At 36.2% G+C, this 72,089-nt stretch overlaps 1 protein-coding gene across 5 annotated transcripts; it reads left to right on the forward strand.

Annotated features, from left to right (window-relative positions):
- The first annotated feature begins 14,548 nt into the window (after window positions 1-14,548).
- LOC114367964 (DExH-box ATP-dependent RNA helicase DExH5, mitochondrial-like) lies at window positions 14,549-59,576 on the forward strand. Of its 5 annotated transcripts, none has more exons than XM_028325254.1 (21): window positions 14,549-14,827; window positions 20,260-20,392; window positions 20,935-21,080; window positions 21,197-21,284; window positions 21,691-21,936; window positions 24,540-24,635; window positions 37,109-37,297; window positions 37,416-37,575; window positions 37,656-37,786; window positions 49,457-49,624; window positions 49,705-49,977; window positions 50,250-50,444; window positions 51,485-51,688; window positions 51,848-51,917; window positions 52,009-52,157; window positions 54,649-54,954; window positions 55,071-55,130; window positions 55,264-55,416; window positions 55,543-55,653; window positions 57,161-57,865; window positions 59,304-59,576. In XM_028325254.1, the coding sequence occupies exons 2-20, from the start codon at window positions 20,282-20,284 to the stop codon at window positions 57,611-57,613; spliced, it is 3,309 nt and encodes a 1,102-aa protein (XP_028181055.1). In that variant the 5' UTR covers window positions 14,549-14,827; window positions 20,260-20,281; the 3' UTR covers window positions 57,614-57,865; window positions 59,304-59,576. The 5 variants fall into 5 exon arrangements, with proteins under 5 accessions (XP_028181055.1, XP_028181057.1, XP_028181058.1 ...); XM_028325256.1 differs by having other exon boundaries at window positions 57,161-57,727; XM_028325257.1 differs by having other exon boundaries at window positions 20,333-20,392.
- The last annotated feature ends 12,513 nt before the right edge of the window (window positions 59,577-72,089 follow it).

Raw genomic sequence — 72,089 nt, forward strand, 5'->3', positions numbered from 1 at the left:
ACATATTAAAAATAGAGAACTCTTCCATTGACGAGTTCATGGTACCGCGAAAGAAGTTACCTAACAACGAGATTGAGGCAATGATGTTACTACGAATTTGATGAATAGGCCAGCTGCCTCGTTGAAAACAAAAATAGTTTTTGTTGCACCACATAGCAAAAGCAAGCAATGATCTGATAGAAGACATGATACATCTGGCAGAAACAAGTTACAAATAGCAAAGCCCAAAAGGCAAAGTAATACTCCCTTGCACTTGAAGGACTACGTACTTGATAGTTAAGCCATGCATGTACACAAAATAGGCAAGCAACTTCGAGAAGAATACAACTGTTAGAAGCTAATAATGTTAGAGTAACTAACTAGCAGTTAGGCTTTCTGTTGTAGCCGTTGAGTTTTGTTCCTTTTGTAACAAACTATGAATGTTTGAAAGTGCTTTGCAAAAATAAGAAGAAATAATACTCCTTTCCTCTATCTTTCTCTTATCTCTCTTCCCTCTGAGGAGGTTGCTGGACCTCGAAGACCAGCTACTAACATTGGTGTTTTCATCATCGTTGCCATGGCTGATGGTACTCGTTCAAAAACAAGTACTGACCGATGGGAGGACGCTTTTGCTAAGCTTTCATCATCAATGTCATCCAGGTTCGACGAGCTTCTCCAGAGGATGACTCAGTTGGAGACATCGCAAACCAATCCTCAGGATCTTTCACCTTCGTTCGTTCCTGCACCAACAACCAACATGAGTACGGTTCACCGCCTAAAGCTCGAGGTCCCTCAGTTTGATGGCTCTGACCCAACTGGGTGGATATTCAAGATCTCGCAATTCTTTGGATATCACGCAACGCCTGATCATGAACGCCTCACAATCGTGTCATTCTACATGGAAGGGACGACGTTAGCCTAGTTCCAGTGGATGTATCGCAATGGGCAGTTGTCGTCGTGGCCCGCGTTCCTACACGCGCTCCACACACGATTCTCATCTTCAACTTATGAAGATCCCACTGGTATGTTGTGTAAGTTGACTCAACAATCATTAGTGATAGTGTATCTTTCAGAGTTTGAAGCCTTGGCCAACCGCGTCGTAGGACTTCCGGTGCCGTTTGTGCTCAGTTGCTTCATTCCGGGGCTAAGTCCCGCTGTTCGACAAGAAGTGCAGGTGATGCAACCATAATCCTTGACTCACGCAATCTCCTTTGCAAGGCTTCATGAAGAGAAGCTATGGGATGGTCGTCGTCCGGCCACACATTCCACGAAGTTCCCTCCCACACAAACCGTTCCCTCGCCGTCCGCCAATTCCCTTGAACCTTCCTTGCACCAGGGCCCAACCAAACCTCAGACTACCACTGTTCCTTTTTAAACGCTTGTCACCGGCAGAGTTGGCCCTTTGTCAGGAGAAGGGATTATGCTTTAACTGCGATGAGAAGTTTTCTCGTGGGCACAAGTGCACTCCTTCATTATTTTTGTTTGTTACAGAAGAAGAGGAAGGAAGCCATGAACCTGACCTGTTAACTATAGTTTCTAGTCTCGATGAACTGCCGCCGGCCCAGATCAGCCTCCACGCTCTTTCACATGGGGCTCTCGAAACCTTGCGCGCTATTGGATTGATTGGAGATCATAGGGTTCACATCCTTATTGATGGAGGAAGTACCCATAACTTCCTACAACAGGCGTTAATTTCCACCTTGGGATTGTCTCCTCAAAATATGTCCCATCTTAAGGTCACAGTGGGTATTGGGGAGGAACTCCAATGCCATCAGATTTGTCCAGAAGTTCCGGTGAACATTCAAGACCATGCTTTCACGGTTGACTTCCACGTGTTACCAATTTGCGGTGCGGACGTTGTCGTTTGGGCCTGTACTCACTGACTATACCACACTCATAATGAAGTTCATTTACGCAGGGAAGCTGATTGAGCTTTGATCGAGGCCGTACCCGAATCAAATAAACATGAAAATTCAGTAACTAGGAAGTGATCCTAGGTCGTTTCCCAACGAGCAATGATAAACCAAATGTTCATAATACACTTGCAGTAACAGTAACGATTGGGGGGGTTGTTTGTTTTGTGATTTAAAGGACAGAACAAGTAAACTGGAATACGAAACTACTAATATTATAAATGGGTTGTTTCCTCTGATTCAGAAGCCATTCTCTTATCCTGGGTTATGGAGAATTCGTCCCTAACAGTTAACCACTTAATCCAACCCTATTTCAATTCACTAAGCGAAAATCAACTTAGGGTTGTCAATACGTGATTAGGCAACACATACACCAGTTAGCCCTTCATCCATTAAGCATGAACGCAAGTTAGACTTAGAGGCAATTAATTGAACACGAAGCGTGAATTGATTAATGTTCACGAATTTGGGTTAACTGGTGAAGGGGAAACTGCCAAGAAGCCACATTATAAACGAAACCTCAAAGAGAGTTGGGCTTCGTCCTCAAAAGGAAACAACACCAAAAAATCTAGCCTTCCATAGATTCAAACAGAAAACGCAAATGAAACTAAAAGCATAAACATAAATGAAGCAGAAACGTAAATGAAGCAGAAACGTAAATGAAAGTAGAAGAAGAAACAAGAACGAAATTGTTATTAGAAGCAGAAAATGGAAAATTGCATTAAGAACGAAACAGTAGCATTCAAGCAGAAAAACGTAAAAAACCTAAACAAAGCTTTGAATAATGAATAACATAACAGAATAGCCTTGCACAAATCCCAAGGCTGCTATTTAAAAAGTCACTCAAAGTCACTAGGCCCTATTACAATACTCTGGCCTAAAATGAAATAAACACTGAACCACATAAAATAAAATTGCAAAATTTCCTAATTAGAAATTAACTAAGGTAAGCGCTGCTTTATTTGCCCTCTTCAAGTCCACAACCAAAATCCAGATTAAGCCCAATGTTTCATTAATTCCTGAAATTAGATTAAAAACATCAAATTAGCTAAATGAGCCCAAATAATAAAACTGCCTAATTGATTGACAATTAAGACCAATCAATAATTAAAATGGTGCAAAAAGGGTTTAGAAAATAGAAGAAAATGATGGCACATCAAGCTTGCCAGAGAACGCGATAAGAATATTGAGAAAATCTCCCCTTCGCAGTTGCGATGCCTTGTGCATACAGGTAACACCAGTAGTTATTTTCACATTTAGTTAGAACCTCACACCACTACCTCTCTACCCTTAACTTAACAGATACCAGAAATCAACAATCTCCTCTCTAAATATGCCCTACTCTTCCAACCATTAAACACTTTTACAAAGGAACGTAATTTGGAAATTCCGACCACGCCAATGTGACCGGGGTTCAGTGTAGGTTACGAAAATAACATGCATTTCATGAAAGGATAATGTTTACAAAGTCTTTTTCTCTAAGGTTTTTCAAAGGAAGCATAAGACATGCAATGGCGGTTGCAAAGTTAGAAAAGATGCAAAGACAAGATGAAACTAACAAGAAACAAGCATAGAACCATGGTTACCTCGAAAGAAAACGAAAGATCAGATTAGGGTTTTCGTTCTCTACCGAAACCGCAAGCCAAGTTGGAAATTCTGCTTCGGTTGAAGGGTTCCTCTCGGTGTGGGTTTTCAATGGAGAACAATGATGGTTTGTGGTGGCTAATGGTGGATGTGGGTGATGGAGAAAGTACTTGGAACTTTAGAAATGGATTTGGAAGAAAGAAAGAAGAAGAAATGGCATTTTTCCTAAGCTACAAGAAAGCAAAGGCTGAAATGCTTAAATAAGAGATGCTCTCGGGAACGGAAGCTTCTAGCACACTCCAGACATCTTCGCACAGATCCCAACGGTCAGATCATGGAAAAGTGTCTTGTGAAGTTGCAAACCAAATGTCGAGAAGATCCAACGGTTAAAGAAGGCTGGGCAGCATTTTTACCGAGGCAGCTCCATGTAGTTTTCTCTAGAAGCTTCATTAAGAGGCTTCCTCTAGAAGCTTCATTAAGAGGCTTCTAGCACACTCCAGACATCATCTCAAAGATCCCAACGGTCAGATCATGGACAAGTGTCTTGTGAAGTTGAAGAACAAATTTCGAGAAGATCCAACGGTTAATGAAGGCTGGGCAGCGTTTTTACCGAGGCAGCTTCATGTAGCTTTCTCTAGAAGCTTCATTAAGAGGCTTCCTCTAGAAGCTTCCTCGTGGCTTCTTCGAGAAGCTTTCTCAAGAGGCTTCTTTGAGAAGCTACATCCTTATCTATCCACCCCTCTATTAACTAAATTAACTTCCTTAAAAATTATTACGGATGAAAATAATGCAACAAATAATCAAACATCAAACATAATTACTAATAATATATATATATATCAAGGTGTTACACATATGGTTACCCTCCAACTGCTCCTTCATCAATGCCTTGCTTATTGAGTTTCACCAGACTCCCACGGGTGGTCAAATGGGATTTAGGAAAACCTTGAATCGTTTATCAGAAAAATTCACGTAGAAAAACATGACTACGGACACTCGCAAATTTGTTGCTAGTTGTGTAGATTGCCAACTTATGAAGTATGAAACTGCAAAACCAAGGGGTTTACTTTGCCCACTGCCCGTGCCATCTCAGCCCTGGGAAGACCTGTCAATGGACTTCATAGTGGGGTTGTCGGCATACCACGGTCACACCTGCATTTTCGTGGTGGTAGACTGTTTTTCTAAAGGTCTTCATCTCGGCATGCTGCCCTTGCATCACACAACGCAAAGTGTTGCCCAGCTTTTCATGGAGATAGTAGGTAAACTCCATGGTATGCCTAGGAGTATCATTTATGATCGAGACCCACTTTTTGTTAGTAGGTTTTGGCAAACACTCTTTTCCTTGAGTGGCACTAAACTCAGGATGAGCTTTGCCTATCATCCACAAACGGATGGACAAACAGAGGTTGCAAACCGAGTGGTGGAGCAGTATTTGTGCACCTTTGTTCATCGCAAACCCACGACTTGGGGATGATTTCTGTTGTGGGCGGAGTGGTCGTACAACACTTCCATTCACTCAGCAACAGGATTGACTCCGTTCGAGGTAACCTTTGGTCGTAAACCGCCAAATTATCCTCACTATATGGAAGGCATTGCAAAAGTAGAAGCAGTAGATGAATTGCTGAGTCAAAGAGAAGTCGTATTCATGTTATTACGTCAAAAGTTGCTTAAAGCTCAAGAACATATGAAAGCTATTGTGGATGGTCATCACCGAGATCACGAGTTTCATATCGGAGATTAGGTCTTGGTTAAACCCTGGCCATATCAACAAACAACGGTTTCGGGTGCAGCACATTCCAAGCTTGCCAAGCGTTTTTATGGGCCATTCCAGATCATAGAAAGAATGGGACCAGTTGCCTATAAGCTGGCATTACCAGAGAATTCTCGCATCCATCTCGTATTCCATTGCTCTATCTTAAAACCTTTCATCGGATCTCCGACATCAGAACAGGCTATGCACCTTCCGCCCTTGGCCATGGACAACCAACCAATCCCAGCTCCCTTAGCTATCTTGGCTCACAAGACCGTACCCTCGAACACAAGCCCAAAACACCTAGTGTTAGTTCAATGGCAGGGTCTTCATCCTGATGAAGCATCGTGGGAAGAATGGTCAACCATTAAGTCCCTTCATCACCTTGAGGACAAGGTGTTATTCGAAGTCGGTGGGAATGATACATCTGGCAGAAACAAGTTACAAATAGCAAAGCCCATAAGGCAAAGTAATACTCCCTTGCACCTGAAGGACTACGTACTTGATAGTTAAGCCATGCACGTACACAAAATAGGCAAGCAGCTTCGAGAAGAATACAACCGTTAGAAGCTAATATTGTTAGAGTAACTAACTGGCAGTTAGGCTTTCTGTTGTAGCCATTGAGTTTTGTTCCTTTTGTAACAAACTATAAATGTTTGAAAGCGCTTTGCAAAAATAAGAAGAAATAATACTCCTTTCCTCTATCTCTCTCTTATCTCTCTTCCCTCTGAGGAGGTTGCTAGACCTTGAAGACCAGCTACTAACAAGACAAGTCCCAAGTCTTTTATAATGAGCCCCACACCCCCCAACCATTGCCACAATTGAGTTGCAAAATGACAGGTAAGAAATAGATGGTTCATTGTTTCTGCATCAATACAACAATGATCACATCTTGAAACTATGATTATCCCGCATTTGATAAGGTTCTCATCAGTTGCACATACACATATATAATTAAGGGAAGCCCCCAATGATAACAGCACAACAACAATAATAATATTTTGCTACATGTTTCAAGAGGAAATTCTATCCAGCATAACATGTTGCATATCAATTAATTAAAGAAATTTTACCCATTCGAAATATATTTGATACTATGTGAATGTTTAAAACATAGATAGAACACTGCATAAAAAAATTGTACATAAAAGAATTATACCATGTAGATTGAAAAAAAAAATTTACTCACCTCTTGAAAGCATGATCATTTGTATTCTTTGCTTATTATTTTTCTTCTCTGTTTAGTGGCTCAACAAGGTTATTCTCTTTTTTGCATTCTTCTTCTCAATTTTACACTACTAATTTTTTATTTTTTAAGAAAGACTGTTTATAAAATTCTAAAAAAGAGAATTGTTCATCCTTATATAAAAATAAAAATGTATGATTAAGATTGTGTCACATCAGGTATATTATTAATAGATTTGGCTGACCAAATCTTTTTTTTATATTTTTTAACCTATTGTTTAGATTTAACTAGCTATTAACAATAACTAATATTTTATTTTCTTTCAAGATAAAACAATATAAGATTTAAATCTTTTTGAAGGATCACAAATTTAAATATAACAAGTATTTGGTCCAAAAATAATAATAATTTTTTAATCTTTTAATTTAAATAAATTATTATTCTAATAAAAAAATTTATACTAAAATTAACATGAATAATAATTATATTATAATTTTAGGATGTTATAGATTCAAAGGAATGGTCACAGTATTGAGCTTTTGCATCAAATTCGGATACTGTTCTTGCTAGTTAGCGGGTATTCTCCAAGCTTGGCTATGCACAAAATTCGCTACTTTTGGATAGGTGCTGCCCACCTCCAACTAGCCAAGATGAGTTGTCCTTGACCGCTTCTATATAAGGCATAGACCTCCCCAAAAATAGAATGCGAGACATAGAATGAAACACTATGGTTGGCCCAAAAGAAACTATCTCTAACAAGTGGAGCTCAAGGGGTTTCCATAGCTTCCACTTCCGAGCTTAAGCATTGTTGCCGATTTAGGAGCCGGTGGGAGTGCACAGAAAACTAAACTGTAAGTTTAGTTACAATGTAGTTAATTGCATAGACATGGAAAGTTTTCTCCGCATCCCTAGAATATGTACTCTCTTTCCTTTGAAGCAAGACATTTGATATGTCTCCATCCAGGTCGACTTCAGCATTAGCTTCCCGGTCTTCACGATGGCATCAGCCACTGCGGGATGGTCGATTTGAACCTCGACGACTTTGGTTTCTTCCTTGATACCGATGTTGATGGCCTTGTGGAAAGCCTGGGTGAGGGCTTTGGTTTTCCACATCTCGAGGGAGAAGATTTCGCTAGCGGTGATCATGGTGAAAGGGGTTTCGAGCTCGAGGGACTTGGCCATGCCCATGGCAATGGCGGTCTTGCCGGTGTTGGGCTTGCCGACCAGGAAGACTGTGTGGCTGGCAATTTTTCTGTCTTTGATCATCTGGAGGATCACGCTGGCAGCCATGCAGGTGGCAATTTGCCCAACCATGTCGTCAGAGATGGCGTGCGACTCCAAGGAGGAGTCCAGGTCAAGAATGTGAGAGTCCATGCCCACGTGCTCTATGCTGGTCAGATCGCGGCTCTCAGAGAGTTTCAGCTCTACCATTGCAGAAACGACAAAGATAGTGGAAGGGAGAAAGAGGGTTTTAAAGTTTGTTTAGGGTTTTGAGGTTGAGTGAGAGAGAGTAAGAATATGTATTCTCACCAGAGAGCATGATAATTAAAATATTAAAAACAACATAAAATATGGTAAGACGGTTTTTACTTTTTACAAAATTGTTTTAAAATAATAACTTTTTAAGATGGTTTTCGTTGTATATTTCATATTATTTACAAAATTATAACCGTCTAACATTTAAAAAAACTTATTTTTTAGTAGCGCACCCCTATTTTTGACAAGTATCCCTGACCATATGAAGTTGCGGATACAAGTGTCAACTATTTTCATGAGTAGATTGACTGGCCAAGCATAGACTTTGAAACTATAAAGTAAAGCTCCCTAGAGGAAGGATTAAACTTGCTCAGTTCACCCCATGCAAGATAGCAAGGACCCTTTTCATAACAAAAAAAAAAACACTTACAAAATTTCAAGAATTTAAAAGTAATATTTTTTTTTTGTAAGGACTAAAATTACACAGTCATATTTACATAGAATTAAAACATATTTAGGAATACTTAAAATACAATACTATCAATTTCAAATATAATGTAGTTAAATTGTATTAAAATTTAAAATTAAGTTATATTTCAAATATTTACAACTAACTTTTATATAATACAATAGACATTTGGTTCTTGTAAAAAAGATAATATATTCTTTCATTCTATTTTTTTAAGATATGCAATTTCATTGTTATTTAATACCTTTTAAGACATTGTTGAAAGAATGTTTCGAGTGAGTGGGTATGTGTAGTTCTCTCTTAAATTATAAATTTTGCCAAAAAAAAAAATCATCTCCAGTGTAGCATGTGTGTCAAAATTTCATCTTTGTGTAATTGTTGATTGGAATCTATTGTGAATTTTGTCATGCTCAATGGACATACAAGAACAATAGAAATTTAAAATGGTTTTGTAGTAATTTCACTGCGAATAACACATGTTTACTAGTATAGTGAACAATTTTATCACAATAAAATCCGTTTACTGTGAACTGGATAGTACTTTTACCAATTTATTAAACATTTCTAAAACTCAACATAAAATGCTGTAAACATATATAAGATAAGTACTATATGATAACAGGTCTTCGGTAAGCTCAACAATGCCTCATCGGGCTTTACGGAAATTTCCAAAATTATCAGTGTCAATATCTTCTTCAAGCTTTCTGACGAAGTCTTCATATTCTTTTTTAGGTAGGTTTTGAAGTGTTGAAGAAGCATATGGAAAAGAGTTTCCCACCATAGCACCATCAATTTGGTTGGCCAATTCATTTGAATTGCTTAGGACACTGTACTTTGTGTATATCTGATTCTTAAGTTCCAGCATAGTTCAGGTCTTATTTTAGACTTAAATTTAAGGGAGAAAATGTAGTTATACCTACAACAAATTCAATTGATGATTGATTTATCGAATCATGCATATGCTCTTGTTCTATTGTCATGGTCAACAAAAGAGAAAGAGAAAATGTTAGGCATATATTCTTTTGACTCAAATCCCACTTCCTATTTAATTACATTCATCTCATAATTTATCACCTGTTAATAAATTATAGTCAAATAAAAATATGCGTTGCAATTACTATCTTAAAAAATACCAATTTGTAATATAAGATTATTAAAACCAAAGAGATTTTTTTATTGTATTTTGTTCAACACCTATGCACTTGACAACCTACCTTGGTATGAACTCCCTAACCAGGAAGGAAACATACTCTTGCCATTGATGTTTGATAATGTACTCGCTTGACGTGAATCATCGTTGGTGCATGACCTTATTTCGCTTTAACTGAAGTTTGTATTTCTGTGTATTAGCAATTGATTATTTACAAAATGGAAAACAAAGAACATGTGAATTTTTCATAGTAGACATTGTGATTCAACAAGAATTGTGAAAGCAAGTAAGAAAAGGAAAACAAGAAAAACAAAAATGTGTGTCCCAGTTTTATATATACCGTGACACTTTGTTTAAATTATTAACTATTTAGTAATATTACACATTTATCTTTAAAACGATGTAAGTTGCAATTAAATGTAGCAGCTGTATGATACCAGCAAAGTATATTATATATATATATATATGAAAATCATGCATATAGTAAAGATTAAAAGAACTATGGTATGTCTAATTAAATTGAAGTCACAAAAAAACCCGTATACTTGTTATCTTACTTAATGTCGGGTCAGTCACGTTCATTAATTTTTGTATTGCTTTTGAACGAGCAACTGAATACAAAAACAAAGAGTTCATATTAAATATGTGATTAGTGATTATTATCAATGATATTTGGAGCATAATCCATGATTGATAGACTATAATATTAATGAGAATTCAATATAGAATGGGAGAAAACATACCATTACTCTCAAGGCTGCCTAGATATTCTAGGGCTTCTGTAATCTTTAAATGTAGCTCAGGAGTCCAAAGGATATGCCTTTTCTTGGCGAATCCAATTTTGTGTTCTCTTCTTTTCTCGCTCTGCTTGGGTATATCGTTATCACTGTCAAAGTTCATTAGGGCTGGCCTAAGTTTTGCTCTCTTCTCTCCTTGCTTACTTTCATTGCCATCATTATCAATCTTCCATTCTTCCTTTTCTCCACTATCCTGACATTGTGTGGTTGTAATTAACTATTAAATGCAACTATATACTATTTTGGAATCTGTTTAATAGATTTTCCTCAACGTACCATCCTTCTCTCTTTTTATTTTGAATACATTGTCATGTTTGGAATGTTAATGCCATGCATGGTATTTACTATTCTATTACTAGATAAATTATTGAGTAAACCTGGGCGAATCAACGTCACCCATACAAACTTCGACGCCATCACCACCTCCATAACCCGACCCATACGACCTTCACTCAAACCACCACGTGACCTTTAGATCTGTCTTTCCATGGTGGCTCCCTCGCTGACTCGGACACCACGACCATGTCCTTGAACACCCCAATGTTGAACTCCGACAGTGTGTTGCCATTGGTGCTAGGCAAACCAATGGACGGAGGCACAGGTTTGAGTTTGGATTGGGTTGCAGTTCGATGCCTCACTTTGTCCCAAGTCTTTGCGTGGGCATCATGCGGTACTATTTTTTATGGAGTGGTTTGAGAGAATCGTCGATGATGAGGGTTTGTTCCTCGGAAGTGGAGTTGCTTTTCTTATTGTTACTACCCATGGGGTGTTGTGGTGGAAGACTACGTCGAAAGCAAAGTTTTTTTTTGTGATTTTGTTTTCCTTTTCTGGTTTTTTTAGATATGTTTATTTTTAGTATTGATTTCTTATGAGAGCTTTTGTTTTCCTTTCTGATTTTTGGTATTTATTTCTGTTGATTCTTGTCTAAGATTGTTTTAATTTTTATTTTGAGATTTTTCTCCCTTTGATTGAGATCTCTTGAATTTTAGCACATGATGTTTCTAGTGTTTGATTTTTGAATTCATGCAATTCATAAACACAACCTTTTGTTTCTTCTCAGGGCCTTTGCAAGTTCCACATCGGTTGAGCTTTGTGTCAGGTGGCATAGTGTTATCCTTAATTATTCTTGTGGTCAGTATTTCTCTTCTTTCTTTCTTCTTTTCCAATGAGCTTTGATTTGTATAATTATATAAGAATTTGTGATTCAATATATTTTTTCTATTGTTAGCTTTTTAATTTCACTTGTGACTTCATTGATTTCTAATATTATCATGTTTTAGATTTGTTTTGAAGAAACTGTGTTTAGATTCAATTTGAAGAATAGCCAGTTCAAGCTTTCTTAAACGATTTACGATGCAGATTGCCGAATAATCAAACTCATATTTGTCCTAATTTAGTTTTTACTATGCAGATTTCTTCTAAATTTATTAATTTTATAATAATTATCTTAAAAGTTATGTAAATCATGCTTTCTTATTAATTATTTTAAAAAAAATTGTTCTGATTCCACCAAGGTATGATCTATATTGATACTATTGATCTTCTATTATATGTGCATTGATTGTTTCCTTTGCTCTTGCTGTTAATGGATAGCATTTGGCTCAAAGTTAATTGGTTTTATTTATGTCTCTAGCTACAAATAAGCTGGCATACTTTGCTTTTCTCCAAAAAACATTGGCTAATTTTTTTCTCTGATTTTCCATGAAGAGGGCTTTAGAGGAAAAGAAATTAGCTCGTGAGAAGGCAAGGAATGCTAAAAGATTAGCAATGTAAGCTTTTCATGAAAAGATTACCCTTGTTGAAGTTTTTTCCAAGGTCTTTTGTTGAAGAGTGGGACTTTTCCAAGGTAAACAACTGAAACTCATGGATAAATTCATAATGTTTTGTCCTTGAATGTAGATCATTTTCTTTTATCTTGTGTTAGGTGAACAATAAACACTACTACAAAAAACAGTTTTAACATCGGCTTATTAATATCGATTTTGTACAAAACCGATGTTAAGTTAAACGCGGTGACATATTTGTAAATAAAGTATCCTTCTTAACATCGGTTTTCCAAAAAACCGATGTTAATGCATACACGTTAACATCGATTTTTCAAAAACCGATGTTAACATATAATATGTTAACATCGGTTTTCCAAAAAACCGATGTTAATGCATACACGTTAACATTGGTTTTTTAAAAACCGATGTTAACTAATGATGTTAACATCGGTTTTTCAAAAACCGATGTTAACATCATTAGTTAACATCAGTTTTTGAAAAACCGATGTTAACGTATGATATGTTAACATCGATTTTCTAAAAAACCAATGTTAATATAAACTTTTTTTTTAATTATTTATATATTTAAAAAAATCATATATTGCGTTATTAATTATATTTTAATTAAAAAATATAATAATTAAGAAACAATTATAAATTCAAAAGGTAAACATTTAAAAATTAAATTAAATTTTAAAAATGAATTTCTTAATTTTAATTTTATTATTATTTAATCAATAAAATTTGACTAGACTTCGCCATATTTTTTGTCATTTGACTAGGCAAAGTTTTTTCTTCACGGCTTAAATGACCAACATACAAATGGAGGTGAAATTTAATATTTTGGTTATTACCAAATGCATTGTGTTAAGAGTAAATAGTGGATGCTACTAAAAAAAGAGTAAATAGTGTATGTTAATAATTTAATTTTTTACACTAATATTTAATAATAAATTATTATGTACAATTTTTTTTCTCATGTTAGTTATCCTAAAAATTGTAGTAATAATAAATTTTAACTAATGAATGATATAAAAAAATTATATGGTTTCTTTATAAAAATTAAAATCTTGCGTAACTTTTTTTTGTCAAAGATCGGTTTACCGCAAATGTCCAAATGTAGTGTGTGACTACTACCCAAGTAAGTGTAGGGTCGGATTGATTAATTTTTTTTATTCGTAAAAATTAAACATAAAAATATATAATAACTATTCAACCAAGAAAAGACAAAAAAAAATAATTGTTTAGTCAGATATCTTTGACCGATAAAATAATTTATTTCAATGGATATATTTCAGAATAAATATAAAATCATTGTTATTTATAAAAAAATTCTAAAAATTAATTTAAGATATGATTCTTGCATAATACTAAATACATGCCGTTAAAAAGATACATATTTTATAAAATGTGATTATATCCCATGAAAATTAATCAACATTATAATGATTTGCTCAAAAAGATCTAAATTTTTAAAATTATATTGAGCTTTATAGAGTCAAAAACTTTAATTATCATGATTATTTAAAATAGAAAAAATTTACAATTTGTTATATAAAAATAATTGTTAATAATTAAAATGCACTATGCCTTGTATTTAAGGATTTTTTTAAAAATAATCTTATATTTTTAAGAACAGAGGAGGAAGTATATCATAAAGAATAGAAAAATTATTGATAAATACCTAATATGCTAACAATACCTAGTGAGAGAGAAAGAAAAGTAAAAAAAAAAAGTATAAATGTTATAGGTAATGAGATTTGAGATATAAAGAGATAAATAAGAGATATTGATTAGATATATAAAAAAACATAAGTATCCATGTATTCTTGATTTTTTTTTATTTTTATTTGAAAATTTTGATTATAGAAAAATAAATCAAATATTAAGTTGTATATCGATAAATTGTTGATCCAAATAGTAGTGGGTTAAAGTAAGATTTTGGATTTAGATCTCGTAGATGAAAAAAAACATTGTTAAGTAGTTTAAGACCATCACGTCATCCATGATTCCGACCAATAATCATAATAAGTGAATAATAATTATTGTATTATTCATTGATCTAAGAGATTTTAATTAATTTAAAATATTAAATTATCTAAAATATGAGAGACGGCACACCAGAGACTATAATAAAGTAATTTTTTTAGTTTTTATAATTTACCTTTAGTTCTCTTTTAGTTCCTGTAGTCTAAAAATATTCTTTAATCCTTGTAGGAACTAGAGAATTAAAATATAAACTATAATAATTAAACAAAATTACTTTCACACCATAGAGACCAAAAATATTAAAATGTAAATTACAAAGATCAAATTTAACCTTTAAAAAAATATGTTCTACTTATAACTTTTTTATTTTTGCTAAAATAGTTTCAAAATATAATAATAATAATAATTCACACCTTCAATTTAAAGGTTACTGTAATTTGTTTTTTAATATATTAAGTAGTTAAATTTGACAAAACCTAATAGCTAAAGCGCACACATTACTCCTCACTCACTCGGCAGCACACACAAAACCTATAGCGTGTATCACTCCCTTTCTTAGTCACTCACTCGGCAAAAGAGAAGCGTCGACGGTCTGCACAGTGGGTGCTTCATCGACGGTAGCGACCTGTGGCGGAGGACAGGGTTCCCATCGCTTTTGGAGTTCGCGTCGGGCAGAGAAGGTTCTCTGCATTGCGCTGGGACGCAAAACCCTTGCTGCAATTAGCACCACGGCGCAGCCGCACACCTCTGAGACGCCACCGCAATCAGGTTTAATCATCTCACTGCATTAAAATTAATTATTTGAAAATGAAAACACTAACCGTGTTAGTTTAAAATTGACAGAAGAATTATCTTGAGCAACATCGCAATCATAAGTAACTAAAATGAGAATTTTAAAACATAAAAGGCTGCAGTAAAAAAAATATAAAAGGCTAAAATGATAAAATGTAATAGACCAAAATAAGATTTAGTATATATAAAATAAATGCAAAATGGACACGTGATTGTAGCTATTTGAGATGAGATGATATTTTGAAAGCATTAGGCATGGTAGACGAGATTGTCTAGTACGTCTAAAAACAATTTCAATACTTGTTTTGAAAGCATTAGGCATCTCTTATTTATTTATTTTTCTTTTTTCTTTACACGCATGTTAAAAATATTTATTCTCCTGCACAGAACATGAATAATGAGTCATTAGTTCAAGCAACAGACCTGACACATGTTGGTTGTGTGGTAGACACGTTGAATTGAACATGAAGCAGAATTGCTTTTGAAATCACAGATGTTTAATTAGTTTGATGTTACGATAGATTCAACTTTTCAAATATTTTGCATTCAATTTGAATCAATATATTGTGCTATTTAAACTTCTGTAGTGGTCTTTTCCTTATTAGTTATTATTGTATCATCTTTATTTTTTTGTGTTGCACAAAATGGAAACCTGGATAAAGATATTTGACAATGGCCAATAATAGTAACTTGATCTTGATGTGTAAGAATTTCTCGAGAAGTGTAATTGTGGAGGAGTTATTTAACTTGTTTTTTACCTTACAATGTTATATTTAAGAATTTCAACTAGTTTTTTTTTAATAGTATCATCTTTAAGAACCTAAAATACGTCCTAAAATTGTTTTACAATTCTTGATATTGTTACTTTTATTTATATATATATATATATATATATATATATATATATATATATATATATGAGCAAACTATACTTATACAAAAATTGTCATGCCAGTTACTTCAACCATAAATCTATATAAAAATTCTTAAGTTTAACATCCTAATGAGTAACATTTACTTCATATTATTGATAAAGTGAATATTATAAGTACACGTGTTTATAATTTATTGATTTATTTAAGAAAGATATCTTACTTGAGAAAGATATCAATACCCATTGATTGAAATATGAAAGCATAATAGAATTTAACTTAATTAACATACCAGGCATGGTTGGCTGTGAGAAACCAAGAATTTTGGTGAGCAATACCAATCTTGTTTCTTACTGAAGTATTTGGTAGAAAAGAGAGTAATATGATGGATAAAAATAAAATGGATGAGTGAAAGTAGATAAAATGTTGGACAATGCCATAAGGGCATTTGTTGCTCTTTTAACTCGAGAATGTGGACTGTGAATAAATTAGGATGATTGGAAGATGCATTCCCAGACCATGGACTGTGAATAAATTAGGATTTAAAAGACCGATAAATTAGGATTAAATTAGTATAGAAAGTCAATGAGAAAAATACCAACATAACCAAGCCTTCAAATATATGATTTTTTTTTCCTTTAATTTTCTTTGGACAAAACACACCATGTTGATGGGAAAACATCTTAATGCAATTTCAAGTTTATTGATCAACTTGATCAATCATCTTCTGAATGTTTTCATTGTATTCTTTTGAATGATCTGTTTTATTTGTTTGATGATTGTTTGCCTTACTATCATATATTATGCTCTGATAAAATTGTTTTTATATTTCTTTCAAACAATTACATTGATTTGTTGAAATCTGTTAAAGTTTGAAATCCTTATAATAATAGACCATTCCTCTGATCATATATATGATCGATATAAATGGAATTTGATGGAGCATAATGAGTGGCTCTTGGCTGGTTTTTTGTGGTTAATGATCACTGCAGTAGTATATATTTTGATGGGTATATGTGGGATTCCTACTTTCTTGTTATTGAATATTTAGGTGGGGGAGCATCATATAAATATTAGATAACCATATAGGTTGTGGATATTTTTTTCATGATTGTGTCTTCCATTTACTTTGGAGTGGTATTTCTTGCACTATACCATTTCCTTTTAATGAAAACTTGTTTGCTGATCCAAAAAAAAAATGTCTCTATGCTCTAATAAAACCTTTGATATATAGAAAAGCTATTCTTCAAGGCATCTTTTAGTTATGATCTTTAGAATAAAAACTTTGTTTTATGACAAAATACATACGTACGCTCTAATAATAAACAAAGTTAAAATCCTTTACCATTATCTCTTCTCTCTAATTATGGAACCTTCCTCTCGATCTTTCTCTATCTTTTTATCAATAAACCAAGGTAAAAGTCTTAAAATGATCATATAATTTATATAAAATTATATAAATTATATGATCATGGACGCTGGTGTTACCCTGGATTTAAAAAATGAGAAAAAAGAAAATTAAAATGGGATGAACGTCAATCAAACACATGACCTTCAGATCTTCACACACTGTCCCAACTCAGCTATCACTGTAGTTTAAAGTATTTGGTTACTTCTAAATTTTGAAAACATAAACAAAACACATCATTATGTTAAGTTGTTCTTAAAGTTAAATTATCTTTTACAATCCAATCAAATATTTATCCTATGTTACGTAAAGCCTCTCATGAATAACTTAAATATCTTTTTCATTTTTGTAAATTAGTATTTTTTTTATTTTTATGTTTTGTAAATTTATTTTTTTCATTTTAGTTTTTACAAATTATATTTTTTTAAGGTACGTGATTTAAATAAAAGTTCTACTTATATATATTTTATGTGTGAGTACACTAATTGTAGTTAATGTTTAATTAATATTCAAATTTCATTATGTATTTAGTGTAATAGACAAAAAGGAATCACTAAATGTGACTACTACGTGATGCACTGGATGTCCACGATAATCTTAGGATCTTTCAAGAATAATTGGGAGACGGTAATTGTTTATTTCAAACAAAGTTGGTTTTTTTATAATTGTTATTACATTATTAATTTATTTTTTATTTGATCATGCAATATTATAATGAAGTTAGACCATTGGAAGCAGAGAGATTCAAGGCACTTCGCATACAGTGGACACAGTATTATCTAAAAGTTAGAAATCAAACATAGGATGTTAGGCAACTATGTAACTTTAGGTTAATTAATTAGTTTACATACTTTGCATTACATTTTTTACAATTGTTGTTTCATCTTAACATTCAATAACCTTTGTTGATAGCTAGTTTTTTGCTAAAATCTATTTGAAAACAGAATGCAAATGATATATGTTGTGTGCTGTGTGGTCTGATTTTAAATTTACAGGTTAAATTTTGGTTTTTTTTTGTAAAAACAGAGACATTATTTAAAAAAAAATTCCTGAAAATAACATCGGTTTTTTATTAAAAACCGATGTTAACTGTCAATAGTAACACATTCGTTAACATCGGTTTTTTCAAAAAACCGATGTTAACTGTTAATAGTAGCACATTCGTTAACATCGGCTTTTTGAAAAAACCGATGTTAACTGTCAATAGTAACACATTCATTAACATCGGTTTTTTTATAAATAACTGATGTTAACTGTCAATAGTAACACATTCGTTAACATCAGTTTTTTTTTACAGAAAACCGATGTTAACTGTCAACATTAACAAATTCGTTAACATCGGTTTTTTAAAAAACCGATGTTAACTGTCAATAGTAACACATTCGTTAACATCGGTTTTTTTATAAATAACCGATGTTAACTGTCAATAGTAACACATTCGTTAACATCAGTTTTTTTTACAGAAAATCGATGTTAACTAACGTTAATATCGGTTTTATGAAAAAACCGATGTTAACTGTCAACATTAACACATTCGTTAACATCGGTTTTTTGTAAAAACCGATGTTAACTTTCAACATTAATATACATTTTCTGGGTGTAATTCATATTAGCAACATCGGTTATTTATATAACCGATGTTGGTCATTTTACGTTAACATCGGTTTTTTTAAAAATCGATGTTAACGATAATACTATCAACGTCGGTACTTTCAACATCTGTTCAAAAACCGATGTTGAAAGTCATAAATAACCGATGTAGAAAGCATATTTTCTAATAGTGAGAATAAAAGACTTAGAGAGGAAGAAGGAGAAGATGAAGGAAATGAGAAGGCAAGGTGAGTTCCCATGGCTGAATGGTAGGGAAATTAAGATTTTTACTTATTTCACCTTTTCTCCCTCTAAATACACCCCTTTTTGTACAACTAAACTAATTTACAAGGCTTTAAGAACTTAACTCAAACTCATCTAAACCCGCCAAAACATATCAAACACCAAAAACATAACATTTTAATTAATTTTATTATATCAAATAACATAATTTATGCTTAATTCCTCTTGCATTTAAATCTAACACTTACTCACACAATTAAGAAAACTACAACATTACAAGCACCACATAGTTTACGAAAGAGTTTCACATGATCAATGGTGGTTTGGGATTTGAGGAAGGTTGAGATGGTTGATGGTGGAGGGAGGTTGTCGACGTTGGTGCCATAGTTGATGCTGATTTTGATTGGGGGGGGGGGGATGGGAAGCATGGAGGGGGATGAAGAGAGTACATGAGAAGAGTGCAAGGAGAAGGAAGGGCCATGGTTTGGTTTCAACCATGATTTTAAGGAGGAAGAGTTAGTGGGGAAGTTACAAGTTAGTGTGTGCATTACTTCATTCGATGAAGTATTGAATTGAGACATGATTCCATTGTGTATTTTGACAACATAATCATGTTTTTGTGAAAAATATATTTTTAGAAGAAGAAAAAATATTTAAAGGGGTGTTGTGCCTTGTGCAAAAGTGAATAATGATGAAATAATGGAAAGGGAAGGTGTGTTGTGGGGGATTAAGGTGGGATAGGTGAATAAAATTGGAGAAGAAGTGATAAAATATGAAATTTACTTTAAGAAAACAAAATAGGATTCTTGTAAAGACAAAAAAAAGGGGGTGAGAGCTTAACATATAAAATGAGGAGAAATAACAAAGCCCATGCCCTTCATATAAGTGTGCCTTTATCATATAGGTGCACTTTTATTTACTTAGGCTTAATTATATTTCTACTATAATTTTTTAAATTTTGACAAATTTTATTTTTAATTTTTTAATTTAATGATTTTACTTTAACTTTTAAGAATTTTGTAAATTTGATTTTCTGTAATTTATTTATTAATAAGTACAAAAGTTGAAGGTAAAATTTGTAAAAAAAAATTCATTAAAAATTAGAAAAACAATAAATTAAGAATAATAAGTTCAATTATGTCAGAAAATAAAATTCGTAAAAGTTAGGAATAAAATCATTAAAATGCGTCAAATAAAAAGCTGGAAATAAAATTTGCAACAAATTTAAAAGTTAGGGCTACAAATATAATTAAGCCTAAATTATTTTTACTAAACGTTAATTTATTTTCTCTAAGCTCGGGGCTTTGCTTGCACTGCATGTCCTCTCGCCTTCCATTTCTCGCCATGAATTCTCACCGTCCCGTTCAGGTTGCTGCTGCTGACAACGGGGTTAATCGTGATGTTGAATTTGGGGCTTCTTCACTACCAGTAAGATTACTTTCAACACAATGCTCCTTTATTACTCTGTGGTTTTATTCTCTCTGCTCTGAACCTTTCCCCCTTAATTTTTCAACATACCTACCCTGCTATTCAACTGGTACTTTCTTAACTTTCAAAGTATTTTTATTTTTATTTAGTTACTACTGTCAGTGTGCCACTGTGCCTTTTTTTCTCTTTCTTTTCTACCTAAAAGATTTTCTTTTGTAAGTTTCGTTTCTGCTGCTGTATCCGAAGCTGTATCAGTGTCTGGTTGTAACACCAACAACGTTTGGCACAAGTAGTAGCGGTTTGTGTCTCTTAATCATTTGGTCTAGGGTACAAATCCTGGTTGGCCCTTGGGAATGGAATAAATCGTGTTGGGAGGAGAAACCCATCTTGTGTGCGTTTAAGGTCTGACAAATATTTATCACTACATTCGGCAGGACAACTTCGTTCCAATACCATGATTACCAAAAAAAAGTGTCTGGTTGTAAACTTGCATGGAAACGTATGTCCGTCTGTGTGCTTTGTATTGATAATTTACTTTTCAGAGTGATTTCCCCTGTGATTACTGGAAGCAGAAATTAAGCATGTTTTTAGATGACAAGAGTAAGCAAGAGTTGATTTCAAGGGAGAAAAAGGATAGGCGTGATTTTCAGAAAATAGAGGCTTTGGCAACCAAAATGGGGTTGTTTAGGTATACACATTCTTCCTATTCTCATGGTTTAACAATAAATGCTTGAGTCACAATTCTTGCTATCTATCTATCTATTGTGGGGGATTGTAGTTTTTAACTGCATTTATATATGGCAGCCATATGTATGCGAAAGTTGTTGTTGTCAGTAAAGTCCCTCTTCCAAACTACAGATATGATTTGGACGATAAACGGCCATTGAGGGAGGTATGTTGATCAAGTTCCATCATCTACCCTGGACCTTCCTGAATCATCTGAGGAAGTCTAACATTAATGATTAAACAAAATTTTCCCCAAGTGTTCTTCCTTTTCCTCTTGTTTACATCTGCTACTTTTTATTTTTTATTTTTTCATTGGAGCGTATACTTGAGTTTTTATTTTCTGTTTTCACTCTTTAATTAGTAAATTGTCACTTTGTTTCAAATTGTTAAAACAATGTTTTTTTCTTCTTCTCTATTTCGTGTACAAATCTTCAATAATAGGAAACAAGTTGAAAATAAGGTGACAGTGTTGTAATTAAAAAGTGAAAACAGGAAATAGAAACACAAGTAAACACCCCCCTTATTATCTCTGTCTTTGAGAGAAACTTTAGTAAAGCTTCAACCATTGACAGGTGAACCTACCTACTACTATGTTAAGGCGAGTTGATGAATATCTTCAAGAATACCTAACCCAAAAGTCAAGAATGAAGGAAAGCTTTCCAGATATGTGGTCTGCAAGATCAGCCAATAACGGTAATATTGGTACAGATGAAAGGGTTTTTGATCCACCTCGGTCACTAGCATCCAGTAGGGCTGTAGTGGGGAAAATTCTCTGTCAAAGAAGTTTACAAATGTGTGATCAGCAACGAGCTTGGCAGGTAATCTTCACTGAAAATACCAATGTGGTGTGTGTTCTCTCCTTCTGAGATAGATTTCATATCCACATTTTGTTTTATTACTTTATGTTTTCTTCATAATTCAAATTTGAAGGCATTTTCTTTGGCAGCTTCTAAAGTCTGTTTGTGTAAGATGATTATACAAACCTTGTCCCTAATTGTCTGCATTCCTTGTAGATGTTTAAAAGGGTCTTTCGGGGTTGTAAGGGGATAAAAGAAAAAGAGCTCTTGCCATGTATAGTTTTTAATTTCTATTTGCATTTGCTCAATTAAGAGTGGTTGGTATATGAAAGGAGGGTATCTCCATAAGTTTAAGTGCTGGTCTATAATTATAAGATATAGGGAAGATAATATGATGAGGGAAGGTGTACAGTGAGTTATAATGTTGCTTTTGGAAGATGGGATAAAAAATCATAGTATATGATCAAAATTCTTGATGTGGTGTTCAAACAGTTTGAGACACCTTGCACATTTGTGAATTAAATACTCAAAGGAAACAACTATACATTTATGGCTATAATTTTATGCATGCCATGAACTAACTATATTTACTTTTATGTGGTGTGGAGGGTTGGGAACAAAAGAGGATAAATGAATATTTTAGAAGAAGAGCAGGGATAAAACTCATGAAAATTTTTAATTCATCAAAAGCTTAGATTAGAAATTCAAAAGTTAATACGCTAATGCTACACCTACAAGTCCTAACAACACTAAAACAGTAGGATGGGATGGGAAGCCCAGCATAACACAATTAATTTTACTTTTAAACAGAAATATTAACTTAATCATAACTATGTAATTTACTTTAGTCTACAGAATTTTCTTTTATTCAAATGGGATGTGGAAGAGAATATGTGAAGTTAGGTAGCTAGTTTTCATTGAGATGGTGTCTAAGCATTTGGGTGATATGTTCTATTTGTTGACTACAATTTAAAAAATGTCTTTATCTGTTTTTAGTTTCATTTTTTCTTTTGAGTATTGACATCTCATTAGTATTAGTCTATCCACTTGGGCCTGACATAAACTGATACTTGTGCATACACATACTGAGACAAAATGCAACTAGCACATCTTCCTAGGTTTTATTTACTTTGTTAATGTATCTTTTGGCAATATCTCTTGTAGATTGAATTTGAGGCAACCTTTAACTGCTGGGAACCATTGTACCCAAGGTTGGGCTTAATTTTTGTGGTAATAAGATAAAAAAAATGTATGGGTCCTCTTGGTGGTCATGATTGTTTGTTTGTGGGTTCCATGCTACTATTTAGTGTATATAGATGGGGAGCCAAGCTCTATTTTAATTTTTAATGTGGATTCTATGGCTGAACTGATTTTGGTTCAAAGCACCTGATCTTTTTTTAGGGGTTTCCTTGACAGATATGGCGAGGGATATTGCAGTTTTCATCTATTGATGAGAATAACTTGATGTTTCCGTTTAGTTACTCTTTGTTTGCGGAGATGATTTTTTTTTCTCTTCCCATTGTGGAATGTGAAGGATCTTTTTCTCATTGTGGTAGTTGAATTGTGATGCAAAACGCGAAGTGGGACCTATTTTCTGAATAGTAAGATTCATGATCATTAACTAAAAAATAAATCTAAGAGCATTTTCAAGAAATACATCAAAATCCTCTTAGTTGCTCTTTGTTCTTGATCATGATTTTTTTTGCTCTTCCCATTGTGGAATGCGAAGACCTCTTTCTCATTTTGGTAGTTGAATTGGGACTCAACATGAATCGGAAGACCTATTTTCTGAATTGTGAATCGAATCGAATAGTGAATCATAAGATTCAAGATCAATAACTAAAAAACATAAATCTAAGAGCATTTTAAAGAAATACATCAAAAGTTTCTCTCTCTCTCTCTCTCTCTCTCTATATATATATATATATATATATATATAATTCCAACAAATCAAATAAGACAAAAGTTGTGGGCAGAGGAGGCAGCCATAGGTCATGTCCGTTAACAAAAGAGGGTGTGCTTTTGTCAAAATAAAAGAGGGGATAAAAACAAAAACAAAAAAACAGAGGTAGAGGGGGACCACCACGAAACAGGTCTTGAACAGGGAGAAAGAGACTACTTGCTGCCTTCAACTATGCACTGCAAACTGCAGAGAGAGAAACTTAAAGGAACCAAAAAGTATCTGAGAAAGGGAGAGTGGGAGGTCAAATGATAAAGGAGCGAATTTTTTTTGCACCTTTTCTCTAGCAAAAAATACCACAGAATTGACACCTGACCCACACATTGAGTAATGCCACAAACTCAGAAATAACGATTGTTCCGACTCAGGTATGATACTCGCGATTCAGCTTGTGATACAGACACAAAAACGTTTCACCTTTTGATTTTTATCACCTGCCTTCATTATCATATTGAATCGGGAGTTGAATCACATGATTCATATGATTCTAACTACTTGTTTCTTATCCATTGGTTTTGTTGTAATTTTCTTCTCTCAGTCTTGATGAATTTCTTATTTTTTCCTTAAATAAAAATATTGCTCATGTATGCTTCAGTTAGTTGTCATTTCCCATTACCTGTATAAGTTTAGAAGATAAAGGGGTTTTAATGTCTTTCTATTGCAGGAATCTCCAGAAGGAAGAACAATTCTGGAATTTCGTAGTAGTCTACCTGCTTATAAAGAGAAGGAAGCAATATTATCAGCCATATTAAGGAATCAGGTTTGTTGAATCAATGTATTTTGTTATTGCTTAGTCTCTAATGTTACTTAATAATGCACCTTATAGATATTAAAAGTCTCTTTTAATTTTCATTTGGATACTATTATTAGAGAGACTTGTTGAGAGTTATCGTATAGTTGTATTTGATAGTTATTTCTGTTTTTGTATGTACAGATTTTTTTTTGTTATTTTCTTTATAATGACTGATTTGCTGCCTGTAATAGGGCTCTTTGTTTTGCTAGTAGTTATAAACTTAAGGCTATAATATATAATGAAATTCTAGGGTTTTAGGTATAGTGGGAGGGAGAAGAGAGCACTAAGACTAAATGTTACAAACCAAATTAAGAATTTAATGATATAATGAGATTAAATATAAAATGAGAGATATCTCTCTTCCAAGGCTTTCCCAATCAAAAATGATTTTTCCTTTCACAAAGAGCAAAGCTCAATTCACGGATGATAACCAACCTTACCGAATTCCCTATGCTTTTAGTCCTCCTATTTATTTATGTCGGTAACTCCCTCTAACTAACTCACTAATATTCTAACTATCCTTACTAACTCCTCCCTTTTCCACATTCCTAACAATACCACTCCTCCTAAAAGTCAACCTTGTCCTCATGTTTGAAAGGAACTGACTGATAACATATTTTATGTTACTGTTTCCCCAAATTCTACCTATGCAGTAGTACCCCCCTTCTTCATTCCAATTTGCATCTTCTTCCAAAATACTTTCGTTGGGCTTTGCATTCAACTGAATCCTGCTGGAATCTACTAGTTCTCCCCTGTCTACACATTCTGTGTCAGGCCAACACGATTTGACCTTGAATTGGGCTGGGTAAAGTTGTTTCGATGAAGTGTTGTATGATGGCCAATACTAGAGTCTAGAAGACTAGAACATAGATCCAATTCAAGTCGGGGGGGTGGGGGGTTATGAATTTAAATGGTCTTTGATTGGGGACTCTTCAAAAAAATATTCCTAGGCTAAGGGTTTGAGAAAAAAATAGAAATTACTCAAATGATTCCTTTGGGGGGGAGGGGGGGGGGGGAATGACTTGGAGAGGAAAATTCATTGGGTAGGGTGGAGTAAGATTTGTAAGCCAAAAAAAGAAGGGAGGTTGGGTATCAGGGAGTTGGAGAGTTTCAATGATGCACTTTTAGGGAAGTGGAGGTGGAATATGTTCCAACATGAGGGGGCTTTGTGGGTGCAAGCATGAACAAGCGCCTAGAAGATGAGCTTAACATACTACTACCCTTGACTCCAGATTCAATCAGACCCAAAAAGATGTTCAAGAGTAATCTCCAATTCCTCTCTTATTTCTCATTATCATTTCAAAAACAGCTTTGTTTTGTCTACCCATTATACAAAAACATGATGACACTTTCTTTGATTCATTCTGTTGAGAATTAAGAATTTAATGTATAAATGATGTGATAGGATATGATATCTGATTTAGAGGAAATTGAATATCCTCTAATTATGTGTAATCAATACTACTTGTCTGTATAAACAAGCATCCGCTGTGTACTCTGACACACGGTTTATACTCAATTACCCCTCTATATTTTCTCTCATTTTACATGGTATCTAGAACTAGGTTAAGGAAATAAGGAAAACCATCCCTCATCGGGGACCTACTGTCCCCGGTGAGCCCTTTTGCTCACTGCCTTTCTTCTATCAGTCTTCTTCTTCCTATTTCTGGTGGACCTTTCTGGCTGTTGCACTTATTTCGGCGCTTTCCAATGACATTTTTCTGCATTCCAGTTGACCTTTCTGCTTGCTGCCTCCTTTCCAGCAATTTTCCCCCTTTTCCGGCAGCCGCTGTCCGTCGATGGAGCTCTGGGGATGTTTCCAGCAGGTGAACCCACCACCAGCATCGTCGTCCACCGATCTACACGATGGTGGCTACCACATCTCAATCAGGCATGCAACACTCCTTTATGCGTCCACTCTTTTGCGCGCCAGACTTAGCTAAACAACACACTTCTTTGGCACCTGCACCGTCTTGGGCTGCACTTCTACTGCAGGAGGTGCTCCTCTTGTGCGAGCATAACCTGAGAGTTTTGCCTCAAACGGAGCATCCATGCGGACACACAATTGGAGCTCGTTCTGTTTACCCTTCTTTAAGTACTGTTTGGTTTGCGATTTTGGGCTGGGCACTATGCAGTCCATTTATTTTTATGCGTTTTGCATTGTTGCGAAGAAGTTTCCAGTTGCCTATCCTACCGTCGTCTCTTTTTAGCATGTTTTCTGGTCACTGCCTTTATCTCGTCACTCATTTTTCAGCGAAGAACTTTCCAGTTGCCTATTCTGTTGCTGTCGTTTTCCGGTGTGTTTCTCAGTGACTTATCTCAATTCGTTGTCACTTTATGACGATTTCGTCTCTGCAGGTTGAATAATTGGGCATCCACACTTCATTTGAGGCTTCCAAATCTTGGTTTTAAGAAGAATGTAACTTGCTTTGAACCTTCTTAGGCTGATATGTTTTCTAGCTCTCTCTTTTTCAAGTAATATCCCCCAATTTCAACAAGATCCCAGGGTTATCTTCAAAATATTGGTTTTGTGGTTCTTAAGAAGGTCATAACTTGCTTGCTATAAATTTCTTAGGCTGATGGTTATTCTAGCTCTTTGGCAATGTTACCTTTCTAGCATTATTCCCCGACTTCACCAACATACATGAGTTGTCTTTCAAACATTGTTTTTTGGTGGAACTCAATTTTATGTTTATATTTATTAGTTGGGAATAAATTTTCTTGTAACAAGTTAAAGCTTAGTAAGCTTTAGTTGAGGGGGAGTGTTGAGAATCAGGAATTTAATGTATAATGATGTGGTAGGATATGATATCTGATTTAGAGGAAACTGAATTTCCTTTAATTAATCAATATTAGTTGTCTATATAAACAAGCATCCACTGTGTACTCTGACACAGTTTATTCTCAATTATCCCTTTGTATTTTCTCTCATTTTACACATCCAACACTCCAACTCCATCTTCTTCCATCTCTTAGCTCTGTTCAAAATTATCACACAAGGAAGAAGATGCAGAATCTTGCCGCTGCAAAGAGAAAGGAAAACATTGCTACCACAGTCATGGTTAAGAAACAAAACTGCGAAAAGCAACGAGTTGTGTTGGGTGAACTTCCTAATTTACTAAACCTTTTGCTCTCCGAAACTCAGTATTAAAGTATACCAGTGTTGTTAAAAAGTGGCCACAGTGGCGCCATGGTGGAAAGGCGTGGCGGGTTTCGAATGGCGACGCCATGGTGGCCACCATAGCCATGGCGGTCATGGCGGTTATGGCGGCATGGCGGAAAATAGCGTTTTTTTTTTGTTTTTTTCCGCAGGAGTTGGGCTGACCCGACCCAACCCTACCTGGTAACTTAGTCAAAAGCACAACCCTCCCCTCTCAATCAGAACGCAGCCCTCCTCCAACTAAAAGCTCAACCCCTTCACCCAGCCGCGACCCCCCGTACGCAGAACTCAGCCAGCAACGACGACCCCACAGCGACGACAAGCACTGGCACGAAGGGCGGCGACGTGCACCGGCACGAACGGCGGCGACAAGCACCGGCACGAACGGCGGCGACGACGCGCACGAAGGTAGTGAACATCGCGGCCTTTGCGAAGTGGTGCGCGCAAGCTGTAATTTTTTTTTTGTTTTGTTTTTGCTGTTTGACACCTTTTTTTGTGTCTGCAACTTTTTTTTTCCTTTTGCTAATTGACAACCTCTTTTTACTTTTGACAGTCCCATTTTTTTTTCCTATTTGACACCACAATTTTTTTTTCCTGTTCAGTCTTCTTTTGTTTTTTTCAATTTCAATGAGTTTATATATATGTATATTTTTTTTTTGTCCGCCATGACATCCGCCATTTTCTGCTACGCCATCCGTCATATTTTTATGACGGATTTTTGGCTTTCCGTCATGAACCGCCATCCGCCATTAACAACATTGAAGTATACCTACTCTGATTGTTTTATTTTTCTTTAGTACAACTGTAGACAGCTGTTATGACAGCTGTAGCATGCTGTATTAAATAATTAACTGTAGTTAGTTAGTTTCTGGTACGTTAGTTAGGCTCTATATAAACAAAGCTTGTAATCATTCAATGATTTGGGTTGAATAACATTATCTCTCCAATCTCAAACTCTCTCAATATCAAACTCTATTATGGTATACAGAGCTTAGGCTGATTCCTAGATCTGTTCATGGTTTCCGCAAGTCCGATTACTTCTCCTTCCTCCCCTCTGTCACCGCACTCCACGATGGTTTCTGCTCGTTCTAAGTTGACTCACTTAGTCACTCTATTTCCGAGAAGTTGAACACCAAAAACTACTTTCTATGGTGCCAACAAGTTGAGTCGGTGATCAAGAGTCATTGTCTTCAACATTTTCTTCACAATCCAACGATTCTGTAGAAGTTCCTCATGGATGAAGATCAAGATCAGTGTTGTGAAAACCGGCCCAGTCACTAACTTGGTCGAAGTAGTGGGTCAGTGGTTGAACCAGTGGGTCAGGAATTGGCCCGATATATAATAAAAAAAATTATACACACACAAGCATATTTAACATAATTTGATTAATCAATCCTTACTCCAAATCTAAAGTAGCTAATATTCTAAATAACAAAGAAAGTTCGGTAACTAATTCCAGGTTCAATTCTTTTATGTGTTACATTTTAGTTTAGCAATTTCACTTTTTAGTGCAGCGAGTGTTTATTTTAAGAAACTTTGAGATTAACAAATTAATAAGAAAGCAAACATTGTGCATTACTTAAAAAGCTAAAAAGTAAAAAGGTACACACTGTTAAAAAGTAAAAGGTACACACCCAACAATGTGTGTAGAAGTGAAGCAGCAAAGTAATAATATTGAATTGCAATGTATGTAGTGCATTTCAGAATTAAGACTTTTAGACAAGTAACATTGCATTTCTTTCAAATTTTCATGAGACCGGGCCGAGTCAAATGACTGAGTCATTACTGGTTCCAAGCCAAGTTGATTGGTTCTGACCGAGTCAACTGCATAACCGATTCGCAAGCCTACTCGATCCGGCCATAGCTCCAGTTTCTGGTCCAACCAGTTTGACCAGTTTTTATAACATTGATCAAGATGCTGGCAATGTCTCTGAAGCCTATCTTGATTGGGAACAAGATCAATCTATTATTTCTGGTGAAATGCTTACAAGAGTGATTGGTTGCAAGTTCACATGGCATCTATGCGATAAAATCCATTCAGATTTTCACTCTCTCACTTGCGCCAAAGCTTGTCAGATCAGAAATGAGCTTCGAAGCCTTTCTCTCAAGAATCACCCAATTTTTGAGAATTTTCTTCAGATCCAAACACTTGTAAACTCGCATACTTCTATTGGTGATTCTATCTCTCCTGGGGAGCATTTGGAAATGATTCTCAATAGTCTTCCAGAAGAATATGAGTCCACTGTTTGGCTTGTTTGTAACAAGTTCGAGCCTTTCACTGTTGACGAGGTTGAAACTCTTCTTTTGGAGCAAAAACTTCCTTCAAGAGACATAATAAGAGATCTCTGGTTTCAATCAATCTTACTGAAGGTGCAATTGGTAACTCCTGAAATGTGAATTCTAATCCTACTGCAAGTTCTAATTCGCAAGCACAAGTCAATTTGACTTCTCAGCCCTCCTCCACTGATATGAATTACAATGATTACCACATTACACCAGTGGTTGCGGTGGCTGGAGTTTTAACCGTGGTGGTCGTGGCAGTGGCCGGAACTTTGGTGGCCGTTACTCTAATGTGCAGTGCCAAGTTTGTTAGAAATTTGGGCATTATGCTTCTTTCTGTTATCACAGATTTTATGAGAACAATGTTTCGATTGCTCCTCAAGGTCTGAACATGCAGCCTCAATGGTACCCACTCTTCTGGACTATACCTCCAGTACCTTACATTCGATCCTCTCAGCAGCAAATGCCACCACCATCTCAATTTGGTTTTCCTCAACTATATTCTCATTCATATCCTCAACCATACACTCAACCTAACTACACCTACAATAGACCTGCAAGACCTATCTCTCGAGCACCTCCTCAAGCTTTTCATATGAGTGCTCCTGCATCATCATCAACTCCCTCTACTAGCCGGTATCCAGATTTGGGGGTTTCTCATCATGTGACAAATGTGTCACAAAATATACAACCAAACTGTTCCTTTTGAAGGTCCAGAACAAATAACCATAGGAAATGGTCAAGGGCTCAATATTATTCCTTTTGACAAACGTGTCACAGAATATACAACAAACTGTTCCTTTTGAAGGTCCAGAACAAACTGTTCCTACTTGGTAATTGTGAAATATATGATATCTTTCGCCGACGACCAACTACGACCAGAGTCGCTATCCACTGACGATCTCTAAGCCAGAGCCACGACCCACAACTCCTCTGCATGTGCCTACACGTGCCTCCTCTCTCCGGCATGTGTAACTCACACGCTCTTCACAAATTGGCATGTGGTGCTGTTTCCGGTGAGACCCATCCTCTGGCAACCCTTCTGCTGCTTATTAGAGTATAGTATGTTAAATGTTAGCTATAGTGAACAGTTAGTGAGTTAGAACTGTGAAGCAATTGTGAAGCAGTTAGTTTGTTAGAACCGTTAACAGACAATTTGTTAGAAGTTAGTATTTTCTGTTAACCACTTTTCTGTACCAATAAGGCCAGCCTCTATATTCTATATATACTCCCATTGTAATCATTTTTCATTTGAGTAATAATTCAAAGCTCCTTTTTCTCTCAGTTTATCTTAGACTGCTGTTAAAGTTTGTGTAGTTTTGTGTATTGTAGCTGTTTGTAAGTCAGCTTTATTTAGGAGACAACTGTATTGTGTAAGTGTAAACAGCTGTCTCCCTCCCTTTTTGTACCCTATATATATATTTAATAGAGAGCAATGAAAAGTAGATTGATTGTGTGAAAATACACACAAAAATTCAAATCTCAAGTTGGTATCAAAGCGGGTAACCGTTCTGACTCCGGTCGCTGTCCGCCGCCACCGTCTCCGGCCATCGTATCTTCCGGCAAACCCAGGATTGGGTGTGCCTTGAAGAGCGCGACTCACCCCTGGAAGTCACGTGGCCAGAATCCCAGCCACGTGCCGCCACCAACCCGCGCCAATTTCGGAGCGTGAGGTCCATGCGCCGCCCTCCGGAAGTTCACTGGACCAGTACCAGCTGCTTCACCTTCTCCTGGGCACGTTTCAGCCCTTGTTATCCGGTATTGACAACTTGCTCGTTCCAGCCCTTGTGTTTCCTTCTCCTTCTCCGTTAGGGTTTCGTTATTTGATCATAAATGGCCTCTGCCGGTCTTGTATTCTCCTTCTCTGGAACCCCCACCATCACCACTGCAAAACTCAACTGGAAGAACTACCTATCTTGGTCTACCTCAGTGGAGTTGTGGTTTCTTGGCCAAGGATATCATGACCACTTGGAAAAAGGAGCTAATGCTGTCCCAAATGACAAGAAATCTGAGTGGGAAAAACTTGACTTTCAACTATGTGCTGTGCTGTGGCAATCGGTTGAGCCGGATGTTTTGGAAATTCTTAGATCATTCAAAACATGTTGTTCTTTTTGGAAGAAGGCTCAAAAGATATTTGCCAATGATATTCAAAGTCTTTTCGATGCAACCCAAAAAGTTGCTGCACTCAAACAGACCAGCCACGATATGATTGCACATATAGGTAAAGTTTGAGCGGCAGTGGAAGAGTTAAAAAGGTTTCTTGTGGCTGATTCTTTGGAGGAAGTAAATAGGAAGCTGGACAAGTTTTACATGGTTCTTATTTTGCGAAGCCTACATTCAGATTTTGATCACGTGCGTGATCAAGTCCTTGCTGGTGATCAAGTTCCGTCAATGGACTCTCTAATTACTAGACTTCTTCGTGTGCCCCATGTGTTGAAAGATGAAAACTTAGCTGAAGTTGTGGAAACATCAGTCATGGTTGCACTTCGTGGAAGAGGAGGAGGTCATAACAACAGAGGAGGCCGCCGTGGAAGGAGTGGACGTCCTCAATGCACCTATTGCAACAGGATGGATCATACTCAAGAAAATTGTTACTCCTTACATGGCTTTCTTGACAAGGTAGCACATGTATCTAAATCAGAAAAATTAGAGTCTAAGTTCTCTGATGAAGAGCACCAAGAATATTTGAAGCTCAAATTTGAAAAATCCAGCAACCAAGTCCAATCCTCCTTGGTACCATGTGTTTCAACAGCATGTATCTTTCAATCTATGGAAGGTCCTAGTCCTTGGATACTTGATTCAGGTGCCTGTAATAATATCTCTGGTAACAAATCATCTTTTTCATCTATTTCTTTTCCAAAAGCTCCCCACTTTGTTACTATAGCCAATGGGTCCAAAGTTGCATCTCAAGGAATTGGTCAAGTTTCTTTGTCTCCTTCATTAAAGTTGAACTTTGTATTATTTATTCCTCATTGTCCCTATAACTTAATCTCATTAAGTCAGCTGACTTGTTCGTTAAATTGCTCAGTAACCTTTGATGCTAGTTCTTTTGTTATTCAGGAACATGGTATGGGTCGTCTGATTGGAGAAGGACGTGAATCATGAGGACTTTATTACTTAGAATCCAGCTTTCCCGTGTCCTGTTTTGCAACTTCAAAACCCAAGCTTTTGCATGATCGTCTGGGTCATCCAAGTCTACAGAAATTGAAAATGATGGTTCCTAGTCTTAAGAATCTTCAAGTCTTAGAATGTGAATCTTGTCAATTAGGGAAACATGTTAGGTCATCATTTCCTCAAATTGAAAAAAGATGTAACTCAGCTTTCTCTACTATTCATTCTGATATTTGGGGACCAAGTCGTGTCACATCTTTTGGCTTTAGATATTTTGTAACCTTTATTGATGAATTCTCTAGATGTACTTGGGTTTATTTAATGAAAGACAGATCTGAACTTTTGCCTATATTCATGTCTTTCTTTAATGAGATTAAGAACCAATTTGGAAAAACTATTAAGATTTTCAGAAGTGATAATGCTAAAGAGTATTTTTCTCATGATTTATCCTCCTTTTTATCCTCAAAAGGTATTTTACATCAATTCACATGTCCTCATATACACAACAAAATGGCATAGCAGAGAGGAAGAATCGTCATCTCCTTGAAACTACACGCTCCTTAATGTTAAACTCAAATGTTCCTACACACCATTGGGGAGATGCAGTTTTTACTGCTTGTTTCTTAATAAACAGGATGCCTTCTTCTACTCTTGAAAATAAAATTCCTCACTCAATTATTTTTCCTCATGATCCATTATTTCACGTCTCTCCTAGAGTGTTTGGTTGTACTTGTTTTGTCCATGATCTCTCTCCTGGTTTAGACAAACTCTCTGCTAAGGCCATTAAATGTGTCTTTTTGGGGTATTTTTGTCTTCAAAAGGGTTACAAGTGTTACTCTCCAACTACAAGACGGTATTATATGTCTGCTGATGTTACCTTTTTTGAGGACACACCTTTCTTCTCGTCCTCCATGGACTATCCTTCTTCCTTTCAGCAAGTCCTTCCAGTCCCATCTCCTGGTCCACTGGGTAATTCCAATCAAAGTGTTAGTGAAATCCCATCTATTCCACCAAGTTCAACTGAAGTTGCTCCTCCACCTCTCATTACATATCAACGCAAGACACGACAAGTTAGTTCTACAGTGCCTGAGTGTTCTCCTCGTGATTCCCATTCTCCTCCAACAGATCCTCAAACCATGGATCCTTCCTCCTCCACTTCTTCTCATAACTCTGATTTAGCCTGGCCTATTGCCTTAAGGAAAGGTACTCGATCTTCTTGTAATCCTCATCCTATTTATAATTTCTTGAGTTATCATTGTTTGTCTCCTTCATACTTTTCTTTTGTTTTCTCTTACTATTTCTAACAATAGTCATGAGGCACTTGATCATCTTGGATGGCGACAAGCCATGATTGATGAAATGCAGGCTCTTGAAAACAATGGTACTTGGGAACTTGTCCCTCTTCCTCCTGGCATGAAAACTGTTGGCTGTAGATGAGTCTATACTATTAAGGTCGAGCCCAATGGTGAGGTTGATCGGCTTAAGGCTTGATTAATAGCTAAAGGATACACTCAGATCTATGACCTTGATTATTGTGATACTTTCTCTCCTGTAGCTAAAATCACCGCTGTTGGACTGTTTCTTGCTATGGCTGCCATATGTCATTGGCCTCTCCATCAACTTGACATTAAAAATGTCTTCCTTCATGGTGGTCTTGAGGAGGAAATTTATATGGAGCAACCCCCTAGATTTGTTGCTCAAGGGGAGTATGGCTTGGTGTGCAAGCTACACCGATCTCTCTATGGGTTGAAGCAATTTCCTTGACCATTCTGTTTTTTTTATTGTCATACATCTCCTGGAAAGTGTGTTTATCTAATGGTCTATGTTGATGATATAGTGATTACAGGAAATGATACTACTAAGATCGTCCAGCTAAAAGAGCACTTATTCAGCCATTTCCAGACCAAGGACCTGAGATATTTGAAGTACTTTCTTGGTATTGAGGTGGCTCAATCAAGAGATGATGTTGTGATTTCACAAAGAAAGTATGCTCTTGATATACTGGAGGAAACAGGCATGCAAAATTGTAGGCCTGTTGATAGTCCTATGGACCCAAATCTAAAGCTCATGGCAGATCAAAGTGAAGTTTATCCTGATCCCGAGAGATATAGGAGACTTGTGGGAAAACTCATTTATCTCACCATTACAAGACCTGATATTTCTTTTGCTGTTGGGGTGGTTAGCCAATTTATGCAAAATCCTCATGTTGATCGTTGCAATGCTGTCATGCGTATTCTCAGATATGTAAAGGACAAGGATTGTTGTATGAAGACAAGGGTAACACTCAAGTCTCTGGATATTGTGATGCAGATTGGGCTGGTTGTCCCATAGACAGGAGATCTACCTCAGGATAGTGTGTTTTTGTTGGGGGAAATGTTATCTCTTGGAAGACCAAGAAACAAACTGTTGTTGCTCGATTCAGTGCAGAGGCTGAATATCGATCTATGGCTATAGTTACATGCGAACTCATGTGGATTAAACAATTTCTCCAAGAGTTGAGATTTTGTGAAGTGGTGCAAATGAAGTTGTACTGTAATAATCAGACAGCTCTTCACATTGCCTCAAATCCAGTCTTCCATGAGAGGACTAAGCACATAGAGATTGATTGTCATTTCATTCGAGAGAAACTATTGTCCAAGGAGATTATCACTGAGTTCATCAATTCTAATGACCAGCCAGTAGATATTTTAACTAAGTCCTTAAGAGGAACTAGGATTCAGTCTATATGTTCCAAGCTTGGTGCATATGATTTGTATGCTCCAGCTTGAGGGGGAGTGTTAAAGTTTGTGTAGTTTTGTGTATTGTAGCTGTTTGTAAGTCAGCTTTATTGAGGAGACAGCTGTATTGTGTAAGTGTAAACAGCTGTCTCCCTCCCTTTTTGTACCCTATATATATATTTAATAGAGAGCAATGAAAAGTAGATTGATTGTGTGAAAATACACACAAAAATTCAAATCTCAAGTACTGCCATTCTCTACTTCCAGCGAGCCTATCCAGCCTTTGTTCTGACCTGTTTGGCTCAGTTTGAAACCAAACACCCCTCTCAACAACCTCATTTGGCCGTTTCGCTGTGTTTCATGGCCTTTACCCTCCTTCAGAATCTTCTTCCCCTATGACGTTCACCCCGCTTCCACTATGGCGTTCACCAATGTTCCTCGCATAGACACATCTATGCACAACTTTCTTTATAGGTGAACTGTACCCGCACCCACTGTTGGGCCTGTTTGGTAGCCAGTGCACCGTCCTCTTGTTGGTCTGCATCAGTGACCTTTCAAGAACGCCATGCCGTCCATGTGCGCAACCAACACAACACACCGCTTTAGCGACCCCACGCAGGGCCCTTTTTCGGGGAGAGAAGTTCATGCACACAATGCATGACACATCTCCAGCGAGCGTCACACTGGAACCGTCTCCTTCCACCTCAGGGCATGCTTTATTCACAGGTGAACACCCATTGCAGCTACTCGCCTTCGTTGGCTGCAGTCGAGGTTTTTCAGCGCAACCATCCGACTCCGACTGGAACTGTCTTTACTTTAGTTTTGTTGGGTTTACCACATTTGTAACAAGCTTGGTTCATATGACATATATGCTCTAGCTTGAGGGGGAGTGTGAAATATATGATTTGATATGTTTTAATTATAGCAGTTTAGTATGAGATTATCTCCCTTATTGCTCATTATTTAGTTTCTTTATGTTGTAAACCTCCTTCGTTATAAATAAGAGTATTTTGTGTGGTCTCACACACAACATTAGTACATTACACAGTAAAACACTGTTATAGTAATATATCATTGAAATTTAGTTTGTAGTATTTATTTGAATCTTTTTAAAGTTTGGCTTCTCAAATTCTTTTTAATTATTAATAATTATTAATTGACATATTTTTCAGGTACTTATCATTTCAGGTGAAACAGGTTGTGGAAAGACAACACAACTTCCACAATTTATCCTAGAATCCGAGATTGAATCAGTTCGTGGAGCTGTGTGTAATATTATATGCACACAACCAAGACGCATTGCAGCAATTTCTGTTTCTGAAAGAGTTGCCTTTGAAAGAGGAGAGAAATTGGGTGAATCTGTGAGTTTTTCAAAGACAGTTACTGTTTATTACTATTCCAGCGCAATAATTTTCTGTTATATAGTCTGTTGGAATTTAAAGCATCTGTCTCTCCTTTGTTTGACTTCTTTTCTGAAAGGTTGGATATAAAGTTAGACTTGAAGGTATGAGAGGGAGAGATACTCATCTTCTCTTTTGCACCACAGGCATCTTATTAAGAAGATTACTAGATGATAGAAACTTAATAGGTGTAACTCATATTATTGTTGATGAAATTCATGAGCGTGGAATGAATGAAGGTAGATTTCTGAACTTGATTGTGTCTTTGATATTTAGAAGATTTTTTATGATAATGCTTTTGCATTTTTTTGTGTGACAGATTTTCTCCTCATTGTTCTTAAAGATCTCCTAGCCCGCCGACCAGAACTGAAACTGATTTTAATGAGTGCTACCCTTGATGCTGAGCTGTTCTCTTCATATTTTAATGGTGCTGCAACTATGAAGATTCCAGTATGTTACATAAACTAAATGACATAGCTTGTTTATGTTGTCAAAGGGATATATATCACTAGGAATTTACTACGATTGATGGATCATGAATCTTAGAGAGAAAGTACTTATATATGTTTAACATTTAACCTGAAGGCATGGTTGTTAAAGTTTAATCATTCTTAAGAGCTTCGCCTTTAAGCCCTGTGGTCCTGACAAATGCCTATGGCAAAGTTGTCACAAGTTGAATCCTTTGCCGCCTTCATTCTTCTAATAATTTGATAAAGATAAACACCCAAGCACTTGGGGAACCGTCCCTTATAAGTTAGCTATTAAGGGTGGAGAACCAAGCACTTAAATACTCCCTTAAGCCAGAAGTGCTGCCAAAACGGCGGCTGGAGGCGTCGTCACATGCTGGAAACGCTTCTGATGAGAGAGCTGTTTGGCACACTGAAAAGGCATGCGTCAGAGCATGTTAGTGGTTCTTTCAAGATGCTGTCATTGGGGTGGCATAGATCGGTGGAAGGCGGTGGCCAGAAAATTCTTCATTGGAATATGAGCAGCAAGTAGAAGGCGAACTGTAGTTGTACACAGTTTGCTAAACATTTATCTTGGGGGACAGTGGGTCCACCAGGAAAACACAGTTTCAAGAGATACCTCTATCAGGCTTTGACACCATGTTAAAATAGGAGAAAACAGAGGAATAATGAACTGGAAATAATTTTTTTTTGCTCAGCAAAAGTAGGTGTATTATATATATATAGAAAAGTACCAGTGGTACTAAATTTACATATGAATAGAAAAGGATCCAGTTTATCCATTGATTTGGCTGGGACAAGCTAGATACACTCTAATGTGTTACATAATTCCACCATCACCTAGCCCCCCCTAGTTACAAAATGCATCCCTCAGGCTAGAAGACCATTGGTTAAAATGTAATGTGAAATCCTTCTCCATAGCTTTGATCCACGACCATAGTAAGAGTAAGGCATCCTCCAGCACCTTGCTTCCGTGGAAAGTTGCATTTTGGAAGACTACCTTGTTTCTATGTTGCCAAATTGTCCATGTTAAGGCAATCCACCAGCATTTCCATCTTTTGGATTTCACACCATCAGCTATCTCAGTTCCATACTGTAGGAAATGATGTCTAGGGTTTTGTGGCATTGCTGTCTTGAGGTTAGCCCAAGACATTGACTCCCACCATAGAGGGAGGGTTTTGGTACAGTTAAAGAATAAGTGAGCAGCCCCCTTTTCATTATTTTTGCAGAATGGACAGAGCATGTCATGTACCATAACTTGTCTCCTTCTGAGGTTTGTCTTAGTTGGTAATCTGTCCCTGATTAGTCTCCATGCAAACACTGTTGACTTGGTTGGTATTTTTAGTTTCCATATTTCCCCAAAATTTCCTCCGTCAACTTCCCCCATAACAGGTCATATCCACTTTTTGTTGAGTAATGTCCTCCTGGTTCAGGTTTCCAAATCCATTTTTCTTCCCTTTGAGAGTGTATTTGCTGCTGAGTTATCTCCCCAAGAAAGCTATCTGCCATTGCTATTTCAGAATCAAAGAGAGGTCTCCTCCAATTCAGCTGCCATTCCCAGCCAGTATTTGTGTTTGTCCCCAACTGCTGTATGATTTGCTGTTGTTGGCATGAAATCTGGTATATAGCCTAGGGAATTTATCCCTTAGTGGTAAATCAGTGTTTGTCCAATGATCCTCCCAAAATCTAATCTTATCTCCCCCACCCACCATCCATTTTGTTTCCCTTTTGAGTGGGAAGTTTTGCTGCAGTTGCTGTGTTTTGATTAGGTCCTTCCACCATGTGGAATCTTTGCTTCCTCTGCTCCCTTCCTCCAATGCCCTCCAGCCGCCATACTTAGAGTGCAGTATTCTAGCCCATGGTTCCTTTTGGCTGTAGAAAAGATCCCATCTCCATTTGCCTAGTAATGCTGTATTGAAGGTTCTAAGATCTTTGATACCAAGGCCACCTTTGGCTTTTGGCAAACATACAATTTTCCAGTTAACCCATGCGATCTTTCTACACTCCGATTCCCCTCCCCACAAAAATCTGCACTGAATGCCTTCCAGTTTGGCTATTATTTTTTATGGTACCCTGAAAAAGGAAAAAAAATAGATAGGAAGTGTTGTTAAAACTGCATTAATTAGGATCACTCTCCCCCCGAAGGATATGTGTCTGTGTTTCCATGCAGTGAGTTTTCTCTCACATTTTCGGATTATACGGTCCCAAAACTCCGTACGTCTTAGGTTAGCCCCAATGGGGATACCCAGATAAAGGGAAGGTAAGGACAAAATCCTACAATTTAGGTATTCAGCTGCCACCTTCGTCCATTGGACAGATTTTCCAATTGCCCCAAAGCTGTTCTTTGCAAAATTTATCTTTAAGCCAGATGCTAGTTCGAAACTCCTCAACAAGGACTTGATTGTCTTCACATTCTTCATTGTGGCTTCACCAAGAAAGATGGTGTCGTCAACGTACTGGAGAATGTTAACTGGTTCACTGTTTTTTCCCACAAGGAAGCTGCTATAGAGATTCTTATCCAATGCTTCTCTCATTAGGCCGGTTAATCCTTCTGCAGCAATATTGAAGAGTAGAGGCGCTAATGGATCGCCTTGTCCAAGGCCTCTATGAGGAATGAATTCATTAGTGGGGCTGCCATTTACTAAAACAGAAACTGTAGCAGATTTGAGGCAGCCCTCGATCCAGGAGATCCACTTTTGACAGAAGCCTAATTTGATCATCATGTAAGATAGGAACTCCCATGATATGGAGTCATATGCTCTTTCGTAGTCCACTTTGAACACCAAACAAGGTTTATGGCTTCTCTTTGCTTCTTCCACCGTCTCGTTGGCTATCACCACACTGTGAAGCAGTTGTCTTCCACTTAAGATTTTGTGGATCTCTCTTTGGGATCAAGGCAATGAAGGATGCATTGCTGCCCCTCGGGAAGACCCCATTTGCATGGAATTCAGCGATGAATCTGCTGATGTCGGGCTTCATGAGCATCCAAAATTGTTTGATGAATTTAAAGTTCAAACCATCCGAACCTGAGCTTTTTTCACTACCACATTCCCAAACAGCCGCCCTTATTTCATCCTCAAGGAAATTTGCCACCAGCATTTCATTATGATGCAGTCCAATACCATGAAATCTAGTGCCATTCAAAACTGGTCTGCACTGTTCAGGTTCATTAAATCTATCATTGAAAAATCTGTGGACCTCCTCTTTCACTCTTATTGGGTTTTCTACCCATCTGCCATTAATGAGGACACCTTTAACTTCAGTATTTGTGCGTTTGGAATTCATCAGCTAGTGAAAATAGCGAGTGTTGCAATCCCCCTCTTTAATCCATTTTACTCTCGCCTTTTGCCTCATCAAGGATTCATGAGACTGTGCTGCTAACCAAAGGTCCTCCTGTAATTTTCTGCGGGTCAGCAGTTCGTGAGGAGTCAGCTGTCTAATCGTGCTTGCATCTTCAAGGCTATTTAGATTTGCCTCTATCCTCTGTACCTTCTTAAGAGTGTCTCCATAATGCTCCCTGTTCCACACTTAGTTTTTTGATTTTTACTTTGAGCGCGTGCCCCCCCCCCCAGCCTCTAGGTTGCGTGTTTGTCTAGCACTCCCTGGCTATCTGATCAAAGGATTTGTCTTTCAGCCAGCAGTCGAACACTCTAAATGATTTTGGTCCCCAATCAATGTTCTTAGCTCTCATAAGTATGGGACAATGGTCCGAGAAGTTCCAATCCAAGATGAATTGGGTGCAGCCTGGCCATTTGTTGAGCCATTCATGAGAGACAAAAAATCTATCTAGTTTACTCTTTGCAGTCCCATTTGGATTAAACCATGTGAATCTTCTCCCCACACTAGGTATTTCTTCTACCTCTAGGTCGGCTAGCCATTCACTAAAATCAGTTATGTTGTTTGCTTCCATACCCCTGTGAGCCACCCCTTCTCTCTCGGACTGGTGTCTAATGCTGTTAAAATCTCCGAAGAAGCACCATAATCCCTCAGGATCTTGGTGTCTCAGCTGGCTTAGTGCTTCCCATAATTCTCTCTTGTTCAGATTATCACATGGGGAATATATGTTTACTATGGTTACTTTCTGGTTTTTGCTGACCCACACTCCATCCAGTAGGATGTAGCCCCTGCCACTTGCTCTATGATCAACTTTGAAGGATTGCTCGTTCCATATACATAACAGTCCACCAGCTGTATTTATTGCTGGCTGGAAATCCCATCCAACAGCCAAATCTCCCCACAATGCCTGGCACATAGTCTTATCAACTTGTTCCTTCTTTGTTTCCTGGATGCATATCATATCCAACTGATATTTTTTTATGAGCCTCCTGATTGCAGCCCATTTAACCCCCCTCCCAAGCCCTCTGACATTGTAGGAAATAATATTCATGATGGTAGGTTTCTGTCTCCCAGCTCCTGTGCCTGCTGCTTGTCTCTGACCTCCATAGCTGTAAATTTGTTGATAATTGTTGCCTGGTCTGAATCACTGTATACCCCCATGATCTTTGCAAGCTCCCATTGGGATGATGCCTCTCTGAACTGCTCCTCATTGGGTCCCTCTACTGTTGAAGACGACCCTGGGTTGTTTTGCATGCCCTGATTTGTTGAGTGAGTGGCCATGAGTTGGTATCCCGATTTAGTTGGCGGTGTGCTAGCTCCCGATGTGGGCTGGTGGTGGGGAGGGGGATTAATATCCTCCAGAAATTTGTGCTTTTTAATTTGGTGGGCCTCCTTATGTTTGCACCCCTTGGACCTAACATAGACTTTCCACTCCCCTTCTTTCGTTGCTGTTTGGTGCTTTGGGCTGTCAATGGGGTGTATTGATTTAGTGGCTAAGGTGTGGTTAGTAAAGCCCAGTTCGATATGTTGCCCTGCCTCATTGGTTTGAATGTCATTTGATATTTTGGGTGATGACGGAGGCGTAATGGGGGTTACAGGTTTTGTTGGGCTGTTCATAGGGGTATGTGGAGATGTGGTTATGGTGTGGTTAGAAAAGTCCACCTCCGTAATTGGGCCACTTTCAAAATTATGAATATTGCTAGGCCCGATTGGGGTCATAGCTGCCCCACTGGGACTGTCAGGGTCATCTCCCCTTTGAGCAATGGGACTTTCCTTATCCATGCATGATGTTCCTCCCCTGATTGATGTCGGCTTTACTCTGATCACCTTTCCTTTCCTGTTTGGAGACTCTCGCGCCCTACCTCCCCCATCATGGTCCCCTGGGTCAACCTCGGAGTGCGCCCTAGGGTCTTGTTTCTTTCCTTTCTCCATTTCTGGCCTCGCGCAGATGCCGATGCTGGGTAGGTGAAGCCAGCTGTCCTTGTTATTATCGGTTGGATAGTCCATGAGGCTTGGACCATCGGGTAGCGGCTGGGACCAGTGGTCTTCGAGATGGACATCCCGGTCTCCGTCGAAGCCTTTCAACAGGTGCCGGAAGTCGGTGGTTGGCGCCATCGCCGCGCGCGATATGTCATTGTCGGTATCGTCAGAATCGATCTCCTCCGTCGATTCTATGGCACTGCGACGGCGGGGGGGGGGGCGCATTCCGACGTCGCTCGACCCTTCTTCGACGATGTGCACCGTGTGCGTCTCCCCTCCAATACAGACTGCAACTGAGTGGTGGAGTAGTGGTCTCCGTGGCGTTCTGATAAGGATTCGGGCTCTATCCATTCTCCTTAGTTCTTCAACATCGTCGTCAACCTCAATGAGGTCTCTGATTGCAGCCACCAATTTTCAAAGGTTCTCTACGTCCCAGACTTCAAGAGGGATGCCCCAGCATTGGACCCATACGAGTCTGTGGCCTGGCCTCATCGTCGGGTTCCATTTTTGGAGCGAATAGAACGGAGATGTTCCATGTTGGAGTTCTTCCGACATGATCTCCTCAGCTTTGGAGTCCAGTAGCCCAAGGAGGAGTACCATGTCGTCGCCGATGTATTTCAGCACAATGTTAACCCCTAACTCCCAGGGTATTTCTTCGTCAACTCTCTCGAACGCCCCCAGGTTTTTCAAATGGCCTACCCATGTGTCTGTGTACTTCCTCCTCTCCTTTTTTGATACTTCAAGGTGGAGCGACGAGTGGGATTCAACCATTGTGGGGTGTGAAGGTTGAAAGTTCCTTCTCAGTCCTGCGTCTGTTTTGTTGGTGGACACCACCTTCGCATATGTCATTGAAGGGTTCCAGTAACGCGTTCCAGTGTGTCCCCCATCCACCGCTTTAGTGTTGTGCCCTTTTGGCTTTGTGCCGTGTTTGACAGTGTGCTCCTCTAGTTTCGTCTTACCCCTCTTATACTTTGGGACATTGACATACAGCTTGAGTCCCCCAAGTATGATGTTATCGAGTTGCCTTTCTAATTTTCTTTCATCAGAGACCCCAAAATACCTTACGAAGCCATATCTTCTTCCTCCTTTATTCCTATGGTTGAGGATGAAGATCTCCCTTACATCTCCCCATCTCTTGAACTGAGCCCTGAGATCCTTCTCTGTTATGTGGTCAGGGAACCTTGTGAAGTAGAACGTGGTGATGTTTGCTTTTTCCCTCCAGTTTGCATGCTGATACCTTTGGGTTTGTCCTTGCCTTTTGGCGGCGTAGTGAGTTTTGGGATCCTCTCTCGGTCTCTCACCCTCCCTTTGTTTACCTCTCCCTCTCCTCACGGTGGTCCACTCTCCCTCCCTATCCCTCTCTATCACTGTTGCTCTCTCGGTCTCTCTCCCTCTATCTCTCTCTCTCATCCTACGGTCTGGCAGCTGTCACACTGTAACAAACTTTACTCAAAGGCAAGTTTTATCGTACAGCTATAATATATGGTAGTGAATGTTGAGCTTTAAAGGGACAACTTGAGAGAAAAGTTAGAGTAGCAAAAATGAGAATGTTAAAATGAATGTGTGGTCATACAAATACGGAATGATGTTATACAAGAGAAGATTGGTGTAGCATCCATTGAGGAAAATTATGACAGAAAATCGGCTAAGGTAATGAACTGGAAATCATGTCATAATACATGGTGGATGCGTGTTTATATAGGTTATTTAAATTAATTATACATAAATAAGGATATTCTGTTTTCTCAAAATCAAAGATTATGTTCCTATAAACCACTATTAATAATAGAATCAGAATATTAATTCTGAATTTCAACTGTACATTTCATTTCAAATTCCGTGTAAGGTTGAGTATAGAAACAAGATTATTAGCCTGTTTGGGAACATCGAGGACATTTGCAAGCTTGTTCAAAGATAGGGATGTTTGAAGTTGAATATTGCTTCATTGAATAACAGGGGCCTGAGATCCATTAGCAATGGTAATGTGTTGCTTTTCTACAAAATGTGAAGTAGGATGAGAAGTATGAGACAGAAAGTGTCATGTGATTAGAAGTAGAGCCAAGTATCTGTCTTCAGGAAGAGTACTAGAGACATTAAAAGAATTCTTACCTGTCCTAGTCAAAGAACAGTTGCTAGAAGGCTTACTAAGAAAGTTATTAAAGGACTTGTAGATGCTCCAGCTCTACTTTACTAAGTATGGGGACATTATTTTACAGAAGACAAGAATAAAAAACCCCTGGTACTCTTTTATATCAATATATTATTACTTTTGGCGGTTCAAAAAAAAAAAAATGGGGACATTATTTTCACCTTGTGGGATTGGAAGGACTTTAAGGTAAAATTTTGGGAGGATCTAGAAGGGGTACTTCAGGATATACCCCAAGGAGAGAAAGTTTTCCTAGGAGGGGATCTCAATGGACATGTAGGTAGCGTGGCTAGAGGTTTTGAGGGGGTGCATGGGGGTTTTGGCCTAGGGGAGATGAATGGGGAGGGTAAATCCATCTTGGAGTTTTCGGAGGCTTTGGATCTTTCTATAGCCAATACATGGTTTAAGAAAAGAGAGGAACATCTTATCACTTACAAAAGTGGAGGGACATGTTCTCAGATAGATTTCTTCCTTATCAGGAAGTCTGATAGGAAGTATTGCTTGAACTGTAAAGTTATCCCGGGAGAGAGCTTGACTACCCAACATAGAGTTTTGGTTATGGATGTAAGAATTAGAGATAGGGCAAAGAGAAGAAGTCCTCTGGTAGCACCAAGGATCAAATGGTGGCACTTGAAGGGTGAGAAACAAGGAATCTTCCAACAAAAGATATGGGAGGGTTGGTGTGGACAATCACAAGGAAGTGCAAATGATATGTGGAACAAGATGTCCCAAGAGATTATTAAAGTGACTAAAGAGACGTTGGGTGAATCTAGAGGTTTTGGACCTAGGGGTAAAGAATCGTGGTGGTGGAATGAAAATGTTCAGAGCAAAGTTAGAGTAAAAAAGGAGTGTTTCAAGGAGTGGTCTAGGTGTAGAAATTCTGAGACTTGGGATAAGTATAAGATAGCTAGAAATGAAACCAAAAAGGCGGTGAGTGAGGCAAGAGCCCAAGCTTTTGACGGACTATACCAAGCTCTAGGAACCAGGGACGGAGAAAGATCTATATATAGGCTTGCTAAGGGTAGAGAGAGGAAGACTAGAGATTTGGATCAAGTAAAGTGTGTTAAGGATGAAGAAGGCAAAGTCTTAGTGCATGAAAAAGATATCAAGGAAAGGTGGAAGGCGTATTTCCACAACTTATTTAATGATGGATATGGATATGACTCTAGCAGTCTAGACACAAGAGAAGAGGACCGGAACTATCGTCGGATTCAGAAACAGGAAGTAAAGGAAGCGTTGAAAAGAATGAGTAATGGTAAGGCGGTGGGGCCAGACAACATACCTATTGAAGTGTGGAAAACTCTTGGAGATAGAGGTCTTGAGTGGCTCACCGAACTCTTTAACGAAATTATGAGGTCAAAACGCATGCCGGAGGAATGGAGGAGAAGCACGTTAGTGCCAATCTATAAGAACAAGGGGGATATACAAAATTGTGCAAATTATAGGGGAATCAAGCTCATGAGTCATACCATGAAATTATGGGAAAGAGTGATCGAACGGAGATTAAGAAAGGAGACTCAAGTTACTGAGAATCAATTTGGTTTCATGCCGGGAAGGTCGACCATGGAAGCGATTTATTTATTACGGCGGGTGATGGAGCAATATCGCATGGCCCAACAAGACTTGCACTTGATTTTTATTGACTTGGAAAAAGCGTATGATAGAGTGCCTAGAGAGATTTTGTGGAAAGCTCTAGAGAAGAAAGGGGTTAGGGTTGCATATATTCGAGCTATCCAAGATATGTATGATAGGGTATCGACTAGTGTTAGGACACAGGATGGAGAGTCAGACGATTTTCCCATCACAATTGGTTTACATCAAGGGTCAACCCTTAGCCCCTACCTTTTTACCTTAATTCTGGATGTCCTCACGGAACAAATCCAAGAGATAGCGCCGAGATGCATGCTTTTTGCAGATGACATAGTCCTCCTTGGAGAGTCGAGGGAGGAGTTGAATGAGAGGTTGGAAACTTGGAGACGAGCTCTAGAAACACATGGCTTTCGCCTAAGCAGAAGCAAATCGGAGTATATGGAATGTAAGTTCAACAAAAGAAGGAGGGTTTCTAACTCAGAGGTGAAAATAGGAGACCATATTATCCCTCAAGTCACACGGTTTAAATATCTTGGGTCTGTAATACAGGATGATGGGGAAATTGAAGGGGATGTGAATCATCGCATTCAAGCAGGATGGATGAAATGGAGAAAAGCATCGGGGGTGTTATGTGATGCAAAGGTACCGATCAAGCTAAAGGGAAAGTTTTATCGGACTGCGGTAAGACCGGCGATTTTGTACGTAACAGAATGTTGGGCGGTCAAGAGCCAACATGAGAATAAAGTAGGTGTAGCGGAGATGAGGATGTTGCGGTGGATGTGTGGTAAGACTCGACAGGATAAAATTAGAAACGAAACTATTAGAGAGAGGGTTGGAGTAGCGCCTATTGTAGAGAAGATGGTGGAAAATAGACTTAGGTGGTTTGGGCATGTAGAGAGAAGACCGGTAGACTCTGTAGTGAGGAGAGTAGACCAGATGGAGAGAAGACAAACAATTCGAGGCAGAGGAAGACCCAAAAAGACTATAAGAGAGGTTATCAAAAAGGATCTCGAAATTAATGGTTTGGATAGAAGTATGGTACTTGATAGAACATTATGGCGGAAGTTGATCCATGTAGCCGACCCCACCTAGTGGGATAAGGCATTGTTGTTGTTGTTGTTGTTGGATTGGAAGGACTTCTATCACAATGAGTCAGATGTTTAATTAGCACCTCTTTCAGGTATCCTTGAATCCTTCAATTCACTTGAGGACTTTTTTCTTTCCATGAAGCTTATAAATTACTATGTGTTCCTTAGTATGGCTCCATTCCTTAGTGTAACAATCTTCATGATTAGATTTTGTGGACGACTTCCCAAAAGCAAATGATCCTTTTATTGGACCCTTTTCAGAGGCTAAGGCTGACCATCAAGTGAATTGCCTCCTTCCAATATCATTGATCCAGAATACTTATGATAGAGAAAGGAGTTTTTCTTTTTCCAAAATCCAAACCCGAACAGGGTCATACTTAGAATTCAGGCCAAGGAGAATTTAAAAATTCCCAATTTCCCATCCTCATTGAACTCTATTAGGGCAAAAGGTCAATACTATGTATCATCCTTAAACTTTGATACTAATCTAGTTTGATCCACAAGCCATTTTTTAAAACCTTGCCTAGTAGGTAGACTTAATGTTGTTGGTCAGACCAAAGTTGGTCTAGGGGCAGTCTGGATGAGGTTGTTGGAGGCTAGGGAGGATGCTTGTTAGAGGGATCAACTTTGGGTGGTTGTCACCGGAAAAAGGGCTCACATGTCGGTATTGGACTGGTGTTTGGAGCTTACATTCCGAGAAAGAAGCAATGTGTGGAGACGCATCACGCATGTGGTGACAATTGGCATTGGGGTGGTGGGAGGTGGGTTGTCAACGAACAACGCTCTTGGTTGTGGGACACAGGAGCAAAAGGATGCGACAGTGATGAAGGCTGATACTGTTCCACTGCTGTGTTATCTTTCTTTTAATATTTTGTTTAGGTAGGCAACCTTATGTGGCCCTTTTTTCCCCTTTTATAATACCCGACTCTTGTTATTAACTTCTGTGTTTGGCATAAAGTTATGACTTTTAATTATTTATTGAGTGTCTTTAATTATGGGTAATTTTTTTTAGCATTTGTATATATGTAATATAAATTGTTTAATTATATCTATAAATTTCATAATAATAGTCATCTCACCAATAGCGGCTTTGGGTCATCCACTACATGTCGTGCTGCTATGCAAGATTGATGACTATGCTAAAATGACATTATTTGCAAGTATAAAATTAGTTTCAGGATGCAAAGTAGATAAATATCATCTTAAATGAGAATGAAAATGCTCAAGAATTCATGATGAGTATTCCTTGTAGTTTCTGTTGTAATTTTAAAATGGTTAGTTTCCTCTCTATTTTCAATTGTTGGGAACTAGGGAGGAGGTTTGAAATGCGATTGAGATTCAAAATTATGTTCTACATAGATGATGGAAAAGATAACTAATGTTCTTTTTTTTATTTGATGTAACTGAGCAATACTATTTTGTTTTTATTTGATGTTACTGAGCATTACTATTTTGGCTCTGAAAGCTAAAAGTTTCCCATTCTTATTGTTTGGGGATGTGACGGCTAATATAGGGTTTCACATACCCTGTTAGAACTCAATTTTTGGAGGATATTCTGGAAATGTCGGGCTACAGATTGACTCCTGACAATCAAATTGATGACTATGGTCAAGAAAGGATTTGGAAAATGAACAAACAGGCCCCAAGAAAGAGGAAAAGCCAAATTGCTTCTTCTGTAGAGGTATTTAAAGATTCTCAAGCTACAGTCACTCCATTCCTTGCAATGTATTTATTAAGTTCATTTTGGAAAAATATTACCAGGATGCATTACGAGCGGCTGATTTAAGTGATTATAGTCTGCAAACAAGGGAGTCTTTGTCTTGTTGGTATCCTGACTGTATTGGTTTTAACCTCATTCAATATATCTTGTGCAATATATGCGAGCATGAAAGACCAGGTGCTATTTTGGTTTTTATGATTGGATGGGATGATATAAATGCTCTGAAGGAGAAGCTCCTAACTCATCCTGTCTTGAGTGATCCTAGCCGAGTTTTATTGCTGATGTGCCATAGCTCAATGGACAGTTTGGAGCAGGTAATGGGTTATTGTACACTGTGTTTACTTACCAATCTGCACTTATTATCTGATTGTTAGGCATTCTGTTGCTGGAATACATATTATTATTTTGTTGTTGAAGAAAATAAGCATAATGATTGTGTCCCCTAGCAACATATTTACATAAAAGCAGTAATTTTTGTTTGCATTGTCAGATAATGAAGAAACTTGTGTTTACCATTGTAGAGTTGTGGTATTTAACCCTCATGCTTACAAGCAATTTCTTGATAAACTATATATTGTATATGCAGAGGTTAATATTTGAGGAACCTGAAGATGGAGTACGAAAAATAGTGCTAGCAACAAATATTGCTGAAACTAGTATCACAATAAATGATATTGTTTTTGTTCTTGACTGTGGGAAGGCGAAAAAATCATCATATGATGCACTGAACAACACGCCTTGTTTGCTTCCCACCTGGATCTCTAAGGTTTCAGTTCAACAAGTAAGGTTATGTTATCTTTAATGTCATTGGCAATAATGATATTGTGTTCCATATTACTTGAAAGCATTTTTTGCTTCTGGTGTCTGATATATTATAATGAGTTCATTTAGTCCAATTACTTTTTAATAGTAATTTTGGTAACAGTATCTTATCAGTTTAGTTGCCTGAGTGCTGTATGTATAGGAATACTGGCATTAGACTGGGTATGATATAATTACAAAAACAAGGCTAGGGACTAGTTGAGGGTCCTTTTTTTGGAAAATGGGGGAGGGACTGGCAAACACGACATTTTTATGTTACATGATTTTATGATTAATGTTTAAATCAAGTTATTCATTTAGAATTGAATAACTTGTGTTTACTGGAATGCTGGCATTATACTTATAGAACTATATGGTAAAATTCAATTACATAAAACAAGGCTATGGACTAATTGAATACCATATTTGTGCTAAATGATTATGGTTAATAGTTGGCTCTTTGTTTACATCAAGTTATTCAGTTAGAATTGATTTTATATTCTTTTGTAACCAATAATCTAGCTGATAATGTGTAGGTCGAGCTGTATTTTCCTCATGATATTTGGAAAGTGGACACTGCATCCTAATATATAACTTTGTTGCCATTTTCATCCAGTCCATATGAACTGGCTGACTATCAAGGTCAATTTCACATGACAATATGTGACATTTCACACATACTTTGGGATTTAATGCTTTGCCATTCTAGTGATTGGCTGTATGTGCATTCCACCTTTTGAATGTATCTGTTTGTTTGGCTATCTTTCTACTTTTTCCCAGTGCTATGTGAATATGATCTATAGATGTTAAATCTTACAGAATTGGTGGAAATTGCCATCATCACATCGGGGTGCAATGTGCTGGTTTTTTAGGTATCAGTGAGGAAACTGCAATCAAACACAATGATCATGGTTCAAAAGTGCAATTACCTGTGAACCATGATCCTACATTAACTAAAACCATTTGACCTTTTAACGACTTTATTCTATCCTCCCACTAAATTCTTTTTTTTTTCTCTAGAGAAGAGGAAGAGCTGGTCGTGTTCAACCAGGAGAATGTTATCATCTCTATCCTAGATGTGTATATGATTCTTTTGCAGAGCATCAATTACCTGAAATTTTGAGGATGCCCTTGCAATCTCTCTGTCTGCAAATAAAAAGTTTGAAACTAGGAAGTATATCTGAGTTCTTGTCTAGGGCTTTGCAGTCACCCGAGATACTTGCGGTAATGATAAATTCAATGCTCTAATTTTGTGTTATCATTTTATCTCCAATACATGCACATTTTTCTTTGTTGTTATCTTTGAAATACATTCACTAATTCATTTGGTATTGATTACTATATAGTTTGTCTCTCACGTTAGTTTACCTATTTTTTTCATAGGTGCAAAAAGCAATTGAATATTTAAAAACAATTGGAGCTTTGGATGAGAATGAGAATCTGACTATTCTAGGTTGGTTGACCATTATCCGGCATGAAAATCTGCTTACTGATTATTTTCCTTATAAAGTATAAAGCCCAATAGTTGGTCTGTCAATTGACAGGGCACAACTTGACAATGCTTCCCATGGAACCCAAACTTGGCAAGATGCTTATATTTGGTGTTATCTTCAATTGCCTGGATCCCATATTAACTATTGTTGCTGGCCTTAGTGTTAGAGATCCTTTTCTAACACCTTTGGATAAAAAAGATGTAAGTTTTTTCTGTTTTAAATGACTGCAATATTATTGGAATTGAGAACAGACTGAACTTAATTGTTAAAAGATTTGCTTGAGGGATGAAGATTGCCTAAGTCATTATAAGGAGTATTTTGGTTATATAACGAAGAGCCTCCGGGCAATGGGGTACGAAGTTTTTTTTTTTTTATACTGGTAGGCTGTATAGTAAAAAGATAAAACCTGGAAGGCATATATTTGAAGAAATAACTGCAACCAAAGGAATTATGGCAGTTAGAAGTTAGACTGAGTGCAATTTACAAAAGGAAAATAATTCGGCTAATTACTTTAATTCTATTTCTCTGGTTAAGAATGTATGTTAGCTACTTGGTGAGTTGAAGAATCACTAAATTATCCAGTTTCCTACTTCCCCTCTCAAGTTGGAGCAGATATGTCAAAGGTATCTAGCTTGTTGAAAATATATCTTGGTCCTTGAAGAGCCTTGCTGAGCAATGTTTTAAATCCCAGATAGTGGCCAACCCCAAAAACAGTATTGTATTTTTTTTAATATAGTTTATATGATGTAAATTATATACATATAATTTTATATAACATAAACTCTTCTCATAATCATGCATTAGATGAATTAAATATGTAACAGAAACTCTATTCACAACATCATACATATAGCAACTCCCTTAACAGAAACAGAGTCATACAAATTTAAACTAGCAAGTCTCTCCACATTAGCCAAAGTATGATTCATGACATTCATTATTAACAACAAAAAGTCATGGGTGTTCATAGGTGTCTTAAACAAAACATGGAAGTCAATACCAACCAAATACAAGTTTCCAGTCTCCTAGATTAGATAAGAAATAGGAATCATCAATGATCTTCTAAATCCAAATCTTCTTCGTTATCATTATCACTACTGTGACAGCTGTAGATTGCTTCCTCTTCCTCCTCTTGGACAGTTTAATCAATTTGAAATGCTTGGGTTGAAGGTGCAGCAGCAGCAGCACCTATCCCTTGTCTTGCTCGCTGCCTAGTGTAACCCAAGTCTCACGCACACCAGCTAAATTGGCAACATCTCCCAAAGTCAAGTTGATGTCAATGTCATCATTAAAAACCAAATCATCTTTGGCGCCCTTGCCATCTCCTCCAAATTCTCCCACTAGCCATTACTTCAATCAATATCATCTAGGAGGATGGGATCAATGACATCACGAGTGTCTAAGCGTTGCCCAAGAGCTTGGTTATATTTAATATAAACCAAGACTTGGAACTTATGGTGCTCAATCTTACTTTTCTTCTTCTAGTGAATCTATATTATAATTAGAAAAATGTTAGTTTCACCATCACTGTACGAAAACTCTATATAAGTCTTTTAATATTAACTTACATGCTCAGAAGTTCTCCAATTACATTTGCATCCTGATGAACTAGAAGTCAAGTTCAATACTTTAATAGCAAGCTTTTGAAGATTTGGAGCATGCAATCCATAGTTCCTCCACCACTCAGCCGTAATACGTGAATTGTGATGAGATTAAATTTATAAAAGAGAAAATATAGTTTCACAGTTACCAGGAACCAATGTACTCCTTTTCCTTGTGGCCAATTTATATCCAAAGAGGATATAGATGAAGGGCAATGTTTGGTTATAGATGAAGCCAACAAGACTAGTGCCTCTTTGAATTGCTTTTTAAACTTTAGCCATCTTCCCAATGTCTTTTAGCATCAAATCTAGGCAATGGGCAACACATGGAGTCCAAAACAAACGCTTCCTCTTGGCTTCAAACTTTGTCATTTGTTCTTCGATTCCTTTTCCTCCAGATGACCCAATTGAGTGAGGCGGAGTGGGAGGTGTTTCTTGGGACAATCACAACTCCATCCATTGCATTTCTTCTAGCATTCACTGAAAAGAGGCCTGTCCATCTGCTACTTTCTTCACTGTGACTTCTTTCCATCCACGACAGCGTTATTAATTGTTTGACGCTTGGGCATGTACTCTCCCTTACTTAAATCTGGCAAGTTGGACCAATTTTCAGAAACCAGAATTAAAACACAGTAGAAATTGGATAATATTGAAGATTGAAGATGATGTATTAAAGAAGAAACTGCAATACCCACCCCAGAGCAATGCTCCTTTCCACTGCCCACAAAATGTAAAAATTGTAAAGCTGCTTCTACCCCACTAATTTCCTTTTTTACCCCGTCTGCCTGATCCTTTTTTTCTTTTTTATTTCTAGTATAAGTCTTCCTAACCCATGACTAAGTTGGACTGGGTCAACTACATCCTGAGCCCTAACACATTTTCACCCATGCTTCTTACTCAAACAGTTTCATTCATTCTCTAAAATATTATCTCCTTTGGTTTCAACTTTCAAATATAATATTCCTGATCAATATTGAAAGCAACATGTATTGACAGTATTGTAGCCCATTTTCTTTTTCAAGTTATTGCTTGATGACTTCATTATGATGATTCATTTATTTATTTGATTTATCTAGTTTATTTATCAAAGCTTGCAGAGGCAGCAAAGTCTCAATTTTCCCAAGATTACAGTGACCATCTTGCCATTGTGAGGGCCTATGAGGGATGGAAGGATGCTGAAAAAGACCTTAATGGACATGAATATTGCTGGAAAAATTTTCTTTCTGCTCAATCCATGAGAGTTATTGATGCTCTTCGAATGGAATTCTTATCCCTGCTCAAAGATATTGGGTTAGTTGATAGCAATACGAGCAGCTGCAATGCTTGGAGCTATGATATGTATCTCATACGAGCAGCTGTTTGCTATGGCCTATATCCTGGAATTTGCTCGGTTGTGGTATGTTCTTCAACATTGCGTACATGTTACATTTATTGTAGATCCCACTAAGGTCCATATTGTATACTCAGTACATACTTTTGTCATGGGTAAATATGGCGTAATTTCATTTGCAGCATAAGGATACGTCATTTTCTCTAAAAACAATGGAGGATGGCCAAGTGCTCCTACATTCGGTTAGTCCATTCAAATCATTATAATTTACTTCTGGTATTGAAACTGAATAATTACTCGAGTTTTATAAGCTATCTTTTGATTTTGTTTGTTTGTTTGTTTTGACCTCAACCCACATTTATTTTATTTGACTAGAATTCAGTGAATGCTCGGGAAACTAGAATTCCATATCCATGGGTAGTTTTTAATGAGAAGATAAAAGTGAACTCTGTATTTCTTCGTGACTCAACAGCTGTGCCTGATTCAGTGGTGCTTCTTTTGGGTGGAAGCATCTCAAAAGGAGATACGGTAAGTTCCTTCTGATTTTTTTATTGGTTATAATGTTTAGTCTTGTCTATAAAATGTTATAGTTTGAAATTACCCTCTAGTTTTTAATGCTTTGTTGATTTACTGGAATTTCAATCTTTTTTGCAGGATGGTCACTTGAAAATGTCAGGAGGATATTTGGAGTTTTTTATGAAACCTGCCGTTGCTAACATGTACCAGAGTATAAGGAAAGAACTTGACAACCTTATTCGGAGTAAAGTAGGTGCAGATTAATTTCATGCTCCTACCAACTTCCCCTTGATAATTGAGTCATGAAACTGCAAGAGAAAAGAGAAACTATTGAAAGTGGAAGTGTGACATGTTTGTCATTGTTCTTTCAAAAACCAATAGAGTTTGCTTAACAAGATTAAACAGCTATGCAATATTTTTATAAAAAAAAAAACCTAAAGATTCAACTACAATCACTAAGTAACTAAGAAGTAAACTCAAATTCAGAGTTTTTGAAATAAATTACAACATATCTTGTTAATATCAATTTCAGAGTATTTAGTCTTTATGCTTCCCTTTTCCTTCTTATTAGTGGGTTTGAGCCAATTAGAAAAGAGATGATTGAAAAGAGAAGAGTGAGAGAGAGAGAGAGAGAATTTGTGAGACTTATGAATTCTAATATCTCGTGCTAAAAAGCGTGGAGGTTCGAGTCCTCTTCAGGGCATAATATTGAGCTCTCTTATTGAATTAGAATAAGTTCGGCAGCGAATCACGAAATCTTGGTGATCTTCTCTATCGAATGAATGAGTAATCTGTTTTGAAATCGTCCGCACCGTACCCTCCCCAAAGAGTATATGCTTCAACAAAAATCGCACGGGTAGATTTGATACAATCAAAACCTCTGGTAAAATACCCACACGTAACCCAGCAGGCGGATAAAGTACATTAAATAATCCGTTTTAGGAATTGGCTACTTATATTCCCACTGTTTTCAGTTACACTGTAGTTTTTATAGACCTGTGAGACTTGCAGAGCAAGCTACACAGTCTTGTAAAAGAAGATTCTAAGGCTTGCACAGCAAGCTTCTCGTTAGTTAGGCACCAGCTGGATTAACTAACTTACATACTCTAACTACTCTGAACTGAGTACAATACTCACATAGGGATGCAATTTGAGATTGCTCTCAAATTGCATCCCTATGTGAGTATTGCTCAACAAGGTTACTGACTAATATTTAAAAGTTCAGAGAAAAGCTAGCCCAACTATCAAAAGAATTACTAAAAATTAAACTGTTGTGACAACTCATTTTCTAAGATTGATGTTTATTTTTGAAAAGTTGCATAATTTCCTAATGCAACTTATTAGGAAAAACCCAAGTCTCACATTGGCTAGAAATAGTGTCAAGATAGAGTATATAAGTGAAGGGAAACTTTCATCCTATGAGTTAGCTTTTGGGGTTGAGTTAGTCCAAAATCCACATTCTAAGATGATATCAGAGTCTATCCTAGATCCATTCAAAGGGCCATGCACCAAGCCCAAAAGTGCTGGACGTGAAGGGGTGTATTGGGAAAAATCCAAGTCCCACATTGGCTAGAGATAGTGCTAAGATAGAGTATATAAGTGGAGGGCAACCCTCATCCTATGAGTTAGCTTTTGTGGTTGAGTTAGGCCCAAACTCACATTTTAAGACAACAGGCTTAGGATGTAGCATCTTCTTTTGGTGTTTTTTGTTGGATCAACCTGCATTGTGATTTCTATTTTAAATTACTGTTTGCAGCTACAGTTTCCGCTGATGAGCATATACTCATTCCATGAGCTCTTATTTGCTATACGGTTGCTGATTTGCAATGATAAATGTGAAGGAAGATTTGTATTTAGTTGCCAGCTCCTTAAACCATCAATGATGGCATTGCAACAAGCATCGGTTTCAAGAACAGACAGTGGACCCGGGGGTGATAATTCTAAAAGTCAGCTTCAAACGTTGCTCACACGAGCTGGATATGGTGCACCCTTCTACAGCACTAAGCAATTGAAGAATAATCAGTTTCAGGCTACCGTTGAGTTTAATGGAGTGCAGATAATGGGCCAACCCTATATCAACAAGAAGAATGCAGAAAAAGATGCTGCGGCTGAGGCACTTCAGTGGCTTATGGGTAGAAGAGAAACAGGGAATGAGGATATCAATCACATGACAATGTTGCTGAAGAAAAGTAAGAAAGATCATAATTGAGAATTCAAATATGATGATGAGCTTTATGGGACGTTATGAAGGATCATACTTTATATAAATCTTGAGTTAACAAACTCCACTGCATCTTCAGTGCACCATCGTCAGGTCCACAAGGTCAGCTTTGTTCCCAGCTTACATGATCACAATGGACTGATGGCCTTTTAGTTATGTCACAGACCAGCATGGTCCCTCCTAATGCACCTCTATTGTATGCTCTTGTTATGACCCTTACCTATACAAGAAAATTTACAGGTATATAATATCTTAAATTTGTGAGAATGTATCTGCACCAAAATGATCAAGTATTGTCAGCATATTTAACCAATAAGTTTTTCTTTTTTAAAAAAGAAAAATCTGTAATTCTGCTATCATTAATGCACTTTTTTCTAAATTAATGGAATTCTAGTGAAGTTTTCATACTTGGGGCCTGGGCATAGTCTGTTTGTAGAGAGGGCTTAATGTTAAGAAGCATTACATTCTCCCAAAACTGTTTGCTATCTCATTACAACCTCTTGTAGAATATTGGCTTAATGCACTTTTTGGCCTCCCCAGGTATTGTAATTGTGCGATTTGATTCCTCAAGTTTCAATTGCTCAAATTGGGTCCTCACTCCTCAAAGTATCACAAATTAACAAATATATGATTTTGGTCCCTCTTTTAGTCTTCCATTAAATATTAAACATATTTTCTGACATGACACTGAATGATGATGTGACGGCTAGCATGTTGCCTAATACATGTTGACGTGGCTTAATTGTATTTTTGGTCCCTTACAATTGTGATATCCAAGGGACTAAAAATGTAATTAACCACATTAACATGTCAGCAAACATGTTAGTTGTCACATCATTGACATGTCATCATCAGCAAATCTCAAATCATAAATATTTAACAAAAGATTGACAGAGAGGCCAAAATCACACAATTGTGTTGCATGGAGGACCCAGTGCAATTGAAACCTCTGGGATCAAAATTGCACAATTATGATACCTAGGATCGAAAGCATAGTTAAGCCTAGATATCAACTCCTGAACTTTTATTGCTTTTTTCCTGTAATTTTTAATGCATAAGAAATAGGTGACTATGCCTTGATGTATTTTACTTTTACATCTATGCCATATAATTGAGTCTGGTTAAAATTGACGGTGGGATTTCCTCTGGGTTCACTGCATTATAATTGACGGTGCTTTCTTGATTGAACATTCATATATAGTGGCTTGAGTTTTTACGCTCTTTAGTGTTATTTCTATGTATGCACATTACATTGCATATCTGTAAACTGCAGGATGAATATCATCCTTAATCTACATATATGTAGTGGAGAAAGAAATCTTAAGCTATTCTGTCTCAAGAATTATATTCTGGACAAAGAACTCTGAGATTTCTGTCCTTTATATCTACTTTCATACAACACCATGGCATTCTGTGATTAACAAAGTGATGTCTATTTTTTTTGCCCAAACTCACTATTATCTCCTGTATTTTCTTTTCTTTAACCTTCGTTGGCTGTCTGTTTCCCAACTTTACTTGCGTCCTGGGAAGGACTGTTTGTCTTTGTCAATTATTTACAATAAAGGAAAGCAATTCCTTGATTTAGTGACAAAATTATGTAATTTCATGCATCACTTAATCATTTTGTTTTCATTCTCTGTATTTTTCGTTATTATAATAATTGTGTATTGCTTTGCAGATTTGCAAAGAAACAGTTGAGGCAGAAGTGTAGATTGCTGATACCCACTTATATCTTTGGCCAAGGTGATCGATCGAAAATTGATGGATTGAGTAATGGGGGCTCACTCTTGATGTAAATATGTTAACTTTTGTTTTTTTGTACTTTGATCCATTATGGTTGCATTATGCTTGTACTACTTTTATAAGCTGGAAACGTTACAATAGTGTATATTCTCAACAAATCAAGATAGAAAAATTATTTGATACATTATAAGAGTGATTATTTATTGTTTCTTCTAAGGAAAAAGTAGTTTTATTTTTCACAAGTAGCATCAGCTCTTAACCTGAAAGGATATATGCCGTTCGTTTTTATTTTTTGTACTGAAATTAATTACCACATCCTCATGCCCTTCTTTTGTTGTTATTTGATGTAACTAATTGTGCCTCTGATTAACCTATCCCATTTTATGATATGCTTTAAAAAAGAATTTAACATGTATACATCAACAATCTAGAACTGTTTTATATGGTCATTTAATCATAAATCACCGTTTGAATTAGTTTAAGATAATTAGTTTAAAAGTCAATAAACTTATCGTACTTGTTGAGTTATGATTTGATGAGTATTCAAAATATTTTAGACGATCAGTATATAATCTTTTTACTCTTAAAATAATGAAGCGATTGTATATGAATTTTTCAAATTGCTGCACTTTTGAGGTTGCCATTATGCTTCCATATATGTATGTATGTATGTGTGTGTGTAGGAGTAATGTTCAAACTATATTGTTTGTATTACAAAGAGTTAAAATTTTATTTTTTCAGATCCAAGAAATTTAGTAACATATAACCTTATGGAAACATTTCTATGGAATCATATGATGGCAAATATACTAGAGGATGAACCAATTATGTTGCATATTTTACGTTTATTTTCACGCATTTCTTTTAGATCCAACTCATCATCATCATCATCATCATCATCCTCAAACAACTCTTCAAGAAACATCAATTTGCTTAATGAGCAAGAAAACAGACCCACAAGGTCGCACCTAAACACAATCTCTTTGATAAGGAGATATAAATCAAAATATGGATGACTGGAACATTCCAGAAATCCCTTAGGACATATTGTATGTTCCTGAGACAATTAAAGACAAACATAATTTTGACTACATAATCAAAACTGTAGAAAATAATATTCCTCTAGGATAAGATATAGTGGAAGAATTTCATTTACTTTCCAAAAATTCAATTTATGAACACAGTCGAAAATAAAAATACCTACACATAGGATGTGTACAAGTAGCCATCAAGCCCTTAATTCATATAGGCATAGATGTTGCAGTATTAATGTGCCTTAGAGACATTAGGCATAACAAATTCGAGAATTCCTTAATAGGAACAGTAGAAACAAGCCTAGGACAAAGTCTGATTTATTTCAATTGCTATCCAAACAAAACAGTGAGTCTGATGGACAGAAACATACTTGACTCTCTGTTCTTAAACATCCACTTTCATGGGCTTGACATGAAAGAAGGATCAATTCCAGCAGCATTAATCTATAGGATTCAGTACAAGGTCATGGATACTTGTGCTTCAAGAGTCCTTCTAAAACCACAAAAAAGAGAGACAACCTTGTTTATCACCGATATGACAAAGGCCAATGTTTTTCTCCTAAGAACCATAAAATGGGATGAAGTAACTCTTCTCGAAAAATGGGTCATTGACAAGGTCACACCGTCAGTTCCCCGACCTGCTCCAACCATAGAACAAATCAAGCAAGATAACTCCGATAAGGTAGAAATAAACTTTAATAGGAGAAATTCTTTTTCATCAAGAATAGAAGCCTCTAGTCTGAATATAAGTCAGCAAGAAGGTCTTTTTCGGTGAGATCCCGATCAATCCCAGTTGGATTAAACAGATCTGAGTCACACAACCAATTTCCTACTATAAACCTCCAAGGTTTAGATACAACTTCTAGTATACCTAGAACAACATTCAACCATGAACAAGAAGACGACCAAAAGTCGATCCAATCTCCAACTTACTCCTCTATGCATGAACCTTATGATGTTATCTAACAACTTTAGCATTGATAAGGATACCCTTAGAAAAGACTTTTATTCTCCTGAGAATCAACCTCAAAAGAAATGGTTTTTTCAACATTTTATGGGTTCAAACAGAAAACAAATCCAAGACAAATTCATATTTTTTGAATTTGTCGAAAGAGTCAAAATCAATGTTCTTTTCTTTGATTGGTTTCATGCCTATACCATTAGAGAATACATAGATTACCCGTGGAAACAAGATATCATAGGTGATCCAACAACCAACGCTATTACCAATTGGCAAATCAAAGATGGTGAGTTCATCCAATCGAAATTACCTCCCACAACACAATACCGACTACCAAAGGTCAAGGATAGTCATGATAAACCTGTCATGGCCACTCCTTTTAAGACAAAGGATGTCAACAAAGAGGTAACTTCCAAAGATATCAAAAGCCTAATGGAACAGACAAATTATACCAATAAATATCTGCAAGTTTTAGGAGAGTCTATCAAAACCAAGACAATTCCTAAACAAAAATCTCCTGAAGAACCTCCATCAAATATCCCCATAGAAAAATCTTTATTCAAACCTTTCAAGATTAGCGACAATGCTAAACAAAAAATTAGGGAACTAAGGAAACACAAGTCCCTTATAGAAGGAGTAGGTGACAATAATAGTGAATTATTAAACAAGCTTGATAGTTTACTTCGAGTCATCCCTGAAACTCCCCAACCTTCAAAAGGAACGTCAAAAATGGTAACAAGAAGTACCTCCAAATTAATTAATGTTATTAATGAAGATAGTGACCAAAACTCAGAAAACACAACTGATGTAGGTTCAGTATCGGAAAAATACATTAATCCTATAAATTCCAAACACTGGAAAACACCCTCCAAACTGTATTATCAATGACCAACTGCCCCTGACCTTTTACTAGAAGAAATAGGAGAAAGTAACTTCAAAATTTTTAGTGCAAATAACATCTATGAGTGGAATATAGATGTCCAAACGGAGTACAACATCATGAATACACTCCAACATATGACCATGGTAGCCATGGCTTACGAAACATCTCATGAATGTCCGGAGGAAACGATTATTGATATCTTAGTAGCAGGATTCTTCGGACAACTAAAAGGATGGTGGGATAATTATCTCATTAATGATGAAAAGTAAAAAATTTACAACGTAATCAAAACGGATCTCAATGAAAAAGTCATTACTAATGACGATAATAAAGAGAATTCCTGACGCTGTTAACACACTTATTTTTACAATAGCCCAACATTTTATTGGAGACCCGTCCCTTTGGAAGGATAGGTCTGCAAAATTATTATTAAATCTTAAGTGTAGAACTTTAGCAGATTTTAGGTGGTATAGAGATACCTTCCTAACTAGAGTTTACACCATGGAAGATAGCCAACAACCTTTCTGGAAAGAAAAATTTCTAGCCGGTCTTCCAAGATCATTAGGAGATAAGGTTAGAGATAAAATTCGTAGCCAATCTGTCAATGGAGACATTACATATGAGAGTTTAACTTATGGTCAATTGATCTCTTATGTCCAGAAAGTAGCCTTAAAAATCTGTCAAGACAACAAGATACAAAGACAATTAGCTAAAGAGAAGGCCCAAACAAAGAGAGATTTAGGATCTTTCTGTGAACAATTTGGACTACCAGCCTGTCCAAAACAAAAGAAAAAACAAAACCTTAGGAAAGAATCCCATGAAAATAAAACTGTCCACAAAAAGAGATTTCCAAGAAGGAGATACTCACACAAACCCTCGACTAGTAAAGAAACGAAAACTCCTAAACCAAAAATAAAACCGAAAATAACATGTTACAACTGTGGAAAACAATGCCGCATTAGCAAATATTGTAGGTTAAAGAAAAAATTGAGAAATCTTAACCTAGAACCAGCCATTGAAGAGCAGATTAATAATTTGCTCATTGAAACCTCAGAGGAAGAAACAAAAACTTCTTCCTCCACATCCTCTGAGGAAAACCTTAACATAATCCAACAAGATGATCAACCATCATCTACGGACGATGATGAGAGGCACATCAATACCCTGACAAGAGAACAAGATCTCTTGTTTGAGACAATCAATTCCATATCAGATCCCCAGAAAAGAACATTTTTCTGGAAAAATTAAAGAAAACTCTGGAAACCAAACCCAGACAAAAAGATTTTATTACAAATAACAAATTCGACGTTAGTAACATATTCAAAAAATTAGAAAATACTTCGGCAAAACCAACAAAAATGCATGATCTACAAATAGAGATTAATAATTTAAAAAGAGAAGTTAAGGAACTTCGTCAACAATAGGAAATTCATCAGATGATCCTTTCTCAATTTGAAGAAAATAGTGATTATGAGGATATCCATGAGAATACCGAAAAGGGTGAAGAAAATGAAACTGAAAATCTCGAAGATGAAATGTTTATGGGATTAATCAACAAGATTAAAATCCAAAAATTTTACATAAACATTAGAATCATTATTAATGATTTCGTCTTAGACACTATGGCCCTATTTGACATAGAGGTTGATTCAAATTACATTTTGGAAGGATTAGTTCCTACAAAATTCTTTGAGAAAACTTCAGAAAAATTGAGCACAACAAATGACTCAAAATTAAAAATAAATTACAAGTTATCTAGCACAATTATTGAAAACTAAGGCCTTAGGATTAACACAAACTTTCTTCTGGTAAAAAACCTTAAGAATGAAGTAATCCTAGGTACTCCCTTCATTAGAGCTCTTTTTCCCATTCAAATATCTAAAGAAGGAATAACTACAACTCATTTAGGAAGAAAAATAATATTCAATTTTTCTACTAAATCAATCTCCAGAAACATAAATCTCATAGAAAATAAAATCAACCAAATCAACTTCTTAAAAGAAGAAGTATCCTTTAATAACATTCAAATACAATTAGAAAAACCCCAAATAAAAGAGAGAATCCAATCCTTATCAATATATTGAATCAACCATTTGTTCCGATTTGCCACATGCATTCTGGAACAGAAGAAAACGTATTGTCAATCTCCCGTATGAGAAAGACTTCAAGGAAAAACAAATTCCCACAAAAGCTAGGCCGATTCAAATGAATGAAGAACTTTTTCAATATTGTCAAAAGGAAATCAAGGATTTACTTGACAAAGGCCTGATCTGAAAAGCCAAAAGCTCATGGTCTTGTGCGGCTCTCTATGTCAACAAACAAGCAGAGCTTGAGAGGGGTATGCCTTGTTTAGTTATAAATTACAAACCGCTAAACCAAGCCCTGCAATGGATTAGGTATCCCATTCCTAATAAAAAAGATTTACTCAATAGACTAAACTCTGCAAAAATATTTTCCAAATTTGAAATGAAATCTGGATTTTGGCAAATTTGGATCCAAGAATCGGATAGGTACAAAACTGCCTCCACAGTACCTTTCGGACAATATGAATGGAATGTTATGTCATTCAGTCTGAAGAACGCCCCTTCAGAATTCCAAAAAATTATGAATGATATTTTCAATCCTTACTCAAAATTTGTCATTGTCTATATAGATGATGTCTTAATTTTTTCTCAAAATATTGACCATTACATGATAGGTTGAAGAAAAATCCACCTCCATGTCATTAAACAAAATGGTCTAGCAGTCTCTAAATCAAAGATTAATCTTCTCCAAACAAAAATAAGATTCCTTGGTCATTATATATATCAAGGAACAATTATTCCAATTGATCGGTCAATAGAATTTGCTACCGAATTCCCCAACCAAATTTTAGACAAAACCTAGTTACAACGATTTCTTGGTTGTCTAAATTATGTAGGTGATTTTGTTCCATATTTAAACAATATTGTCAAACCATTACATGATAGGTTGAAGAAAAATTCACCTCCATGGTTTGACATCCATACTCAAACAGTCCAACATATCAAATTAAAAGTCCAATCCATAAAATGCATGTATCTCCCAATTCCTCAGGCATTCAAAATTGTCGAAACAAATGCATCTGATATAGGTTATGGAGGCATACTCAAGCAAAGAATCCATAACCAAGAACATGTGATTGCATACACTTCAAAACATTGGAATCCTGCACAATTGAAATATTCAACTGCAAAAAAGGAAGTTTTAGCAATTGTTTTGAGTATTTCAAAATTCCAATCTGATTTACTAAATCAGAAATTTCTAATATGAGTTGATTGCAAATCAGCAAAAGATATTTTACCAAAAGATGTTAAAAGTATTGCCTCTAAACAAATTTTTGCTAGATGACAAGCAATTTTAAGTGTTTTTGATTTCGATATAGAGTACATCAAGGGCACCTCAAATTCTCTACTTGACTATCTCACTCATGAATTCTTATAGAAAACGAGTTATGCCGCCTAGGGCAACAGGAACCTCCCTGAGGGGAGGGAGGAGTTCGGGAAAAATCTTCAAGTTGGCTCTACTAGAGACAACTGTTAAGAAAAGTTCATCAACATCATCTGGGTCACCTACCTAGATTGGGTCATCCATCCCGAAACCAAAGATTGAAGGGTCATCGACCCAAATAGCAACCATCAAACCTGAGTCATCAACTTAGGAATCTCCCAAACTTACAACAGTAAAACAGACCGCGGCCGACTATGCCCGGTCTATACAAACACTTAAGGCTTTTGAAGAAATGGGTTTGACCAAAATCTCAAAATTAGCCAAAAAGACCTGGACAAATATTGCCTTGGAATCTGATGAAGATTCTGAAACAGATTTACAAAAGAAGATCCAAAAAACCAAACAATCCAAAATAGTTATCAATCTAAAGGGGAAACAGACGTTATCCTAACAAAACCCACCAAAATCCACAAACAGTTATATTTCTAAAAATAAATTTTTAACTGTTTTACAGATGGAGCTAGAATTTTGGGACAAAAATTCCTTCAAGGCCACAACTAAGGCATTTCCACAAGGCTTCCATTTCAGACCCTCTGCCATAAATAAAACAAGAACATTTTATGACTTTATATTGATAGACACAAACTCATTGTCTATTAAACATTTCAAAGATGCCAATGATCCAAATTTGAATACACACTCAACTATCCAAATTTTAAAGGTTTTATAACCCCGACATTTTGGACCAAATCTGAAGCAACCAAAGAAATTTTCTGCACCATTTGTTCCGGTAGGTTACACCTATTGGGACTACATTGATGCCTGACTAATGTATTTTGGTATCAAAACAACAAGTTTAAGAACTCTTGGTTGATTTACTTTAAAACTAATACATTTTATAACTTTCCGAATTGGTTTCTCCAATGGTGGAATTTCTTCGGACCAACCTCAGAAATTTGTCCAAAACAAGTCCAACAAGGATTTGACCAATTTAAGATGTTCAACTCTCAGGAATCAAGAATCCCTGCCGATCTGATGTATTTTTCCAACTTTGCATTGTCATGGATATTCTCATGGCAATACAAATATGGGAAAATGAAAAGCAACAAGCAATTTCCGTCAGTACAAAGACATGCATTCATCAAATGGTGGAATCAATTTGGCACATCCAAAGCAGTGCCAGACCAAGTTAAAATCTGGTTTCAAGCACATCCAGAATTTCTGAAAGTTGTGGATCTAGAGACTTCATTGTTTCTTAATTAGAAGTCTCGGTTAGCTGCTTTCTTAGCCAACTCAAAGTCAAAAGAAAGTTTGGCTAAAAATTTGACGGAAGTCCTACAACTTCTTCAACAAGAGGAAGATGAAGGTTCGTCATCCAAAAAGGAGGAAAACGAATCCTCAGAAGAAAATGATGATCCATTCTACCAAAACGAAGATGATTGTTCTGGTATATCACTAAATAATGATTAAATTAAATTTGTTTTTCCGGTTACATTACTAGCTTAATGTTATTTTATTGTAATAGTTTTGGTAACATAATCAATTCTGTAGTAAACAGTATTTTTATCTGCTATAAAAGGAGTCCTCGACCACATTGTGAGACACCCTTTGAGATAGTCAGATAACAACTTAGAGAGAGAAACTCTGCAGAGAAAACACATCTTTGTAAGCTTTTCTTTTAAATCAATAAACTGAAAGTTCTTTTTTCATCTCTCTTCTCCCTCCTGACCGATCATGTGCGGCTCTGCCGCCACTTCGGTTTCTTCTCTCCTCCCCCTTAACAAATCTTGTGCGACTTTGTCGCCGCTTCTGTTTCTTTTTTATTTTTAATGTTTTAATTTGTATTTCAATTTATTGCTTTCATTTTCATTTTCAGTATACTCTTACTTTGCTGTATTCATACTGCATTCTTACTTCCTTACTGTCCGTTTGATCTCGTCGTTCCGCACACACACATATATATATATATATATATATATTAAATAATATTCATTTTTGTTTTTAATTGTGTAAATTATTTATAAATTCGTTTCTGAAAGATTAAAATTTAAAATTTAGTCCCCGAAAGTGTAAAAAGTGTGATAAATTTATTCGATTGTTTACTTTCGTTTGTTACTGTTAATAAAATAGTTTACGTGACAAAATGATGAATTTGTCACAAAATTGATTGTCATCGTGGCCATGCATAATAGATTGGATGAAAATGTCACTAAGTTGTCATTATTGAACCTAAATGTCAGTAATTTTTTCTTGAACAAAAATGTCAATAATTTTTATTTTGAACCAAAATGTTAGTACGTTTTCATTGGAAAAAATATTAGTAAATTATCATTATTGGAACAAAATGTTACTAATTTTCTATTGTATCAAAATGTTAGTAATTTTTTGTTGAACCTAAATATTAGTATATTTGCTAACAAAAAATTAGTTTAATAGAAATGTACTGATATTTAGGTCCAACAACAAATTACTTATATTTACGTTTAATAAAAAATTATTTACATTTTGATGCAACAAAAAATTACTGATATTTTGGTCTAATAATAATAACTTATTGACATTTTTGTCTCACATTTTTGTGCAATCTATTTAGCATGACAACATTGGTAATCAATTTTGTGACAAAGTTGTCCCTGTGTGTCACGTACTTTATTAATGGTAACATATGAAAGTTAACTGTCACATAAATTTGTTGCACTTTTTACATTTTTGGAAATTAAATTTTGAATTTTAATCTTTCAGGGACAAATTTGTTAGCGATTTACACATTCAAAGACAAAAATGACTATTAGTTGTGTTTGCTATTATTCAAGGACGAATTTGTTAGTTAATGTAAAATTATATAAAATTAATTATGCATGTTATTATTGTAATAATAATTAATTTTAATTAGTGTAAAATTATGTGAAATTAGTTGTGTTTGTTATTATTATTGTAATGTTTAAAGTGATAAAGTAAAATTGTCTAAAATTATTTTTTTTTATAAAATTAAAAGTAAAAATTATTTTTAGTTTCGTGTGTAAAAATTTGTTAAAAATTGTTACCTCTTAAAAGTTAGACATTTAAAAGAACAAAAAATTCAACCCCTTTAATAAGTTTTGGATCCGTCTCTTGTACCATTGTGAATTTGCTATCATTAAAATTAAAATTATTAGAGCAACAATTTTTCTTGGATACATGAATATGATGTACTTGTACAAATCACTCATTTTTTTTTTTAACTTAGCACCTTTGCTTGCTTAAATGGATCTCTAGAAAAAAGCTTATAGTCTTACATTTTATCAATAACTTACTAGCTAAATACCTCATGCCTTCCAAGAGTATTAATTTAACCATTTATATTTTTTTATATTATTATAAAATTTTAATATATTTAACTATTATATTTTGATTAATAAAAATTTATGTTAGTAGATACATATTTTAATATATAGACAGAAAATAGTTGTCAATATTAATTAACATATAATAAAATTATATATTTATAGATATTTTTTGAAAAATAATCACTTTTTAGATTAATGTTTTCTTAAAAAAAATTCTTTAGTATGCTATCAATTTTGAAATAAATATCGATTTGAATGTTTAAATTATCAATATCACCATCAACACATCAATAGTAATACATATTACCGAGTATTTCTCCCCTAAAAATATGATAAATTAATAATTTCTCCGATTTATTGTTGACCAAAAAATTAACAAACTGCCCCACTATCCTTGTTCTGCTGCCATTGCTCTTTTTCTCTTCTATTTTTAAAGTAATCCTAATCAAGCCATAGTAAATAAAAAAATTATTTATTGCTTAATGCAATTTTAAATGTGCACTGAAATCACCAATGACAGCAAAAGTAACCAACCACAATCCACCATAGCCTAATTCGTGTGAAATATAATTTTAGTTACATTTTGATTAGTTGGTAGTAACAAATCTGCAAACAAAAAGCCAAACTAAGATTCAAGTTGAAATTTATGGTTGAACCAATAAGTTGGTTTTGTACAATATATTGGTTGATATATCTCTTCTTGATAGTAAAGATGAAACCAATTAAATGGATATCTAATTCAAAGTCGTAATTAGAAAAACATTGTTGCACAGGCTTGTTGGACTCACTGCCTTTAATGGAAGGGATAGAAGACAAGCAAATACTACGATTCTTGACAAATTAAGTCTGAAAAAAGATTTGAAAGTAGGCCTCAAGATAAGTGAGATTAATTGCTTCAACTGATGATGGTTATTTCGGAGCTAGACACGGAGGAGGCAAGGTAGCCTAAAAAAATGAAAAGTTAAATGTTACATGTGATATGGTGCAAAAGAAACGTGTCACATTAGATGGTATTTAAAGACTCCTTCATGTCTTTTGTTTGTTCTCCCTTTTTTTAATTAATATTTTGTATTTTAGTTAGCACTAATGGAGAGAGGATGCATAAAGCAGTCACAAAATTTACTCACAAAAGCCATCCCAAATATGACTGACCTAGTCCCTAAAGCGATCAACTAATTCTGTTATGTCATGTATTTTTCTGTGTTGAGGCTAATATATTTCGAACATATAGTGGTCCTTGGTCAGCTTAATATTTTTGTCCTTCATCAGGGATGATGGATGTTCTCTAACTCAATGAGTCAAAGATTAATTTCAATTGTGGTGCACCGTTGTTTTGACATAAGAAAATTTTACACATGATGAGAATCAAACATGAGTTCTTCTATTAAATATAAATCATTCTCATTCATGAGAACATAAAAACTAATAAGAAGCTTATTATTAGATCTTTCAAAACAAAAACTTACCCTCAATATTTAAAGTATCAGCCTGTGTATCTAAAGCTTATTGCTATATTGACTATGGGTAGATATTTGATATGAATATATTGTGGTGAAGCCTTCAAATTTAATAGTTTTCTCTCAGTTGCGAAATTGGACATTATGATCATAAAACATCAAAAGGAAGTTCAATTTAGTAGAAAGAGTATATGCTTTGAACTTTTTTTTCGTCAAAAATCAAATAAGAATTTTGATCAAAATTAAGACAAATACATTTTTATCAAATCACGAGCAAGAACATGATCCCCTTCAAATTAATAGGACAGCAATGATGAGTTTTATTAAGGCACGAAATAGAAGAAATAAAGCATTATAGTGACAGAGGAGTGACTCACTTGGTCGAGAAGGACACAAGAGAGGATGGAATAGACACAAGTACAGAAGGACTCAAACCAAAATATATATCTCAAAATCAAACAAAAACACTACCCATAGACACAGATAGTGACAAGGCCGATATAAGGATAAAACAACTAAAATTTATGATTTAGGCTTATTAACAAAAATATTTGTTATTAATTTTTATAAAGTAAAAAAGTCACATGTTTTAGACCTTTCTCATCGTTGGATTAATTTTGCATGGTAATCCCCACTCAAACTGTCTTTTATAGACATGGGAACTATATAGTTAAATATACAAACTTTTGGCTCCAACATGGAAATTCAGAAAATCGATCAACAACAGTGACATTCATTTATGGGTGGTACTATGCTAATTTAATTCTGACCATAACAGAATCCAACTGATTCAGTCAAAGAATGTTTCTTCTAAGTAAAGCATGAACAAAGCAAAAAACATGTCCAGGTTCATAGGCCTACTCAAAGAGTAAACTAAAGAAATGAAAAGAAAAATATACAAGACTCAAATGGAATTTACTACAGATAATTGTTGTACTTGATATTTTCACTGAATATGAGGAATTACAAACAAGTTCTCCAGCAGAATTTCAAGCCTAAACCCTGAATCTCCCTTCATTTATGTGTTCCTACTTACTACCACTGTCAATTGTTCTACTTAAAAAAAAAAAAGAAATCAAAATATTGCCAAGTCATCTACAATGGACAGATTATTAATGGGCCAAGAATACATTCATCAAAGAGAATTGACCCAAAAAAGCACATTCAGAGTGTTGTACACACATGTACTTCAGAAGGAATAAAAAACTATTGACCGAAAAAGAAAAGGAATAGAATAATATTATGTCTACTAAAAGTAAAAAGATGTCTTAGACTTGTGCTTGCTTGTAGAAGTTATAGATAGATCCCATGGCTGAGATGGTAACAGGGATGATATAGCATTTTTCCTGTCTCTATGTGTTGGGAAAACCACCTAAATTATGGCCATCCTAGATAGAGGGGTTGTGTTGAAAGTTCCACATGTTGGAACAAGTGGCATCGGAATAATTCAAAAGGAGGGATTGAATTAATTATGAACGTGTCTTGATTAATTAAAAATTTATTCTTCTTAATGTTACTAGATTCAATTAGGTTTTACTATTAAGATATAAGAAAGTAAAGAACAAAAATAATAACTTAGACAAAAGTAAAAC

The sequence above is a fragment of the Glycine soja genome, chromosome 9 (genome assembly GCF_004193775.1).
Source record: "Glycine soja cultivar W05 chromosome 9, ASM419377v2, whole genome shotgun sequence".
NCBI classification, from domain to species: domain Eukaryota; kingdom Viridiplantae; phylum Streptophyta; class Magnoliopsida; order Fabales; family Fabaceae; genus Glycine; species Glycine soja.

Coding starts and splice junctions, on each gene's coding strand:
- LOC114367964 (XM_028325254.1), top strand. CDS start 20,282: ATGTCCTCTCGCCTTCCATTTCTCGCCATGAATTCTCACCGTCCCGTT. Junction 24,636..37,108: donor CAGCCATATTAAGGAATCAG/GTTTGTTGAATC, acceptor CATATTTTTCAG/GTACTTATCATTTCAGGTGA. Junction 51,689..51,847: donor AGTCACCCGAGATACTTGCG/GTAATGATAAAT, acceptor TTTTTTTCATAG/GTGCAAAAAGCAATTGAATA.